This window comes from Cygnus atratus, chromosome 6, assembly GCF_013377495.2.
Source record: "Cygnus atratus isolate AKBS03 ecotype Queensland, Australia chromosome 6, CAtr_DNAZoo_HiC_assembly, whole genome shotgun sequence".
Classification (NCBI taxonomy): Eukaryota; Metazoa; Chordata; class Aves; order Anseriformes; family Anatidae; genus Cygnus; species Cygnus atratus.
The window spans coordinates 17,295,923-17,357,965 of NC_066367.1; the positions used below are offsets into that span (position 1 = coordinate 17,295,923).

General features: G+C 41.7%; 1 protein-coding gene across 3 annotated transcripts; it reads right to left on the reverse strand.

Moving 5' to 3' along the window:
* Positions 1 to 22,175: 22,175 nt before the first annotated feature.
* On the reverse strand, positions 22,176 to 55,263 carry MTX2 (metaxin 2). Of its 3 annotated transcripts, none has more exons than XM_035567326.2 (10): positions 55,102 to 55,263; positions 42,476 to 42,523; positions 41,466 to 41,512; positions 29,067 to 29,139; positions 26,214 to 26,290; positions 25,402 to 25,494; positions 24,639 to 24,677; positions 24,109 to 24,234; positions 23,447 to 23,523; positions 22,176 to 22,680 (listed from the first exon to the last, which is right to left on the reverse strand). In XM_035567326.2, exons 1-10 carry the CDS (start codon positions 55,115 to 55,117, stop codon positions 22,470 to 22,472), a joined length of 807 nt encoding a protein of 268 aa, XP_035423219.1. In that variant the 5' UTR covers positions 55,118 to 55,263; the 3' UTR covers positions 22,176 to 22,469. The 3 variants fall into 3 exon arrangements, with proteins under 3 accessions (XP_035423219.1, XP_035423210.1, XP_035423228.1); XM_035567317.2 differs by having other exon boundaries at positions 55,087 to 55,263; XM_035567335.2 differs by lacking the exons at positions 41,466 to 41,512; positions 42,476 to 42,523 and having other exon boundaries at positions 55,102 to 55,215.
* Between the last annotated feature and the right edge of the window lie 6,780 nt (positions 55,264 to 62,043).

The following is a 62,043-nucleotide window of genomic DNA, read 5'->3' on the forward strand; positions in this document are numbered from 1 at the left end:
TCCCCCAGCCTCACATAGCTGGCAACAGGTCCATTTTTGAATAATGCACATTTTGACAGATATGTCATTTGACAGGCAGGGCTGACCAGAAGGGACGTAAGGAAGCAGCCACTTATTAGGAAGAGAAAGGAGGGAACAGAGCATGATTACATCTAATGCAAGTAATACTGACCCAGTTAGCATCCGCTAATGCAGAGGTGCTGGCTAACTGACAGCTTTCAGGCAGCAGCCGCCCATGGGGAATCGTCACAGGGTGCGGACGTTCTTGGTGTGTGATGCATCCTGCAGGGGCTGCTACCAAGGGTAATGCTGCTCAGCACAGTCCAGTCTGAGCTTCCTGACAGCCCTGCTCTGCACGATTCCTACACGGAGAGAAGGGGGATGGGAAGCTGACTTTGTACTGGTTTGTCCTGGGGCAGAAGCAAAATTCAGCCTGCAGGATGCTACCTGTGGGAAAAGCAAGGGTGCAGGCCCTGCAGCCTGCAGGGAAGGGGGAAGCCAAGGGGCAGAACTCCTGCAGAGGGTACAGAAGCACAGAGCAGCTCCCAGCCCCTCCACTCATCATGCTTGATGTGTACCCATGCTGGGCCTGCCCACATGGCTCACAGAGGGAGACAAACCCATTTAATATCTGCTGTGCCAAGCAGAGCAGCACTTGCATGTTTCTCCCAAAAACTCCTGCTCCTGGGGTGTGCGACCAGCTTGGTGCTTGCTGTGCTAAGACAAGCAAGACAAAAACCCAGAGTCCGCTCAGCTGGTCCCCGACAGAGCTGTGTCTTGGCATCCTTCTTCAGTCACCCTTTCCCCAAGGCAGAGCACCAGGGAAGGCCAGCAGGGCGGTATCTGGGGTGCCACTTCACTGCTGCACTGCAGGCTCCTCTGAGAAGGGCTGGCAGATCCCAGAGAGCCTTGGTGCTGCTTTGACAGGCCTGAGCCATCCGCTCCTCCGAGATGTGCTGCACAACCGCAATCCCTTCACCACATGCTGCTTTGCCAAGGGAGATGAGCAGGTCTTCACAAGGCCTCTGTCCTGGTATAGTCTCTTTATAACCTCCCTTGTGTTGTCAGTGGGGCAGGCTGATGGAGGTGGGACATGGGAGTAAAAATCAGGAGCTTTCCAGTTACAGCACTGCTTCGTGGGCTCTGCTATTCTGTGCCAGCCATGGCAGAAGATGACAAAGGGGCCCAGTGCTTCTGCTTGATTAAATTTCAATTCACAAAAATGCTGCATATGACATTCATATATTCTTTTATAAGCATACATACATTTATACATTATTTCAATTGAATAAGGTCATAAAAATGAAGATTAAATAGAAAAATAACAGAAAAGAAAGCTGCATCTGATGTTCACCAGCCTAGCATGCTCAATGTTATTTTTTTTATCTGCTTCCTATTTTTTCCACCAGTTGTCACTTAAGGAAAGTTAAAATATTTTTTCTTTATTATGAGTCTCAAAAAGAAGATCACTATTTATTTGATTGCAGGTTTATTTCCTTTTCCCCTCTCAGCTCTGTTTTTTATACCTGTCTTGATTTTAGATTTAGTTTGTGGGAATTTATTTTGCTTTTCTATTTCCCCAAATTCCAACATGCTTTATACTTAACAGAGATCAGATAGATCTTACCAAGGTAAAATATATTTATCTTTCCTAGGTAGTCTTACACCCAGACAAATAGAAAGTAATAAAAATAAATCCATATGGAGAAAAATGATGCTTATGGAATTGTAGGCATAAGCATTGGGTAAGTCTAAACCCTTGCACTGGCTTTAGGTAACATATTTTTACATTTTCTTTATTATGAATTATTGGAGGGCTGTTAGCTGAGAGCTCTGGTTCACTTTAATGGCACACAGTCATTAAAGTCACTCTCCTTGTTTTTGATTGTTCTGCCCTCCTTTCTCTTTTCCCCTTCTCCCCATATGTTCCCCCACAACAGGAACTGTAGTGTTTTGCTGTGGAAAAATACTTTTTCAAGAGCCTCTGGATGATATTTCCAGTCACATTTTTGCCACATCATTTTGTCTCCAGCTGCCAGAAGAAATTTGAAATGCATCATAGTCACTACTCAAACTGATAACATGTGAGCGGGCCAGAAGAAATTGTTTATAAAATTTCTGACACAGTATGTCTTGTAATGCTGCTCTGTGTCATGTTCCATAGTTTTATGTCCTAATCTGACATTATGAGATTACATAATGGATTCGATCTTTGAACAAGTATTCCTTTGAAATGTTTGACAGAGTTATGGCACTTCAGGTATTATTTCTTATTATGGACAGATAGGTCAAATCTGCAAACAATTTAATGGCCATACATCGCTACCCTTGTCAAATCAATTCTCCTAGCAAATGTGCTATCAGCAGTAGGAACATTTAGAAGCCTAATCCTTCAAGGTGCTAAGCTTACCCGTCCTCTTGGCTCCAAGTGGAGGTGAAGGCTCTCAGCACCTCACTAGAGTAGGGCTCCAATTAGTCTGCTTTTATAGTGATGTCGAATGCATGGACTTCCTGTACGTATAGGGTTCAAACTACGCTGTAGATTTACTTCACTGAAACCTGAGAAGATGCTGTACAATTGTGGATTAAAATGGCTCCATATGCTTCTTGGCTCCAGTATGTGCTGAGGATTTCTTTTTTGCTCTCTCTCAGCTGAGAATTCTGCTTTCAGTTCTGCTGAGCTTAAGAAAAATGTGGTGTTCTCATTAACACTTTAACCCTGCTCCCAAATAAATTACCTCACACCACCATTTAGCTTAGCAGCAGCAGGCAAATTGAAAGGATTTGAGGTGTCAAAAGGGGACCAAACTTGACCTCTGAATACTAGGAAAGAAGTATTTCCTTGTTTAAAGAATTGGAGGAAAGAACGGTGCCTGAAATGCACACAGCCTCATGGAGCAAACACTGATATGATTAATACCTCAAAGAGGTTGTCCAAAGAAGTCTTGAAAGATCTGCTAGCTTCCTTTGTTAAAGCACCGACCTTTTGCATGTGTGCATTAGCTGAAGTGCTATCAGCAAGGGGATAGCATCGCTTTCCCGTTTTATCTATCTTGCTGTGTAATTTTAGGGGATTTCCTTTTTAACTCATCCAAACTGACAAAAAGTGTTAATGAAGGCAAGAAAGATCGCACGCAGAGCCAGATGCAGGACCTGTAAGATCTCCAGGGCGTTTCTTTTGCTTTTTTAAGGCATCAAGGCAAAAGCAGCTCTCATTTCAGGGCACTGTACCGATGCCACATCCCCGTTTCTCCCCAAAGTTGCCACTTTTACACCTCCTCCCTGCAGACATGTCACACACAAGCTTTGTGATAGACAAACAAGCGAACTCCCTGTCAGAGTGACAGCCGTAACACAGAGGTACAAGAGGTGCTATAACAGACATGTCGCACTGTCACCCCCTCTCTGCTCAGTGTACAGCCAGAGGACAGCACACCAATGGAGCAGCAAATGCAAATGGCAGCAGATTTCACCAGACCCAGGAAGCACGTCCTGGCCCCATCTCCCCGCTGCTTATCCAACACCCTTGGACATGTTTCCCTGCTAAACATTTCAGATATGCAATCCAGGGCTGAGGGAGAAGGAGACAGGGTCATGACCATGAAGTCTGAGAGGGAATGTGTGAGCCTGGGAGGCTGTGGGCGGTGCAGTATGTTCCCTCAAGCCTCGTGCAGGTGCACTGAATAAATCATCCCCAGATTGCTTTAAAGTATGCATGAACATTTTTGTAGCCACAGGAGCATGTTGTGAGGGTGTCTGGGAATGAAAGGAGGGTCAGCACTGGCTCTGTATCATTATGAAAGATAAGCAATCTAAATCAGGGAGTACGTGGTGCTTGTTGGGAGACTCAGATAGTCCTGGAGCACCAGCTGAAAAAGGAGGATGAGCAAAATGCAGCTCTGGTATTGGACCTTGTTCTGAAGCCAGAGCCGAAGGTGATAAGACCTCTGAATACAATGGCTGCAAATGATTTGTTTCTGACCCTGTAGGGCCCTGCTGTGAAGAGCCTTGGAGTCATGACTTTAAAAAAAAAAAAAAAAGACTTTTTAATTGTCAGAGATAAAATAAATTCCATGTCCTAATGCTGATTGTTTAAATATGTTGGTTTTTTGTTTGTTTTGTTTTGTTTTTTTTTTTCAGAAGCTACTAAAGTAAATGTTGTAAACAGGTGGTTTTAAATATTTCTTCACAGTAACATGGTTTCTCTGCTTGCTAGGAAGGCATTTGTGTGCCTAGAAGAACTAAATCAATATGCACCTATTCAATACAAATATTCCAATATAAAAGTTCATTCTATATTAACAGACTCCTGAAGAAGCAGCATTTAGCTGTAGTACTGCATAGTGTTAAATAGTGATGGCAAAACTGATGTTAACATCAAATGAGAATGAATAAGGTCTAAGTTGATAATGGGAAAATACCTCTTGTAGCATATTCATTAAATTGTATTTATCTAATTCTTCCCTTATATTTCTTCTTTCTCTTGTATTTCTTCTGAAGTATAGTTCATTGTGTTTTCTTCTTGCCATTCCAGTTTATCACAAAAGTATGAATTCCTACTATGTTGACTGAGCCTGTGTATAAACGTGCATGCACACACATAACATTCTTAAGGTGATTTGAATGGCTTTGGCTTTTGAATAGGTATTTCAGGAGTCCTCAGTAACTCTCAGTGAAGGCACATTGTAAAAACAAGGGAAGTGTTTTATTAAATCTTTCCTTCTACATTAAGTAATTCTGGTTTCTTTTAGGAAGTGCACAAGAAGGGACATTCTGACAATGAATGTAGTGAAATTACAGCACTTTGACACTGTTTTGAATAAACAGGAAGATATATAATCTTATTTCTGCATTTTTCATAGAGGTGTTGGCATGGTTAAAATCACCTCATATTTGCCATTACAAGACTGTGGTCTGACATGTTTATTGTTCTCTGAATTTTTAATCAGAACAGCTGAGATTTGCTGTGACTCACAATGATTTTTTAATCAAATAAAAATGTTTGACTATTCCTGATAATGAGTTGACAGAAAAATAGGTTGATTTGTTCCTGTTAAAAAAATAAAATAAAATAAAATAAGCAGATGTTGAAAAAAGCTTTTTCCATGCATTGGCACAGGAAAGTTGTCAGGATACTTGTTCTGCTGCTCAGGGCCTGTCTGATCCTATTCTTGGGGAAAAATCTACCACATTCAGCAAGGTCTCCAGCAAAAGCATTGTACAGAAAAAAAAATCGGAACAAAACACTGAAGTAATTCAGCTTCTGTGAGTTTACAGATTCAGTCATGTTTAGTAATGCAATCATGTAGACGTCACTAGAGGTAGTATCTGCATCTTGGTAAAAGCATTGTCTCAGTGAAGCTGCAGTGACCATGCAGCTGCTGCCCTTCACCTCTGCGCTGCTCAACAGGTTAGTAACGTGAGTTTTGCACCCTTTCCTAAATCAGTGGCTGTTAGGAATTGCTAAGCCAAAATATTGTCAGTGCATCTTCACTTTATCTGCATTTTTAACCGGAAGATATAAATGATTTTTAAAAGCATCAGTTAATAAAGATATGCATTTGTTATCAGGGATTTTTTATTTTTATTCACAGAGCTCAGGAACATGATATCAAATTGTATATGGTTTAATCCTGTAAAAATAACATTCAAAATTGTGTATGTGTATCATCTTCAACTAGCAGAGCACTGTAGTGTGTGCTTAATTTTAGATATAGAAGTAAATTCCATGGAAGTTAAATGAAATAAAAAGTATACTTTGAATGTTTTTCCAAATATGTATACATATCCAACAAGTATCTCAATCAAGTTTACTTGCAACACCTTAAATATAAACAAAGCAATTACTCTCAAGTTATACTCACAGGTACCACTTCTGCACTTGCAAGATGTGCTATGGGCTTGAGAAAATTGTTGTAGGTTGATATTCTCTACAGATTACACAACCAGATCAGATTTTCATAACATTTTTGGCCGTACAAATACAAGTCCTAAGCCTATGCTGGCTATAAATGAGAAACAATTTAGTAAGTGATCACTTTTCCTCTCAAAAATAACCAGAAGCACCACTTTACAGATCTATTCAATAAAACTGAGCCAGGTCTTAAAACTTTATCTTTCCTTTTTCTTTGTATGATCTACTGATTTAAATATTTAAATTACTGCTATCAGTTTAATATGCTTGGATCACATAAAAATATATGATTAAGAACCCCAGTGGCTTTGTCTGTATCAGTGCTAATATATCCATTTACAAAGGCTATTGTCTGAGCTCCTGAAAGCAAGATATCAATAAGGGTTTAATTTATTGGATAAGTAGCCACGTTTCTTAAAGAAATACAGAATTACATGTATACCCTTGAGAGAATTTCTTAAGAAATTCATGACCAAGAAGTTTGCCTCCTAAATTTCTAGATAGCTCAAGCAGTGAAGGACTAAGAGAGAGCTGAAGGCTCAGAGCTGATGGTGGGAGGGAACCACTGGTGTCTGTAGTCCAGCCTCATGCTCAGATCAGGTCTATTGCCATCTCCAAACCAGGCCAGCCAGAGCTTTGTATAGCCAAGCTTCAAAAGCCTACAAGGCTGAAGGTTTGAAAGGCTCCCTTGCTGACCTGCTCCAGCACTGTGCTGCCTCCAGGGGCATCGCAGAAGTACTGGTGTTCAGCATTGTGCTCAGCAGGAGCCAAAGGCCCACGGAGGTCGTTGCCAGGTGGCTTAGTGGAGGTTTGTAACTTATTCATATTAGAATTTTCTGCCCACTCCCAAAGAGAAGTAGCAAACTAGAGACCAGGAATTAGGCTGGCTTGTCATTTTTGTTGAGTTCATTTTGTCTTATATGAGACTTTCACTTACTAGCGGATGTCTCCCAAAAGTGGAAAAGTTTGCCACAGAAGCAAATTCAGACACTGTACTTTGAGTGGGGTAGGACTGATGAGTCTCACTTGTATTAGAGGGTCACACTAAAGAACCTCTGCAGCTTGATCCAGCAGCTCCTGGCGAGAGATTAAGCAAGCCACATGATCTAGCTAGAAGTCTGTTGTGATCCTGAAGATCTTGGAAATGTAAGCAATACATTCAAATGTAATGTTGGAAGCAGGTTGTTGCTTGCAAGCTCATTCCAGCCTGCAAGCTTGCTGCAGCTTGTGAATTTAATTTTAGCTCTGGAACTTGCTCCAGTTTTGAAGGATTACAGAAATCCTGAAAGAAGCCAGATTTCTCACATGCACCAAGAATAGCATGTTTTCTTAAAAATTGAGCCCCCTCCTCCCCCCTTAAAAAATGAGTGTGCTCCCAACACCAAGGTTTTGAACAGGGTTTTCCCACCTGTCAAACACATGCTGGGCCACCTGGCCATTTCTATGCTATTTGATAGCAATTATTCCTCACTCCTTTCTTCCCAGCAGCTCCAGCTTTGCTACAAGGATTTAGTTAGTGAGCTTTCCCCAGCCCCAGAAACAAGGAGACGCAAAGAAGACCAGGAGCCAGAGTAGTTTGGTGCTGCATTTTGTATTGTGTCCTGCTTTGCTTTGTCTCTGCCACCCGCATCATCAATAAAACAATAAGACTATCTTAAAAGTTAGAGCAGCATTTGTTTGACTAACAGCCTGCTCCTTACAAAGTATTTGTATTTGAGCTTATTGAACATTCATTATGTATTAGACACTCAGCCTTGTAAAATTGATCCAGGAGAGGCACGCCATACTGGGATTTGCCTCGCCTGCAAACAGCAGCTCAGGCTGTCATCCCCAAAAGCAGCCCAAATCCTGCTTTGCCCAAAGCAGCAGGACAAGGCAACAGGGCAGCGGGCTTGCCCACGTGTTGAAATTGAGGGGGGGGATGCTGAGACTGACCCACCAGCAGCTGGGCTTTAAGGCTTGAAATAACCCTGCAGCCCTTAGACAGGGGCTGGCAAAGGCAAAAAGTGTCGCACACGTGGCTCATGGGCAATGCCAGACTATTCATACAAACACAGCAAATACACATATAGAGAGATAAAATTAAAAAATAAATAATAAAATTTAAAATAAAATTTAAAAAGAAAAAAAAAATCTGTAATATAGTCATGTAATGAAGGAATATATTGCTTTAGTTTCCACATTCAAGAAGATAGCACAGCAAAAGCTTTCTGAGGCAGCCTACCAGTAAGAGCACAATAATAGCTCTTTTCCTGACCATTAATTCACACATCATGCAATCAGTCAAATGAATCTGTCCTCCTTTGCAGCTCTTGTGGAGATTGCTGTCCTCTCAGCTCCGATGAAAGGGACCCCGACTCAGTAGCCTGTGTCTTCCTTTAATTAGAGCCAGTGATGGCCCACGGACAGGATCATTTTGCCAACGGCCATATATCACACGGCCGTCGCTCCCTGGCACCAGCAGATTGCTGTCTATAAACACAGCATCTTTGATATGGAGACAGCAAGCATGGGAACACCCTGCGAGGCCACAAAGAGAGTTCTTCTAGACCTCCTCTCTGAGGCTGTCCCACACTGTCTGGCTGGGTTTTCCTGTGATCCCAAGCTTTAATTCTGATCCCATATCAGAGCCGAAAGTGGCCTGTCAGCCTTGAACGAGCCCTTTGAAAATGCCTGTGTAGGCAGTCTCATCTCAGCACTGAGCTTAACTGCTCCAGAGCAATCTGCATTTTAAGGAGAAACAGCTTTGTCAGTCCATCAACTTTCCTCTGTTGCTGCTGCTGCATATTTTATGTCACCACCATAATACAAAATGAATATTCCATATTGCAAAATTAATACTGGAAATATTTCCTGTGCATTTTATGGAATTATCTGTGCTTAGCTTTCTCATGATTGTCTTGCTTTCCTCTCTAGAGAATTAATAGGATTATTATCAAGGGCAAACAAGCCTGGAATTAATCTGATTTAATGTTTAATTATTACTTATGATGATTTTTAGATTACATACCAGCATTGTAGACTGCCATTTTACAAGCCAGAACAGAGAGATGCATGGTATGCTGGGGCACTGGGATTACTTTGAGACCTCGTCAGTGACGTTTTTCGGCAGCAGCATCAGAGACTGCGTGGGGTGAGGCTTAGTGCAAATTGCTGTTCTCTAATCAAGAGAGCAGGAACAGTGCTTGGACAGGAAGCTGAAAAAATAATAAAAATTTTAAAGCTGAACTGAGAGCCACCACTTGGATAATTTAGTATCAAGCACAGCTCAGGTCTCACAGCTTTCTCTGGCAGTAGCTGTTGTCTGGGAGGTTGCACTGAGCAACTGCTATGGAAAGAAAAAAGAAAGAACCTGAAATAATATTGCTGCACGTGTGTTCATTATCACCTATGTAAATGGGATGGAGAATTTCCGTAGCTTCTTTTGAAGACTGATAGGGTTGTGGGTTTGGGTTTTGGTGGTGGTGGTGGTGGGTTTTGTTTTTGTTTTTGTTTTCATTTGTGTGTACCTGAGTCTGCCTTGTGTGGTGAAATCCTAAACAATACAGATGAAATTTTGGCCTCCCTGAAGCTCATGGAAAATATCCAATTGGTTTCAAGGACAGGGAGGCAGTAAGAGGCTGATTCTCACCTACTCTTTGCTGTCTGAGAAGCCAAGCATTGAGCAGGACGGGTGTTTCAGTACCCACAGGAAGAATTTAATCTTCCAGAGGGCACTTTCCTCTCAGTCAAGGAGCAAAGGCAGGCACCTGTCCGTGCTAAAAGTCCCGTGGCAGCGGGACCTGCACCATCCCCGCTGCCTGCCTTGCTCTGCAGTGGCACATTTAGGAACAGGTTGTGCCGAGGAGCTCTGCGCCAGGGTGAGCCAGAGCCACAGCGGCATGCAGGAGGGCTGAGCTCTGCTGGGGATGTCCTGAAGATCTTCAGTGCAGCCTGTGGGCAGCCTCTTCCTGGGAAGACAGGGATCACACATAAGCAAAATAGGTCTCTTTTTTATGGTTTAGGGCTCTGCACTAGGGGAATGGATGTGTGATGATCTCTTGAGGACTCTTCCTAACCTGTCTAAGCCCTGAAACCCTATGCTCATCAGTGTGTAGGCATCAAAATCAATAGCACGGCAGCACTGTCCCCGTAAAGCCGGGGGTGCAGGCCCTGGGGTAGCGCTGTCTACAGCAGGGTTTGTGGTCTGCATTGCTGCAGAGTGGGGTGGGAGCGGGAGCTGTGTCCTCAGGGTTGGAAATACTCTGTTTCTACTCCCTTTACCCAGAAGAAATAATTGCTCTTATATTTCTCTTTTTCTCTTCTTCATTTTTTTTTAACTTGAAGAGTGATGGAGCTAAATAATGGAGCTAAAGGGTGACTAAACACTGAATGCAAATTTTTTAATTTAAAATAGGACTTATCACCTCCCAGCAAGTTCCAGACAAATTGTACCTAAAAACTCCTTATTAAACATTGCTTATTGTTGTTCATCTTTGAAATTTAGTTTACATAAAGATTTAGGGGTAGGGCCAAATAATTACATGGCAGGATAATCTGTTCTGCTTATATATGGTTATAATCATTTAAAAAATCTATCCATGGAGTAGTTCAGGAACAAATATTCCTCAGCAGCTATTTTGGGTCAACTCAATGCATAGTCTATTAGAGGTATTACTTCTGCTGCAGAGTAATGAATCATATTTGCAGTCAGGAAGTCACTTGTGTAATTGTCACTAAATATAATGAATACAGTGCTATTTAAAGCGTTTCGGGACTGCCTGATGTTATGGAAGGTGCTATTTCTCTGGAGCAGGAGGGTAGAAGCCCGATATCCCAGCTGCCTTCAGTTCTTATAATGAAAGAAAGGGCACTGCCAGGATTTGTGCAATGGGATGCTGTCACACTCAGAGTTCCTAGGTAAAGTTAAAAAAGGGCTTCTTAATTTGGAAAATTTAGTTCTCAACTGCTTATAAAAGTATAGCAGAATTCCTCTGTGTATTAAAGCCTAGCTTATTAGTTTAAAAATCGTTCCTTTTGATTATTTATTCTGAGGCCTGTGTTAACAGCTCTAAAACCCACATTGCAAATCGAAGCAGAGACTCTGAAAATACCCTGATTGTGGCAGACAAATTCCCTGGTGCTTCGTTTGACAAAAAGATGGATTAGAACAAGCTCTGGAGTGTTATTATTACCACCTCCATGAAAGATTGTTTCTTTTATTTGTATTAATTAGTGATTAGTGCTTTATATGACTTCAGCTCTATCAGATGTTTTGAACAAGATGTATTGCTTTCCATAGTTTCTTATCTGAAGGGAACCCTGACAGAAAAGCGGTGTCTCAGCCCGTGGAGCACAAGGAAGCCATTCGTGTGGCCACACACTGCACTTGGGGACTGACATGTAAGTGGAGAGTCTCTGTGTCACAGCAGAAAGCCCAACCAAAGTCCTCTGAGGGGAAGCAAAGCGAAGGGCAGCACTTGGTCTCTCCACCGTCATCATATGTAGAGGGTGTGGGAGATGTCATAGCCAAAGGCTTCATAGACAGTGCGGCCTCTTGCTGCCAGGCAAATGTTATGGGTCAGACAGCAGCTCCTGGTCTTGCAGCTGTTGGTGTGGCTCTGGGTCGTTACAGCTCATCCTGGAGGGCCTTCTTGTCCAAATACTCCTGCCTTCACTTTCCCTGTTCAATATGAACAAAGGCCTTTTTTCTGCCTAGGAAAAGGCACTTGAAGGAGAAATTACATAGATAGATGGAGAAGGCTGTGTTTAAGAACCTTAAAATATTACTGATCCCAGGTTTAGCCTGAGGAGATCTCAAAATGGAAAAACCCAAGGCAGGTTGCTAAGACTTAGGACCGCACTTCAGCATCCTATCTGAGAAGAAAAAAGAGTCTTCCTGAGATTCACAGGTCTGATTTCATGCCTTTTGTGCATAAAAAGGACCATATCATCTTGGATGTGATGAAGAGGGGCAGTTGTTTAAGGTACCACTTAACACAGGACAGATATTTTGTCAGGTGGCTGTACAAAAGTCAGTGGTGTGCCGTTTGTGGCCCAGGTTTTGTTACAAGGGTAGTTTTAAAATAGCCCATTGTACGTCATCAGCTGATCTGTCATTTTCCATAATTCATGAGCACTGGGGCAAGATTAGACAATAGAGTCTTGGGCGAGAATTCATTAATTTCCTTCATGTTTTTAGAAATGTCAGAGGTGTAAAGCTGAGAATAATAAAAGTCAAACTCCCTAGATATATCTACTGTGTTAGGAAGAATATTACTCTGAGCATCCCTGATAGTACACAGTGTCTTAGTGTGCATGTGTCTTTAATTGGTATGCAAGGAGTTTATCTACTTTACTGCCTGCACTTATCAGAAAAGATATAAAATGGGATGGTGATAATGGCTGCCTTCAAAGAAAAAGATATGTTCTTTCAAGGGTGTAAGTGCAATAAATCTTTCTAGTTTAAGGGCTCACTGGAAGCAGAAGGATTCTGTTCTGCTGACAACTGAATGTGGGGAACTTTCCCAGGGGAAAACAAATCATGTTTCTCTATTCAAAATATAGTAAAAAGTCACTGAAATGCAGTACTCCAGAATGTATATTACAATATTTCCTATTGACTCCTTTTTCAATTAAGACACACTTACATACTAAAATGTTTCTCAGATGGTTAATATAAGGTACCTGGCACTGAACACACTTAGAATACACTTGTGAATAGTTCCCACAGTAATCTGCAGTTCAAATAGAAAAAAAAAAAAAAAAGAGAGAGAGAGATTAAAAATAACCTGTTTACTTTAGGTCTTTCTGTTGTTTTGCTTGTTTGTTTTGTTGATGTTTGTTTGTTTGTTTAACTATACGATAGGAATTAATTTGACTGGAATAAAAGAGACAATGCTGAGTTACTTGCTATTCCAGAAACATTCTGTACATCTATGGAAAGCAGGGTTAATACTACAGGCACCTGCGGGGTCTTTTGTGAGTTGAAAAGAAATCAGTCCATTTACTTTAGAAAACCCCACATTATTCATAAGAATCAAACATTGTGCCTGACTGTTATGGAGAAACAAAGACAAGGTTATTTTAAATTGATCTGTCAGGATGGTGCTTGCCAGTGCTCACTTTGTTCATGCAGCCAACAACTGATGTTAGCATGAATTTAAATAATTCGTCTTGCTTTGAATAATGACCAGGAAAGTTGAGTAATGGTATCTAACAAATTTGCTAACTTTTGAGGAGCTGGCTCTTATCTGAGACTGTTTGCTCCTCATCTCCCCCCGCCCCTAATTGCAGCGAGGTGCTCCATACAGCCTATGACTAAACATAATACAATTTGATTTGTGTTGCAGTGTTCTCCAAAGAACAAATCTGTAAAATTACAACATGTGAAAGCTTAACACAATGATATAAAATGGCAGTGGCATGGTTCATATCTTAAACTGACAGACTGATGGTGATTATTGCAAGGACAATGCCCTGCATATGTCAAACAATTTGCAAATAATTTATGTCACCTTATCCTCCATTATTGTTTTTGCAGAGGACATAAACTGTGTCACTAATATTAAACTGTCGGCAAAAAAAAGCCTACCTCAGCTTTTTCCTAGCTGAGAATGCAAAGACATCTGCACAGAGACAAACATGCATATGGCCGTCATTTGTCCAACATCTTACACATTGTGAAGGTTTTTTACTTGAAATGCCAACCTATGTGGCAGATGATGTATGTGTTTCTTCAGTCCTGTGATTACCAGCACAGAGCTGCTCTGCAGTGCTCTTCACCTCATCAGTTCCACAAGCTGCACTCCAAGGTGTGTGAAACATTTGCAGAAAGATGGCATCTGACATGCAGCAAGGCAAAAGCATTCTGGTGTGAATATTTGACTCCAGATTTTGTTCAAATCAGGGTCAGATTCTGACCTGGAGAAATTAGTGTGGGTAGAGATTTAGCACTACAAAATAGCAATTTGAAAACTGGAATGAATATATTTTAAAGATTGGAAAGCAAAGGAAAGTGGTGCTGTCTCCTGGGTGACTCACAAGGGGCTGCAACAGAGAGGGGAAGGGGGAAGTCTTTATAAATGACCTGGGTTTTATTCGTTTGGAAATAAGCAGAGGACAAAGCACTCTTGGTTATTTCTATTTGTTAAGTTGCATCATCTCAACTGCTGGGTTCTTTGTTTAGGTTTTGATGGTTCATTTATTACCACCAAGAAACGCCTTTGAAGGGTTATTTTCAGAGGCTGTTGTGGTTAAAAGAGAAGCAAAGAATGCAGTGTGATGGCTGGAGTGTGGAGCTGGAAAGCCAGCCTCAAGCCTCCTGGTCTAGATTTTGCCCTGCTCACATTTGGGACAAATTAATTGCAACTGCTGTGGCTTGACTCAACTCTTCTGTCGGACAGGTTTTTAGATCTGACTCATCCACTTGGATAAGTTTGCCAAATATTTTGTAATCTTTGGCTAGAAATCACTCGTTTGATTGCAGACCAGTGACGTTTCAAATGTGTCGTGTAGTGATGCATCAAACAACTTCTGCTGGCTTCAGCGCAAGTGATGGCTCCAATTCACTGTGGTGAGGAGCACAACATACAGAGAAACTCACTGATCTGATTTAAGGATTGAAAGGTAACTCCGGTCTCTTATTGCCACCAGTTTTTCCTCTTTTGAAAGCCTCATTTAAGCATTTCACACTTTTAACCCCCTCAGGAGTGAGGAATCTGCTCCTTGCCCTTCCAAGCTTTTCTCAGCCTGCTTCTCAGTAAATCACATTTTATGACTACATTGATCATTTTTATTATCATAATACAAGAATGCCAAAGAAATTCGAGAGAGATGCATTATCCAAATGAGTTTTAATCTTACTTCCCATTATTTTGCAGTGGTGAATTTTGTCAAAAAAAAAATATACCAATTACTTCATTATTGCAATTTTTTTATGATTCATAAGTTAGAAAAGCAGATTTTAGGTATTATAGTCTATAAAAATACACCATGTAGCTGATTTGCTTTATAAGCCCTCTGTTTCCTGTGGAACCAGCATTTGGAGTCACTATCGCAGAAGGTGATAGGGTTGTAGGGTGCTTCTTAGTCTGAACAAATCCTAGAAAGCATGCTGGCTTCTCTGTTTCCTTTAAGGTGATTTTACTAGTGTGAGGAATCTCGTTCAGTGCAGACTGGGTGATGGGGTCCACAGGCCTAAGCTTCTCTTCCCAGTGCAGGAAGACCAGGAAGCAGCACCAAAGGTGGGGGGGTCTCACAAACAGGAAGGAGCATCTGGACGGCGCCAGGAACATGCACCGAACCAAATGAAAGCTCCTCCTTTGAAACAGGAATGCAGGAGCTGTCCTATGTGTCTCAAAAGTGTTTCCATCAGATGACGGGCAGCGTTACAGCAGTGTGTTTCAACACAGTAGAAAGACCTTTGCACTCATGGTAGTACAGAAGCTAACAGCCAGATCTAGCCTAATTCTGGTGATCTTCACATACATGTGCATGAAACTACCCGCCTGTTACAAAACACTATAGCCTATGACAAAGTATGCTGGGGATAAATTTATTTAAGTAGATAAAAGTGTACCCTTCCCATAATGCTCCCAAACTAATGATCTTCATCAACTGGTTCCTTAAACGTGCCACAACACAGACTTAAGCTGCAATTGAAAGAGATCTCCATGATAGTCTGTAATCTTAGCTATACACTTCTTGGCTAGGAGGCATCATAGATCAAGATACTGCTCACTTCTGGGGGAAAGAGCCAACAGGAACTGCAGAGGAATTTTAGAGAGGAATTTACAGGAATCAAGGTAGAAACAGAAGTGGACCTAAAGGGAAGTTTTTATTATCTTCAGAAGAAAAGAAAGTGGAAGCTCTTAGCCTAACAGATGGCTAACATCTGAAAAATGAGAGGTAATTTTCACAGAATAATCTCAGGTGATAATCCTAGGCCTCAATGACAAAACTGTTGATCACAAGAGTGAGAGAATGGTGTGACCAGGAATAGATAGCTTCAAAGTCAAGAAAACCTGGCCAAAATTTTACTTTGGCATCCTTTCATGGATAGTGGCAGATGTATGACAAAGGAGGTGGGGTGGACCTGCTGCTGAAATAGTTTTTTTCAGGAAGAAGTGGTAGAAAGCGTAAAGCGTTTCTGAGAGAAGTTCCCCCCTACAGTGCCCACACCAAGGCTCATTCAGGTGCCCTCTGATGGCTGCCTGCTTGCCCTAGGAAGATCTGTTCTCCAAGCCCTTAGCTGCTGCTCTTACTTTCTGTGATGGAGCATTCTCTTCATTCATGTTTCAAATCCTTGTCACTGAACTGGAGTCACAAAACCTAGAAGAATGACGATTTGAGCAGCATTTGTAGAGGTGGCCATCATGTCCCACATCCCGGAGCTCTCTAAATTTCTTCTCAAATGCAAAAAGGAACTCTTAGGTAAAAATAAATAAATAAATAAATTACATGAGGGGGCATTTATGTGAGGCAAAGCTTTCTTACAAAAAAAAAAAAAAAAAAAAAAGGTCTTTATTAGCAAACGGGAATACTGTCAACATTAAGCCAAACAGGAAAGGCATGAATGAGTTCATGCTAACCTCTCATGTCAGCTCACAGTTTCAAGTCAGTCTTTGTGCATGCTGGCTTGGTGGACAGCAGTAATTTTGGCTGCCACAGAAGTCAGCAGGAGCAGCCAGACTGTGTGGACAGTGGGAGGCTCTTCTCCTCAACCAGCTCCTCATTTGAAGTCTGCAGCGGTAGATCAGAACATTCAGTGCTCTCTGTGCAAAAAGCCAACGTCTTCTTTCCAGAAAATGCATTAGGTGGAGCCAAAAGGGGCCTCTAAAACATGTGTTGTTTTTTTTTTTCTTTTTTTTTTCTTTTTCTTTTCTTTTTTTCTTTTTTCTTTAAGCCACAACAAACAAAATTGAATCCAAAGTTACTCTTCGCTTTCAGTGGTGGCTTGTCCCTACTGGCCTGAGTTCCTCAACTGTATTCGAAGCTGAGAGTAAGTTTTTATGTGTTTTTTATGAGCCCAGAAAATAGAGTTTCTATGCACAGCTACATGGTCAGCTCCTCAGCTCCCTGCAATGGTCTTGCAGGAAGAGGATGTGGCATGATATGGTGGTTTATGGCTGTAATAGTACACAGAGACCTCACTTCAATGTATCCAGTGTAGGCCAACCCTTTTTTTATTTACATGTGAAATACTTCTGATCAGGTGGCTAGATTTTTTTATATATATATATTTTTTTAATCCAGTAGGTGACTAATGTTCCTAGTACATGGAAACAGTTACCTGGTTATAGGCTTCTACTGATGTTGCTTATTTTGTTTCCTGCACCCCTATTATTGCCTTCACACAATGGTGTTTTGCCAGTCTGGTAGCTGTTCTATAGCAAAACCTTCCAGCCCAGACAAGCCCTGAGTTAGTTATTTCAACATTTCTTTCGAGGTGATTACACAATGGGTCTTGAGCTGCTTGCCAAATGCTACTTTTTGCAAAGTTGGCAATGGGGCAGGAGCCAAGTATTGCAAACCTCTGACGCAGATGAATGCATGTTAACAGTTAGTGAATGACAGAGGAGAGATCAGCCAGGAAAGTTTCAAACTACATCACAGCAAAGCCTGACTTTGCTAATGCTTTTTACTTCCAACTCCCACTTTTATCCTAAGATCAGATAACGAGTAGCACTTTTTCTTTGTAACAATTCATTAATCAGAGAAATGATCCTTGCTAGTGTTTAGATGTTTTACTTAATTTGGTACTTCTGGCCTGCTGCCCCAGCAGTGCCAAAATTATTATTTCTCACCCAGCAGGTGATAAATAACAACTTCAGTCATGATTAATACCATGAATTTCTCAACCTGACTAATGCAAAAAACTTCAAACCTGCAGAACAAGTGGGTGATAATTGTTGTGAGAGCCATTGGAGCTGCACTCTGCTTGTAAAGAAAGAAAGCCACGGGAAATGAAGCGTTTTCTAGCAGCAAGGCTGATCCTAAGAGGCATCATTAAGTGCAGCTCAGCAGCATTCTCCATGTGCAGGGCTGTGCTAGGCTCTTTTTTCCACTAGACTAAGTTTTAAACACTTTTAAGAAGCAGGAGATTGCCCAGTTATTTTTTTTTTCCGTGGGGAGGAGGAGGAGAAATAAAAGGCAGATAAAATAGCAGATGTATATCTCATTAACACCACTCAATACTACAATTTTTACTGTCTGATGTACGGAGTGATAGATCCTAGGAATAGCTGCTAAAACTAAAGATCCTTTACCTAATGTCTCTCTGGTAATCCTGTCACATTATAAAATGCAGCGTCAGAGGCTCCCCCGTCCAGGAGAGCTGCCTTCAGAGAGGCACAGGAAAAGCAGGGGCTCAGGAGCTACCAGCTGAAAACCAAGATCCAGCACTGTGAAGCCCGTGGCTAAAATCCTCGCCACTTTCACATCACGGGCTGTTTTGCCACTGCCTGCAGTGGAGCAGGATGGTTGCTCCATTTTCCATGTCATACATGCAGCTCATGGGACCCGCACCTCCACCTGCCAAGCTGAACTGTGCCAACGAGGCACCTCTTCACCTCCTGGTGATAATGTCCATTCACTTGTAGATATGAGTGCCTTTATGACTTTGTGTACCATTTTGGCTGAGTGACTCTTGCAGTTCATAGTAGTGCATATTCAGAGGACGTACATTGGTGCATGGTGGAGCCATGGTGCAGCCATGGTGCAGCAGCTTCTGATATCCCTTTTGTTAGAAACTGAATTTTCATCTTGATTTTAGGAAACAATAAGTTCCAGCTGTCTGCTTGCTTCACCCAAAACAGCCTCTGGGAGTTTAGGATTTTTGAGCTTGAAAAGCTATAAAAGAAAATCACCATCCACACTGTCCTGCTCCATGAGACAGACCATAGGCCTTCCTGACCTGATTCCTGCTCCTGGTGCAGTTGTACTTCACTCAGTCAGGGGCTGTCTTCTAGAAAAAGACACAACCCAAGTGTAAAACTCTCAAAGACTGCACGTTCACAGCCTTTGTCTCCTGGAGGGCTATTCAGACTAATAGAAAGCCCTCTTTGCTTTACCTTGGATGAGGCAAGTCGACTGACTTGCTCAACTCCCTTGTTATAAAGGTTATTAGGATTGGGGTTTGTTTTTTGTTTTTGTCTTCCACTTTTTATAGCTGCTCGTGTTTCAACTTTTCATTCTTTTTCTTGAGCTGTGCACAACGGTTCAGCAGCAATCAGTGTCCTTTATATGACTGTGACTTCCCCGTGTTAAAGCACGGTCTGCAAGCTTGGGTCCTCAGTGTTCAGCTCAGACTTCTCTGTAGCATGCTAGCAATATTACCTAAAGAAGCATCACATCATGATTTCTTGATTTATGAAGAACAACATCCTTTGCCTATGACTTAAATAGCTTTCTTCAGCACTGGCACCAAAGCCAAGATTTTTCTTACAGTTTTAAATTTAGATACTGCCTAGAAGGATGTGCAGTCTGAACATGCCATGTGAATAATTTTGCTCTTAAGGAAGTCAAAAATAGCCCTTCCCCTTTAAATTTTGTTTTACTAATGAAGTTATCAAAGTCGCACTAAAGGAGCAAGGAGAGGGGTGGTTAAACTTTCAGATCTGTCTCTGCATGTCCTCTCACTTCAGTATTGAAAACTCCAAGTAATTTGCCTGTCTCCGTATCCCTAAGTGTAGTCTGAGTAGCTGAGATAGATTTACAAAACTTTGCTTGTAATAAAGATCACTATCTTTTGCCAAACCACTTCCACAGCATTTAGATGTATTTCTAGATGAGACATTCAAAGTGGGTTCATGCATATGGCTACCTCAGTAGTTTTTTTGTTTGTTTGTTTGTTTGTTTCCCTCTGAAGTTAAAAGCTCACTAGGTGTTACCACACAAAATTTGCAAGGACTATCTGTTCAGCATTCAAAGCGTCATATACCACTGCTTGCTCTTCCTCATGGAAACCTGTTCTTGCCAAAATGTAAAAACATGGCTTAATTTAATGCTGTCATTTCAAAGCTTTCTCTAGAATTTGGTAGCAAATTGGCTAATAGCCTCTGCAGCCTTAAAAGAGGAGGAACACATGGCCACCTGCACTGCCAAGCTGTATATAAGATAATCCCTGTGCATAGGTGGCTTTGAAGTCCATCAAGTAAACTACTGGTAGCAGGATTGCCAAAACCACAGAAGCTTCAGTCATAAATGGTGCTCTGAACATAATAGGAAGTAAATGCCAAATTTAATCACTCTAGATTAAGATACTTCATTTTTCACACAGGATTCCCTACCACCATGGCACTGCTAACTTTAGAGACCATAGAGAGTAGTTTTCTCTCAAAGTAGCATATATCACAATATGCCATTCTCCCCAAATTAAGAAAAAAATATTTTTTTTTTCCCGAAGTTGCATTAATACAGAAAAGAAAATGCTAAAGGATTGTTTGGGATCTCCACTACTGCCACTGATAGCAGAAACTGTCACAAAGCAGTCAAGAGCTGATAGGGTTTAATTTGAGAAGATATTCAGATGAAACAGGCTTGTGAAACAGACAGGAATGCAGAACAAGGGAAATTTTTCTCTGTTGGCAAGTGATTTGATAGATAGCCAAATCCCACTTATGCATGGATACTAACCTTAGTTTAACTCCCGCACGAATCCTGTATCAAAAAGAAGGCAGTAGGAATTCAGCTCCCTATTCCGGTTAAGCTGGCAAAGCTGGTCCCCGCAGCATGAATAAGTAGCAGTGGTTCACGAGCCACAGAGCCAAAAGAGCCCCAGCCAACCCAAGGCACACTGCTACTTTCTGCTCAGGTTTTGAGAGGAGGAGATGGCAGCCAAAAATCTTGTGACCGTTGCATAACAGTTCAAGCCTTTAAGTGCTTTGACACTGAGAGGTGCAGTCAAAGGAACATGTTTCGTAGGAACAAGGCACAACAGTTCCAACCAGTCAGACTGCTCAAGCAAGTTCCCAGTTGAGCACAAGGACTGGTTTTGGCACCAGCACATTTCTTGGGTTGTTAGCAGTTCTGGAAAAGTGTCAAGCACAACCCAGAAAGCAGAGCAAAATGATGATGTTTCACGTGTTCAAGGAAATACCAGTTAGAGGCCTACACACAGGCACCATCCCTTGAAGAGTTCCAGGTTGCCAGGGGTTTTGGAGCACCACAATTGTGTGGTTTTGCTTACTGTTGTATTATTGTGCTTACATGCATCACAGGACAGGGAGGCAGAAGGACTAGGGCATGTCAGCCCCAGTCTCATACCAAGCCCTTTGCTAAGAGACCCACCCCAGCAAGTGCTTTAAAGTTCAGAAGCAGCATTAACATACTGGAAGTGGAAACAGCTAGGCAGATGCTTAGCTAGCAAATTCATTTTAGACAGACCAAGACAAGCTGAGGAGAATTGGGAAATCACAGGAAGGAAAAAAAAATGTAAATCTGAAAACCAAAGGTGAACAAGAAATAGAGGCAAGACACACATAAGAAAACATGAAAGCCAGAAGCTATTTTGACATAAGGACTAAATAAAATCACATCAGTTGTACGCAGCAAAGCTCCAAGACATTTTTGTCACCCAGTTCCTAAAGGCATTTTTGGCTGAGGCAGGCAACTTAAATTCTCTAATGCATTTATTTCCAGCTTAGCAATTTGGACTATTTTACGGCTATCCTCCAGGTGTCCTGTCAACAGGATCCCACTCATCTAGCTCACTCCCATGGCCTGATCCCCACACATCACTACTGATGCAGATGGTGACATTACTAACAGCAGTCCAAGCAGAGGATGAGGATAAAGACCTTTTTTCTTCCTTACAGAGTATCTGTCTGGGACAGTACCAGAAAGCTTGCCCTTCTGTTGCTCATAATTAGTCTTGCCTTCTGTAGTGAGAGCTTTGACTTAGGTGCTAACTACCCACATTCCACAAGTGCAGCAGTTTCTTATTGTATTGCAAGGATGTAAAGAAAGGTTGAAGTGTTACTCTAATAGGAATAGTAGGAGGGGAGAAATAAAATAATAGCTAGAGCTCTATTTTTACCCACTAGGTCATAAATGTTGGTCCCTTTGTCAACACGTATTTTTGAAGTGCAAGCACATGAAAGGCTGGGGAGCAGGCAGAAGGAAGAAGTATTTTCTCATCATTAGTTTTATTACATAGTCAAATTATTTGTTTGCTATTTCATGCAAATTGCATTCCTTGTCTTTTTGCTATAATGATGAGCAGAAACTTCTATTACATTCACATAAAGCTTAGTAAAAAAAAAGACATGTAGACCAGAGAAACTTTTTAAAATATTTTATTTTTTTTTTAAATACAGATACAACGTTTTTCCAAGGTCACTTTAGAGTAAGTGGCATACAGCCAATTAATATGGAAGTAAAATGGAAGTGCCCATACAGTCATTTCAGGTTAGATGTGCACAGTATGTTCTAAAACACAAAAATTATATTTAGAGTTTTTCTTGACCCAGAATGATTTGGCAGCTTCAAAAAGCTAACACACATTTCCATTTGCAAACCCATTCATTAAACAACAACAAAAACAAATGCAATCCACTCCAACCAAACAACTTTCTTATCTCAGTAAGGACCTCTTAGCAGATCTGGCTGCAGCAGTTCCAGAGTTGTCCTTATCATGACCTTCAAAGTACTGCTGTTCTATTCGCCTACAAAAGGCTGTGAGATTACCATAGTTTTTCACTTTTTCAGAAAGTTCATCAGTGGTTAGTTGAGTAGTGAGGATTGTGAACAGATGTCCAAATACCAGAGCATCTAATTCAGTTGGTCTGTAAAAACAAATGAAAAAAAAAAAAGCAGGTATTTTGTAAAGTGAGGACTGATTAAGAAAAAAAAAACTGTTCTGAGTAACTGTTAGACAGCAATGCAATCTAAGAATTGGGAAGTAATCAAGCAACACTAACAAATACATGAAAAAGTGTATATATATATATATATAAATTATACATATAGCTATATATATATATATATTATATATAAATAACTATGCTTATCTATATATGCATATACAGATATAAATATATATACACATATAACAATGCAGAAAAACTGTCCTGGCATGATGTACATTTACTGTCCTGTACCTAGTAGAGAATGTTACTTAAACACAGGTAAAGTTTCTTACAAAAAAAGACGCATTTAAAGATAACTGTATAAAGGTGCAAATTTTTAGCCTATGTGAGATGTGGTAGACTCTATATAAAAGACAAGCAGGAATAAAATTAAATCAACAGAAAAAAAATAAACATACAGAGATTTCCTTTTAAAACCTACAATTACTTTTTTTTTTTTTTTGAAATATCATGTTTGTATTCCAGTCACATATTTGAATTTCTTCAACCAATAACACAGAATTGAAATAAACCAGGAGTTTTTTATATTTATACATGGAAAGTATACATGGTGTGTGTATATATACATATGTGTGCGCACATGCATATGCTTTTTATACATATATTCATTTACACACACCATATATATATTTTAAAATATTTTTTAGGGGTGCACGTAACATTTCAGAAGACAGTAACTTACTGCTTATTGAAGAAATATGGTTGTGTTCCTAATCTCTGGGAGAGAGCCTGACAACACTGATCTACATCTTCAAGCACCTATCAAAACACACAAGAGATAAGATAATCATATTGTCAGGAAAGACCAACATTAAAAAAAAATAACCTTCTTACTGTATTTGTGCTGACAGAGGGAACAAAGAATACACAATGTTGGAACATCAAAAGCTGCTAAAGGTAGGTGGTTAAGTGTTATTTAATCTAACATTTAACGTACAGCAAATTAAGTGCTTTCCATAAGATTTTTAACTCAGCTTAATTAAAAGTACTAACTTACACCTCAAAACTGCCTTTTTCTTTTTTGCTACAATCCTGAAAAGCATGCCTACTAATGCCACAGCAGGTGGGGGACTGTAATTTATAAATTATTTTCAGGACCATGGCTTAAACTAACAGTAGCAAAAAATACACACATAGCAAAGCATCCTTCCTCCCACCCCATCAGAATGCACATAATTTAAGATATATTGCTGCTGAAGGTAGATACCTGACTCCAGATGATTTTAAAGTACACAATATATATATTTTTTATTGTAACTGTTTCAAGAAAGCATTACTTCTCTGAAGTCTTAAATAAAAGAGGTAAAGGTGGTGAAGAAATCAAGCTTCACCTTTCATACTGACCTGCTCAAGCGACTTGCCAGCCCACCCAATGGCTTTCATCTTCCGCCTTATCTCCCACTGCTTCTGATAGGCCAAAATGCGGTTAAGAGGCCACGGGTATGGGGAGCCATACCTTGGGTGGGTAATCTTTGTTTTAGAAACAGAAAGGTACTTTGTTATAACAGAAGAAATGCAGATACCTCTATTTACAAAATAGCTAATATTCACACATTTCTGTCACCAAGGGAGATGTAAAATAGAAAGGGTTTTGCGTGACATGTTGCAACTATTTGTGCAGAATTTATAGTTTGCAGTACTTAAAACTATTACCATAGAAACTTACACAAAACCCACATCTATTTTGCAGTCAACTACCTCCAGTAAAGACACAACTTCCCTAAAATGTATATGCAAGCAAAATTAAAGCGAAAAGACTATATCATTAATGGTACAAACCTCAATGTTTCATTTATGAGTAGGGACTTGCAATTGTGAGCAAAAGTGTTTTCTCATTAAATTTTAATTATGATAAATGTTGCAGAACCACTCACCTCCTCTACTGTAACATCATCACACCATTGGAGATACAGCTAGGAACAGAAAGAACATTTACTAAACTTCCCAATAAACAAGAATACAATCATTTCTCACCAGTAGAATTTTTTTTTCTATATTACATTAAATTTAATTCCTCCTATTAGACCTCGGAACATAGAAAAGAAATTAAAACTGGAAGCCACATGCCCAGTTGCTAATCCTTAGTTGGCCAGCACCAGAGCAAAGCTGAAGCTGAAGGCCCACCCACTTTCCTTGCCTGTGCTGCACACAACTCAACACACAGGTTTCCAGCCCTCAGCTACGTGCTTGTGAGCATTTCCAGTGCTGGAACTGCATCATGTTAACTGCCCGCAGATGCAACCCATGGGTAACCCAGCTTCTAGCGAGGCACATGAGCACGTGCACTGTGAAAGGCAACAGTAGGGCTGCCCAGCCAGCCAGGGGATGGGGCAGAATCCCAAGAACTGCTGCCATTTTCCATCTGCAGAAATCAGTCGCTTTTACAGCTACATGGCACACTTCAGGTAGGTGGGGGAATCATACACGTGGCTTGTGTTTACAGGAATATTTCATCAAATAGTCCCATAGGATCCAGAGAATTTATTCCTGCCTCATTTCTCCTCCAAAGTTGATGACCTAATCTAAGACTTAAGTACAGGAAAAAGTCCCGTCCTTTCCAGTACAGGAAAAAGTCCTAAAGCTTTCTTGCCTATAATCACTTATGAAAGTGTGTAGAGTCACTATGGCTTGCTGTACCTCCGCTGTCAAGAGCATATTATTGACTAATTCCATGTAGGCTTTCATCTCAGCTTTTTGGACTTCATCCAACCCATCACTGAGAGAATGGCCCTAATGGGGAAAGAAAAAGAGAGACATGTAAGAAAGGATATTAGAGTATTCAGCAATGCCTGACCCAAGGACCTCTGAAGTCAGTGAGCTTTGGCTCAGATGCTGATCTCTTACATAGCTCAATAACAAATTACAAATGTACTTTTTACATGAAGTGTATTTAGAATGAAAAAGAAATCATCGTAACATGATATAGCTAACCTACAAGAAATATAGGCTATTACCAGTAACAGGTTAACACAGTCTGAGCACACAACCTCCCAGTTAGTATATGTTTGTGTCAAGAAGTAAACAAGTCTACATCTGTGATACAGCTTTATCAAGGTGCCCAGTGAAAAGACAAACATTTTTGAAAATACTAAAAAAAAAAAAAAAAGCAAATATAAACACTATCTGACACTTCAAAATTTAAACCAGCCGTTTCAGGGTTTAAGAATTCTGAGACACTGAGACAGGGCACATAGAAAAGCATTCTCAGAAACTGATATTGGTATGCAGATGTTCTGCACAGAACTTCCAGAATTTAAGGTAATATCAAAGAAAAACATTTCCACCTCAGCGAACTCCCACTTCAGGGTATCCTTGTTTTAAAATGGCACCTGATTTCCACACTGCTTTAAAAAATGAAGTAACAGTCCAGAGGAGCACACCAAATAAGCACAAGTGCTAAGGAGAGCTAACGTACTATTCAGTAATTGATGAAGACAATGTATGATTACCTTAGCTTTTACAAACTGGACTATGGGCCCGAGTTCAGATACTACTTGATTTCCCACGTGAATAAAGGGCACTTTGCCTGTAAAATGAAAAATGTATTTTAGTAAGAGCTTTTTATGCATGTAAAACAACATTTCATATTTTCAAAGCAATTAAATATTATAGGTACACCTGAACACCATTTTTTTGTTGTTGCTTTTGGTTTTATTTTTAAATGAGAACAGGTAAACTTTTTAGATACATAACTCACACAGTTTTAATATGTAATAACAAACATAACTGCCTGATCTTCCTCCTCCTGACCCACTTTTACATGCAGGATTTGCAATTGTGTATTTCAAAGTTATTGAATGAGATCTATTGACTTGAATTTTAATAATGGGTTTTGTTTTGCTGGAAAGACCGAATTCAACATTTATTTGAAGTACAGCTGGGAAATCCCAGGAAAGCAGACAGAGCCCTTGGCTAGTTTGACGACAACGCGTTCCCACCCTCCCTTCTAACCCACTAGCAGGGAAAGGGCTGCTGAAAGGATGACGGGAGAGGTGGCACTGTGCCCAGAAAAGCAAGCAGGGGGAAGCAAAATGCACACTCAGCAAGGCAGGATCTTGACTCTCCCTCCTCCGGTTCTTCAGATTTCCAGTGACCGGGCCAACTGGCTCCTGATGACTGCCCTGATGACTTCACCCTCTGGTTGTGAGCTAGCATGTTTTTAGGGCACTGTGGTTACGGGGTCAGGAACAGCATTAGACCCACATTTTCCCTGTTGGGGAGTTGGAGGGGGTGGGGAGCTTTTTCATCATCGTGGAAGCAAAACTGTGCTAAAGCTTAATATCAGAAAAGATCAACACTCAGTCTATACAGCTCAGCCCAGAAGGCCCAGCATCAAGCAGTGCTAAAACCAGCCAGTCCGCAAAAGGGATCTGGGCAGTGACTGTGTACTGGTAGAACTTGCGATGGTGTGAAGGAAGGCTCCTGAGCCTGCATGGACCGTGTTCTCTGCGTGGTGACTTTTGTTAAACACAGACCTGAACCATGAGGAAGCAGTGTTACATGCAGCAAGCCACAAAGAATGACAGAAGTTGCCTCATGCCCCTTTTTCACAGCTTTAAGCATGTGAAGTTGAGTGTTCCTGCTTCAATGCACCCTAACCACACTGCTCATTCTGTAGATCTTCATCCAAATGCAACTGACAAACACCAACCTTAAGTAAACACCATGTAAACTGAAGACTAAGTCTTATATGATTACTTACATGACTGAAGTCGACCATAAAGTGGAAACAAATGCTGGACATTTTGTATTACTGAGAAGGCCCTCATGACCGAAGACAGCAAACAAGTCTGCCCAGTGCAACGGGGCATAGCACATGCTTTCCTGTCTCTTGCTGTGGGCAAACTCTGCTTTCTATAGAGAGCCCAAAGAGCAAGATCCATCAATACCTGCCTGACTCCAAATACGTTATTAGCAATACATGCATTCCTTTCCACTGAAACACATAAAACCTAGTGTTAGGCCTAGTTCAAACAGAGTTCATGCTCGCAGCATTCAGTCATGGTTTTTATCCTGAAATTCCCTCTCACTGGCTCAGTTGGCCTAAGGGTAATAAATGAAGTACACCACACCAACAAAGGCTCCATCTGCATCCATACACTGCATACTGCGAAAGGAAATGCAGACCTTTCTGAGCTGCAGAGTTCAACGATTTCAGCTGGGCTGTACTTTCCACACAAAGACAATCCTTCAGTATTCCACTTTTGACTCCCTCAGAATGGATTTTGTCATTACGACGACGACAAAGTAAATAACCTTCACCCCCAAGCGATGAGATGCAGATCTGTCTACCGCTGCTATGAGACAGAGGGTGGCAGGAAGGGAGCAAATACAAACTTTTTTCAAATTATCCTTACAGAATGAAAATGTGGTAAAGAAAGGAAATTGGGAAAATGGCAGGTGCCAGCAAGTGTGGACATGGGTTGTGGATGGCAAAGAAGAGAGGGCATGCAGCTGCCACCAGTCACACTCCTGCACATCTAAGAAGCTCCTCTGTGTAGATGTTCAGCATTCTAAAGCTATCTTTATTTACAAAAGGTAATTATCTTGGTATTTTTCACTGCTGCCAAGCAGCTTTCCTTTCTTCTTAATAGTATAACTCCAGCTGCTTTGACTGAAATATCAGTAGCAGCAGCAGAACTCGTACAGTTGGCAGACATATACTGACAGGCCTTTCCATGTGGCAAGTGTCAGCTAGAGCCAGGCAATTGGCAAACAGTATCTTGTAACACAACAAAAATTGAGATGGAGCGCACTGACTGCCAGACTTCTGAGCCCTGCATTCAGCAGTTCTCTCTGGGTATCAGAGAGAGGTTTAAAACCACCAGGCACCCGTAAGAGTGACAATGCATTCTTCCCCTGTATTTACATACCAGCCACCATCTCCCAGACAAGGTAACAAAAGGTACTCTCTCCAGTTTTGTCTCGTTCCAGGAACAGGAAAATACAATACCGTTCACTGATCAGCAGGAATATTCCCTGGATGCAGATTAAAGGTATTTTTGGAAACGTCTGTCTGTTTCACGTCACAATCCTCAAGCTTTTTAGAGACGGTTGCCACCAGGCACTTGAACTGTCTGCTACACCTTAGAATGGCATTCACAGGCTTCCTTACGTATTGTACCATCGTTACTTTATATTTACCTATTTTAATTGTTTACAGGAAAGAAACTGCACCAGAGAAGAGGGGGAAGGCATCCCAGACACGTAGCATGGACTGACTTATCAGCAAGACAAGGCTCAGTTGCCATGACATCAAACTGGAGGTGTAATGTAGTAAGCTAAATGAAGGCCGCACTTACCAGATGGGGACATGTACTCAGCATTTGCCCTGCAAACCACCCGGACCGGCAGGTTGCACATTTGCAAAAAGGCCTGCAAACAAAGCATTTAAAAAGCATTGATATACCAGTGACAGACAAATGTATTCTTCTCGATCCATATGACTATGTTTATATCATAGATATGTGCTAAGAATTTGCTAAATAGTTCCTTGCATACTGCTTTTAAGCAAAAAGAAAAACACAGTTTTCTAACATTTTTAGACAATTGTTTATTGTCCTGTCATTGACTGGCATTCTTCTAATGAAGTTTCTTCCCCCCACCCCCCAAGAGGAGCGAAGAAGCACCATCTGAAAGACACAACTAGTGTTGTGGCTGTACAGAATTAAGTGACACTGCCCATCCTGAAAATCACAGTACTTGCTTCTTGCAGCTAGAGCTGGCTAACCAAACTCATGCTATGTAACACAGCAAACACACATAGCACCTTCCCACATTACAACAGTTGCCAGAAGTTTTGCTTTACGACACTCTAAGAGCACCAGCCTGCTTTGGGGGGGAAATATTTATTATCTGTAATTTGTGTGAATCACAGAGAGTACAATTCATCAATTTACTGCTTCTTTCATCTCTAACCTTGGATCCAAAGCATCCTCAGTAGGATACTGATTTTTGTCAGCATCTGCTGTCACTACCAAATCCCTGGTGTGTTTCTGTTTAAAAAGCAAAGCATCAAGACAAATACTTGCAATTTAGATGTATCATGGCACATAAGGAACCTCTTAAACTGTAGTCTCTCACAACTGGGCTGAAGTCCTATCATTTGTCTTTGCACTTAGAAAGGTCGGAATTGCAGACTTCCAACATTACACCTATTTATCCACCGTGGCTTGAGGTTTAGAAAAGCCTACCCCAAGAACACAACCAACCATGAAGGAAAATGCTGCTCTATCTTGATGGAAGGTGTGGTCTGCACTTGCTGCAAGTGAGAAGATCAAAGCCAAAAAATGTTAAGTGCCTCAGGTCCCAGAGAATGGCAAACAGCACAGCATACTTTTAAAACTGTTTTAGAAACAGCTCTCCCAGCTTGAGTAATGTGTACTCTATTTGCACTTGGATCTCATCTGGGAGACGGAGTAGAAAGCCAAAGCAAATAAAGTAGATAGCACCCAGCAAGAGCCCTGTCACAGATTCCCAGAACGTGACCTAACCATAATTACATTCAGGAAACCAGTGCCCACAGCAGAAGGTATCACTGGCCGCTTTCTGCACGAGCTTCCACCTAGCTCTTCAGGTTACAAGATCTGGCAGTAAACTCTGCTCTCACAGCTTTAGATGCTTAGGCCCTAACCACAGACACCAAAATAACCCAAACCTTAACTGCACTAAGACTGCTCGTCTCCACACTAAGTAAGTATGTAAGGCATTAACTAACACTGACACCAGCACTCTTCCCAGCTTTGTGGCTTCTGTAGTATCCATCAAACAATCCCCCTCCTCTCCCTCATGGTCTTTCGGTGCTTCGTTCCCAAACCCTAACCCAAGCACTGACACTAACTGTACCCAGGGAACAAAAGCTGAAATCTTTGGTCCCTTTCAAGGGCTCTTCCAACCAACCAAAGCACCGCACAGTTCATTCCACCTTTTGGCTCGTGCATTTTTAGATGAGCTATGGACATGAACTGCTACAAAGATACTGACTGCAGCTGACAGCAGCCTGCCTCTGAACTCTAGAGGCTCTGCAAAATTCACTTGGATAACTTGGGTTTCTACAGATTTTGATTTCCTCAGCCTAATACTAGCTGAAAGCTCTGCTTGGGAGCCAGTTACTACACAGCCACATGCAGAACTGTGTGTATGTACATCTGCCAAGTACTAAAAGTCTTGCACTACTCAGGAATAAACCGGTCCTTTGACGGCCAAAGCCTCCTCCCTACCAGAACCTCTACAACTGCTTAAGGCAGCAACTATCACCCACAGAAAACACAGGGTGCTGCTCACATCTGACAACACCCCCCTCTTTAAGTGTGCACCAGCTGAAGTCCACCACATACCAAGACTCTTGCAGCCTCAGCTTCCCGAACTCCATGCAAACAGCAAGAATACCCAAAAGACTAATTCTTAAACAGGAATTTAGGGCGTTGGTCTCAGTCCTAGACCTCTTCCTTTGCCTCTTGGCTCTGCGGGATCTAGGAATGGTGCAGACTGTTCCAGGTACTGCTATATGCATCATGTCCTCTGCCCAGACTGGGGCTCTATACTGAACTTTGGAAACAGACAAAAGACAAGAATTTGGTGATTTTGGTTCAGATTAAATACTTATTAGTGTGCCACTGCTGGATGCGGTGTAACCTGCTGAAAACATCCAACAACTCCACCGGAATGCAGATTTGGTTCTTCTCACAGCTCTGTCAGTTGTTACGGTAGGACACAACCTCCCCTCAGCAGCTCTGTGCTGTGGTGGAACTGCTGGCACCAGACAGCAGCTTCAGAAGGAAATTCATCTTTGGGCAGGAAAGAGGGGGACTGAACTCGTACCATACTACTTAATCCCTAGCCATTGAATTTCACCTCAAAAATATGTGAAGTTTCATTTCATCTGGGCTTACCAAATGAATTCCCTTTGCAGTAAGGCATTAAATTAACTCTGCAATTCTGCATTAAGCTAGAGATGAACTTTAAGACCACCATGTACTATTCTCACTGCTGGTGCAGAAGAGAACGTCTGAACTGCACTGGAGTTTGAGTAACACATGAATAACTAAAGAGCTTGCGAGTGCAGAGACACATTCAAGCACGGGGAAGTGACTCATAAAACTATTTTTACTTTTCCATATCAGTGTGTCAAAAATGAGATATGCCAGCACAGAACGCTTAGGTTACAGGAGTTCCTTCAGCAAGTTATTGCCTGTACTGTACATAGGCTTCTACACAGTACAAGGTTACTACAAAAAATACACAGTTTGTAACTGTAAAAAGCATTTTTCAACAGAGGCTAAGCTATAAATAAAATCTTATTAGTGTAAAGAGTTCAGCCAAGATTCCATCAAAAATCTAAATGTGACCTCTCTCTCTCTCCTTCTCCTCAATAAACATCCACAGACCACAGAATATCGACCCTTATTATATTTGGCAGGAAAATTCTACCTCGGTCTCTGGCCTAGTTCAAAGTGGACTGAGAACACGTTGCCATTGGGACATCTTGGAAATGCAAACACGCTGGGTCCATGTGCCTTTTCAGCACTTAAAGAAAAGCACAGAGAGGAGGTTAAACTAGAATTGAGCTCTAACGTGGGAAGAAATTTTAACTGAACTAAACAAAACGTTCACTACTCTGCATAACAAAGAGCAGACTCTAGCAAGCTTAGAAGTCAGCTGGTCTACCCTCAGTAGGCTTTAAAAAAGACCCTTAAAATACCCACCAACACAACACAACGAGAAAACATCCTTGGAATTGCCTCCATTTCCAATGAGCATTTCTTAGATGAGAGACCAGAACTGAGCTGGAGAAGCTGAAGAGTGATTCAAGGTTAAAACTGGGTGCTTCCATCTAGCTCTGCCTTCACCCCAACAGCCCTCCTGCACGTTCAGCAACACCACACACCAGAGCTGCCTCTCTCACAGCCTCATGAGCCCATTCCAGCAACTCCCTGCAGCATCTGCGTGTCAACACCTGTTCTGCTCCAGTCTTTGTCTGTGTTTGGGATCAGCTTTAACAAGTTGAGAAGTAGAAACAAAATACAAAACCAAGGGAAAACAGATCAGTGAAAGAGATCATTTAATCATAAAAATCACTTAATGCCATACAACAAACCTAAATATCTGAAAATGAAAAACTGCTATCTTGCCTTTAAAAAGTTACAAAGGCAGGGAATTAAATATCAATATGCTTGACCGGTAATCTGTACCCAAAGCAATCTTAAGTGCTCCTTAAATATTCCTGTGCAGGAAAATGAAAAGTAGAAGGAAAGTTCCACACCATTCCACTATAAGGGCTCAGCCTAAGAAACACACCTTGCAATTAGCATCACTGCAGGAGTACTTAGTATAAGATGACTGAGAAGCTTTGGATACTACTAGTATTAACAACACAGGTGGGTTCCTTTTATTATTTTTTTTTTTTTTGACTTTTGAGTACAGTGAATGCTCAAATAATTATGATTTCTTTTAGAGAAGAGATGGACAAAAGTTATGACCAATGCATCCTTATAAATATTCATTGCTGGAAAACCTCAACTTTCTTTCTGATATATTCAGCTAGATGAATTTGATTTTAGCCAGTAACTGGTTAATCAGCATGAACACTTACCAAAACAGTTGAAATTGGCACAAATTAAGGAAATCCCACAGAGAAAACATAGGAGAAAGAAGACAAAGGAGCAATTTTTGTGAGGCATTATCTCCTTTAACATTTTAGCTTGGTGATCAAGGGGAGGATGTGTTCCCTTTTTGCCCACTCACATAGAATGTTAAGCACCAGCACATTTGGTGTGCAGGTGGTATCAGACCACTACGGTTTCCAACCCCGATAAAAGACGCAGTGGAAGACTGATTATTCCAGCTCAGAACATCTCGCTCTCCCTTGGGTACATACTTCACATACGCATCTTGAGCAAGCCACCAGGAAACGGGGAGTGAGCACCACTCCTCCGAGTGCTTTCAGAGTGAAGGCTGGAACCACCCCAGTGCAGTTCTGCTGAGATTTATGAAGATATCAACACCCCTTCAAAGACATGGCATCAAAAGCTGAGCGACCCAAAAGATCAAGGGCCCAGCCTTATTCTAGTACATCAGAGATCACTGTTAACATCATAAATTTGGCTGATCAACTTAAAAAGACTGGAAGGGGTCAACTGAATTCCAAGATAGTTAATCAAATCCTACAAAAAAAAAAATCACATAAAAACTGGTAAGCAAGGCAGTAATGGCAAAACTAGAAACCTGACACTTAACTGAGCACAAGCCTAACTGTCATACCTTGCAAAGATGCTTTTAATTCCAAAGAAAGGCATTAAATTCCCCTCTCTCTCTTCCTCCTCTGGGAAAAAAAAAATTCTACCACAGAATGAACAGAGCGAATCCACAACCTGGATCTCCTCCAGCATTTAGGACTCTCATGCAAGAATATTAAAGCAGTTGCTTAACAGCTATCCAAAGAGTTAACTACTAAGATGAATTAATAGAGAAAAAGAATTAATAGCCTTATTTCCCTTTGCACATGTTACAGAAGATCCGAGAAGACTGCCCAATACACTTTATACAAACAAAGAAGACTTCATTCAAGCATAAACATACAGAATTAACTACAACGGAAGGACATCAAACCAAAATGCTCAGGCTTTTGAAATAAATGAGTAATTTCATGGTTCATACTAGCTAACGCAACATTTACGAGAGCAATAAAATCTCAGGTTGGGAAGGACTGAGTTCATTCCCCTGGCATCAGCAGGACTTCCTCCTGTATCCATATATATATCACTGGCTATTTGCATTTCTGTTAATTTAAACATGGGCCTGACTTCTCATTCAGTACCGATATTGGCCAATGACTGAAGCAGAAGATGGGAAGACAGTCCAGGTTAGTAACTTATGTCCAGTGTAACGTCTTCTTCAAAAACCTTTCTCCCAGTTACTTCTGGAACAAAGACTGTCCTTTCTTTGAATGAGGTTAATGGGAAAAACAGAGAAAGGTATTAAAAAAATAAAGATTTGACTTAATGGGGTCTGTCATTATCTCTTGCACATGTGCTCTCTCCCCCCTTCTTCCCTGAGAATCCCCCCCTTCTCGTGCCAGTCCAGCCTCTGTACCTGTAGCAACACCTACTCTTCTGGCATCCGGGAAAAGCAGAGAAATGTGAACAGTAACTTTTTAGCAATGCTACCACCGCTTTCTTCCAGACTGAAAGCTCTCAGTCAGAAGTTTCTACCTCTTCTGTGCACCTCATTTTTAATGGGAGGCTTTGCTGTACACTGCAAAGTGGAGAGCTGCTGCAGATCCATGGGGAGGAACAGAGGAAGGGAGAAAACATGCCACAAAATGAATTACATTTCTCCTTCCCTGCCCTCCCCATATTTAATGTTACAGTCTAGGGAAGACAGAGTCTGGGAACAAGGACAGTAAACTAATAAAAAGCACAGAGAAGCCTCTCAGTGCATCTCCTGTCCTAACGCACCCAGCACAGGATTACAGTTTGCACTGGGCTGCTGTGTTCTTCTCCCAAACAGTGGCAAAAGTCACTCTGTTTTGAAAGTCAGTGTGGAACAAGCCAGTCTGTATTTTTGCTGCAGCAAAAATGAAGAGAACGAACAATCAGCAGTTATATGAACGAGGTTGATCTGAAGCTTTGAGGTGTCACTTTTTACAAAATTAATTAAACAACTTATGCCTATCACTCCAATCATGGCAGGTGACACCTCCTGACAAAATTACAGAGGACATTTACAATAGTGTTGCTTAGAGGACACAATCAACTGAAGGCTTACTTTGTTTTCTTACAGTTTACCCAATTTCAAATTCAAAACGTAAATAGTACGTTGGATTTCAACTACCTAAAAAAATAACCAGCGCCATCATGTTTGTGCTGCTTCACCAAGGCTCAAAAGCACAGAGCCCAGAAACTGCTACCCATCACAGGCAGCTCACCCCAGCCCTTCCCTCTCCTCCACTTCTCACATAACTGACATATTCAGCTCTGCTGCTGCCCCCAAAACAATGCAAGAAAGTGATGCCATTGTGTCTTCCTACAATGACAAGGATAGAAAATGACTGTGCATGAAGTACAATGGGAAGGACTAAGAGAAGAGAGGGGAGAGTTTTGTATTTATTCCCTCGGTGACCCTCACTCACCCTTCATCTTTGCCCTGCCCAACTAAGATTGGGCGCTGTCGATTGGAAACATAACGTACTTCAGGCAGTGAATCACCCCATCAGAGCTCCAACACAATGCTCTCCTCTTCCCCCCCAGCCCCCTCTCAGAATAATACATATGAGCAAACACATATACTCATTAAAAATGAGTTACAACTTGATGTAAATCATATCCAGATTGCAGTTGCTGAGATCAGAGGAAAGAATGAAATTACTTATGCCAAGACTCAAATAGTTCACAACTTACGTCCCCACATGAGGAACACTATTTTCAGATGGCACACACTCCAGGCTTCATTTGAAGAAGATTTAGTCATGATTAGATTTTTAATAAAGAACGAGCCATTCCAAGCAACTCTATTCAGCAGCACTTCTAAAAGCACTCACACAATACTGTTGTGAAGAAAGAGTAAAAGGCATTTTCTGTTTTCATTCTTACATTATTTCATGAGCACACAAAGGACAATACGTGATGACAACTAGAGAGTTATTCTCTACTTTATTGCAGGAACACATTTTAAAATTAAAAACCATGAACAAATCTACAGAATAATTCAGTTTTCATATCAAACAGCTGCAGACCCTGTAACTGAAATAGTATGTCTAAGGTTATAAATGAAAACTGTTCAGTATCATTCTTTGAGTGACAGATTAAATTCCTAATCCAGTTATGGTAATGGCCACATTTGTAGTTTAACATAAATTAAGAGCTTAATTATATTTGTGACTATTTTAAACAAAATAACAAATTCCTTTGTACCTGTGAACGTAATTTATAGCAAAGCCATGTTCATTTTCCAAAACAATCTATTTTAGACTGCAGCCCAACACTGCTCTAATGGTATAATGTAATTCTAGTTGTAGAATGTGGAAAGAGTAGATTCACTGGTAGCGCAGAGGTTTTGAAGATAAATGAAGATGCTATTCATTCAGGGGTAATTTCATCTTAGAACTATATGAAAGATGTTTCACTCACAAAAGGTACCTGTATGGCTTGGGATTTAAGCATGTTTTCAGCTACAACATAATGCTGCTAGATTGATTATGTTGATACTGCATTTCTCATCATGAAGAATTCCAGCTTTTATTCTCTTTAAAAAAAAAAAAAGAGGCCGTCAGATTTTCATTTCACTATGCCTTTGTTCAAACCTCAGCAACAAGTTCAAATTTCTCCTAATGTTTTGTCTAGAGGAAAACCAAACCACAATTCATACACACACAAAAAAAATCACAAATCTGTAGAGAGCAATTAATCATGTGTGATTTACACATTTATTTGATTACTTGTTGAAGTAAATAAGCAGTTAGTCTGTGTAACACAATTTTAAATTGCCCAAACATCCTTCTGTCATTCAGGACTAAGAACAGACAATTCTAAATGCACTTTCCTGGAATATATTAAGACCATTTACAGGGACATCAATTGCACTAGCAATTAATACATATCTTAATGTAATGAGCTGTATAACCTCAGGATAGCTACTAGAATTTCCACAGTCCTGAACAATCTAGACAGCCTTTTAAGCAAGACTCTAACGCTACCTGCATAAATATTTCAGAAGAATCTGCAAGGACAGAGGTAGTCTAACCACTCACATTCCTCCTCCTGACAAGTTGGGACAGCACAGAGATGCTCTGTGCTGCATTTGAGGCCACAGGCCCAGCAAAGCACAGCTACATTAAGCCGCTGCCGCCTCCTCTGCTGCACCAGTGCTGCCATGTCGCTGGCCAAAAGGCTTTATCTGCACCCCGGAATCAGTAGGAAGACGGGGCCTGGGCAGGCCCTCTGCTTCAGGCTGAAGCATGGTCTCCTTTGGTTATCAGGTTTGATCCAAGTTCATGGCTGAAAGTAAATGAAAAACTGTAGCCTACCTGCACAAGAATAAAGCAGTATCCTAAAGTATATAAAACTCAAAAAAGAAAGTGTTTATAGACATACAAACACACAGCAGACCTAACTCACCATCTGTAAGAGATGAAGACAAGGGTGGCCTGGCTTCTGGAAGGCCTTGGGTCTGGTGATCGTCCTTACAGAAAGGCCCATAACCCACTTCTTAAATTGCACAATTCTTTCTTTTATTTTTCCAGCTGACCACGCATTACTGAGGTTTCTCTCTCCCAGATACCTCCACACGAAGTATCATATAAAAACACTACGTTGCAAGAAATTATATGCAGAAACTTACACACATTCTACCTTCTGTTTGCCAGTACACAGCAACAGTGTCTAAAGGCACCAGACCTACAGGCCAGACATGCATAAAGGCAGGCTGAGCAGCACCTCAAGTACCTGGCAGACAAATGTAAATAATAATAATAATAATAATTAAAAAAAGGTTGTGAATACAAAAAGTATTTACATTACTGAGAATGAGCATTTAACGTTCATTTTCCCTTCTTCCCTCTCCCCGACCCATGGTCTGATAATGGTAACCCAAAACCCCCTTACAAAACACCTTCGGTTGTTCTGTGACTGAAATAAGTTCTGTCTTTGCTTCTGGTTTTTGGTGACTTTTTTTTTTTTTAGTATGATACGACTGATAAGCAGGAATGCTGTATAATGGAAGCCATACAATAAATAAACGGAGAATGTTTTTAACCATGAGTCACACTACCTAGGAAGTATATGTATTTTCATTAACTTTAATGAGAACGGGGCTGAACATCCCATGAGAAGAACACAGCCTTCATTCTACATACAATATTCTCATTCCTGTAGCTGGAAAATCATTGCTGACACTAAAATCAGGGGAAAATACTAATTCCTCAGCAGTGAAAACAGTTTCATTCAATATCGAGACTCTGCAGCCAAAGATCAAATGGGCTTCACTTTCAGCAGGACTGTGTAATACCCTACTTCACATTAACAAACAAGGAGTGCAAACACCAAGATGTAACAGAGATAACGCACTAGCTCATTTGAAGTTATGTTGCATTTTCAGCAAATTTAAAGGACCTGAACACAGAAAAGACAAAGGAATTCTTAAACCAGTCTGCTTTCAGGAACAACAATGGGTAGAAGAGGAATTAAAAAACAAAAGCCAAAAAACTAACAGAATCAGCAGAAAGATTCCACAAGAAGAGAGGGATTTTGTTTGTTTAACTGCTGAAGGCACCACTAACACAACTGCTTAGCAATTCCCAGAAGACACTGTCCTCCCCTCTCTTATATGAGATAGAGCTATAGTCAGGAGCCCAGACTGCACTGCACACGGAGAAATCCTAAATCCAACTGCTATCAGAGCAGCAAGACAGAACCAACTTCCTACACTCAGCCTGCAGCCCCCACTACCCACCAACTCCAACAAGATACCCACAACAGCCTTTGTTACACCTCCACTGAGAGCAACTCGCGCCACCGTCTGCTCGCTCTCCTGACGAGAGGTACCCCAAGTGCCAACTGCACTGCTGGGTCGTCAGTTTTACAACTGCCAACCTCCACGTAAGATGGCATTGGATTTTATTATTTATTTTATATCTATCTGTATATGTGTTCTCTGAGAGCTATCCCAGAGCAGTGTGATGCAGAGATGCTGTAAAGAGATTGAGAGAGATCTGAAAGACCAGTTACAGCACATGTAGAGTCCTGATGTGAGCCGCATTCCTTCAGATTTGATGACAGCTGACTCCGTATGCTCTTTTGATCAGATGTACTCAAAATTCTGATGCATTTTCACCATATGCAAGTTCATCAAGCCATGAATGAGCTACGTATCTCTCTGGTGATATTCACTTACACAGCATCTGTAGTAGCGACAAGGGAAGGGCAATTGTGGGGAAAAAAGCCCCAGGTACCAGCCCCTATTCCTCCTCCTATACCCCCCCCCCCCACACCCCCCATTTCTTCCTCAGGGAAGAAATTAAAAAAAAATACACACAATAGAAAAAGATATGCAGTAAAAAGATAAAGGTCCTCTCATCAGCATAAAAAGCAAATTCTGAAACAGAGGCACTCAGCAATTTCCTTATGCAAACCACACCACTGGTATATTTAAAGCTTTCTGATCACTTCGCTAGTAATACATAACTACAGATCCTAGTATCATTTCAAAATGGATCGAATACACCAAGGATAACTATTCTTTCACAGTCAGAGTCTTGTTGCACAGATTCTTCCAAATAGATATGATTCTCCAATACAAAATTGTTCTATAAAGTTTAAGATCAGATATCTACCAGAGCGGTATTTATAGTCATGGCTACTATCAGCTGTCCAGCTAGAGAATATTGAAGAAAAACAAGCGTTTTTAATATATTATAGCCAATTTATCATCTAAGTGGCATGTGTAGGATAACAATGGACTGGAAACAGTAAAGCAAAATGATGCATTAGAAAAGGAAATTTTAGGGTTATGTTGTTTCTTTTGTTTGTGTTTTAAATACAAGCCACACCTATATGCATTGCTAGATGGTAAGAAAATTCATAAGAACCACAAAATATAAGGTTTCTGGACTGAAAAGGAACACTGAGATCAAATGGGCAACAAAACCACTTATTTGCTTTAGTGTGAGGCATGATATAAAACACACTGCCCAAACAAATAAATATCGCCCCATTTATTTGGTATCTCAGAGATGACTCATCTTTCGAGCACGAGATAAAGGTACCTTTTTGCTGTGATAGAATTTTACAGTGTAGGTATTTCCTACATTGCCAGACTGGAATAAAAAAAACAGTTAGAGATCCTATAAGTAATTACCACGATCAAACCATCCTAACCTTCTTACCAGTAACACCAGTTACAGTCTTCAGTGTCCCTTTTTGATAGCCCTCAAAGATCGCTTGGACGAGCTGCTCTGAGCTCGACCACACACTAAAAGCAAGGAGCAGGGGAACAGTGCAGCTCCCTACTACACAAAGCGAAGGCAAATTTTCTTTCGAGAACAGGAACCTTACAGGCATCCGGCTCACCAACACTTCTGACAGCCAGACCCTCTCTGCTAATGGGGAAAACATCCCCTCGAGATTTGGGGTTACTGAACCTAACAGGTTAATGGAATTTACACGGACTTCACAGCCACAGAGGTGCTTTTAAGTCAATTAGAGATGCAAGTTTGTCAATTATATGGACTATTTCTAAAAACCACATTGGATCTCAACTACGTATACATGATGAAATTGAGAAAAACTGTCAGACCCATGGAGATTCAATGCTCACGATAGGAAGCACGGATGCCCTGAGTTGGGGGCATGAGTATGCAGCAATCATCATGCAAGATATTACAAGAGGAACTAGCATGCCAACTGACAAAAGATGGGAACCATACACGGGTCCTAGATTAGGCAGGCAAGCAAATTTTGTACGATATAATACAATATAAACAGGAGTACGAGCAGCCACACTGTATATAGAACACTCAAAATCCTTGAGGCTCTGGCACGTCAATGACAACATAAAACACATCAGATGCAGGAAATAAGTCACTGATTTTGACAGAAATAATTCTTAAATTATTCACTTAGGTAAATACAGTTATTTTAGCTGGAAGATAATCATTCAAAATATAAAATGTAATTAACACCTTTAGTTTAGAAAAGATGACATTTTACCTGAACAGCAAGGGAAGATGCATTATCAGAAAGCAAAATTTGATCCTCTGTTGAAAGAAAAAAAAAAAAAAACAAAAAACCCACGATTACAAAAAGCAGTGCCCTTTTAGCTACCAACCTGTAACTGTAAGTCATTCTGGATTGCATTTCTTACACATAAAACAAGAAGCACATACATAATTATTACGCAGCTGGACTAGAAAACCTGTGATATGAATATTAAAAAAATGCATCAGGAATATTTCTCCTGCAAATGCAACAGCATTTATCATATTATACCAACAATGTACAATAAAAATGCTCACAACTGAGAACCAAATGCTTGAGCTTTATGCCAATTACTCTTCTTCTAATCAAAGTTAAATAAAACCGCATCTTCATAACTCCTCTGGCTAAAAAGTAAAAGCATTCAGAAACCTATAAAAACGGCTTGCAGTTAATATTGCACACTGTGTCTAGGTCTGTCACACAAAAGAAAGATGACAAGTTCACTGCAATAAAAATTCCATGCTTAGAAGACTAGGGCTGCTACCTATTAGTCTTCATTACTTTGCAGTCTTCTGACAACTGTAGCAGGCTGCTGAGCCCCAAATGGGGGCCATAATGTGATCTGATGATATATGAAGAGCTGCTAAAGGGAGCCTGAACCATCCTAGCCTATACATTTTAACAGTTCCTTTTTACTGAGAGCCCACTTTACCACAAGACTTCAAAAATCTGCTGCCTCAGCTATTGGTGCAGTAAATCTGCCAACTGTGCCTGCAACCACATCATTTTACACTGCCTACAGCAGCCAATATAATGAGTCAATAATAAACCAAGGACCTTATAGGCCATGAATAGCTGGTTTATATTGGCAGATGTAAGCGTAGCGAAAACCTCTGACCAGACAAACAACACAAAGAAATCTTTTAACAATTTCTGTGCTTCCTTGCAGTTAATTATCTTAGTGCATATTTAATGTGTTTTTAACAACAAAGTAATTACTAATTGCAAAGAAGTGTACCCACCCTTCAGTTGCTGATACAATGCAGCGTTTTCAGGCCAAGGCTCTGCGGCTGTGGAAAGAAGAAGAATTAATTAAGCAAGCCAAATGACAATGCGCCTGCAGATACTAACTGAACACGAACGTTACCTAGAGCAGAAACTCAAACTGTAAGGATGCTGATGCAAGATTTGACCTGCCCCAAAAATGTCCCACTGCCATTCACTTCTCCTGTACTTCTTTTTGCTCACAGAGGTACACCACAGGGCAGAAAATTAAGTCCCAAAATTGAATGGTGCAGTAAAAGCTAAAATTCAATCTCCATTGCAGAATGGCCCTACAATTATCACGCAGCAAAAGCAGGTAGCTTCCCTCTGCCAGAAAGACAACATGCGTACATTGCCATCATAATTCTGGCCACTCTCCACAGCAATTATTTATTAAGGTACTAAACAATGAATTCTGGAAAGAACAGAACAAAACACAGAGGAGAGAGGCACAAACCTCAAAACCAGGTGTGAAGAATGCTTCGGAGAAATGGAAAAGCTTTCCGCCTTTTGAGGTTGTGTCCTCACTGGTCCAATATTATACTCACAAAGCCAGGTGCTCGGGCATGTCAGAAACAAACCCACCACAAAGACCAGGACTACCTTTTGTTTTAAATTATGTACCAGTCAACCCTAAAATGGGAATGTCAATATTCATTAAAAAACCTGCATCATCAGTTGTTCAAAACAGCTGAACAGTTGTTCAAAAAAAAAAAAAGCAAAGACATAGAAGACAATAACATCTCCCAACTGAGAACTGCTGCACTTAATCATATACCGTGTGAATTTATGGGAAAACAAAAATAATAATCAGTAGTGATTTACTGTTAATGCTAGCATTAGGATAACAGGTCATCGCATTGTTTGGTCTCTGTTACATTCTTTGTTAAATTCATTTTAGAAATCTATTTTTAAATACCAACTCAAACTTGGATTCTATCCAAACTAGCTATTTGTAAATAAAATTAATGTTCTAATCCCATAAATAAAGATTTTCTTAAGCAGTGAAGTCTATAAATAATTATGTGTACTTCAGACAGAAATATGCCACTGGCTTCCGTAAGGTGTCTTTGTGTCTTTGCCCTCAAACACCAAGAAAATACTCATGAAGTATTAACTTTTACGGAAGTCACATAGAACTGTAAAGCTTATAACACTGTGCAGAGTTTTACAAAGGTCACTACCTTTAACATTAAGGCACAGAGCCTATCAAAGCTATACTAGTATGGGCTTGAGAAAGCAACTAATCACACTTAAGTGTCACGAAGAAATGTTTTATGTTTTATTGTAGCAGTTACTGGTTTTACACCCCTCCATTAAAGTTTTGCCCTGGAGTAAAAATTCTTGAGGTGGAAGCACATTTACTTCTTGAAATAAAGACTAGATAGTGTCTGTGGTACTACAGCCCTAACTGTTTAAAATAATTTATCTAAAATACATTTCTTCAGGTCCACTGAAGTCTTGCTATAGCAAATGGAATGAGGGAATTAAGAATGTTATTACTGTACTTCAGCAAACTTGCAGTGCTGAACCCTGAGATACTTACAAAAGTAACTAAGTCACAAAGGTACGCTGCCAGCAAACAGAAAACATCCTTTTTCCATGCCCAAAATGGTACTGAGACCTTGAAATTGCACGAGCCCATTTCAACTGATAGTTTCTGCCTGACCCTTTTCAGACTGGAATGTCAGATTTATATCAAATTCCTGGACTCCAGCCCAAACTGGAAGCAGCCTGTTCTTCCACAAGCACGTGGCTGAACTATCTCAGGCCGACTAAAATTAAATGAGCTTTTCACGTTCCAACAAAAGAGCTAAGTACGTCTCAAGAAGTTCAAACACTAATTGCAGTCTGATCTTGGCATTAAGCTACAGGCAGCCCTGGATATATATCACAGCTTCTTAGCACACAGAATCCAACAAGACACCACTGCTACAGCATGCCATGTCTATGTTATAAAAAAACATGTTTGTGTCATAAAACAAAATACAAGCAGAATGGTTTTGAAATTTGTTGGCCCTTATCTGCTTAAAATTTCCATCCACGTTCTACTGACCACATACAGATTTTCACAAATCGTATTTACTGCAGATTTGACCCTAATTTCATCAGTCATGATATGAAGTCTTTACCACATATAGTCTTAGCATATACAGAAGCACACACCAAACTAAAGGGAAGGAAAGCACGAGGGTAGTTTTAAATCTTTGCATTTGCTCATCCACCACCCAGCTGCATACTAACACGTCTTTGGACAAGTAAATGACACAAGGCCAAAGAGTTGCATGAAAGTCTCAGCCATTCTTATTAGGCCACCTTAATTCCAAGTTTTAACAGTTTTAAGAAAATAAAAGAGTAATCCCCCTGTTCCCAGCCTCTGACAGGCTCCAGAGGGAGGTCACAACTCTGGCCGTGTCTGGACGAGGTGGACACGTGCCCATGAGCCTTGAACCGAGGCCTTCACTTCTTCTCGAGTAGAGCAAACCAAAGATTTTACTGACGCTGTACAGGTTGGATATTAAAACAATCAACTTCACACTAAGATTCACGTATTATTAGACATACCCTAGGAAAAGTATTCTGCAGCATGCTTTCAGAATTGTATGCGGCAGAGACAATGTTCAACAATACCAGAGGTACATGCACAAAGCCCGGGCAATTCTCTGTAGGTTAAATGCCTAGTCGCTATCTGTCCCTTGTCTTCCAACTTCTACTTACTCTGTCTTCTCAGGTGTTCTGAGTATGATGTATTTTTTTCTGATGATTGAGAAGTTTAAATACACATTGCTGCATGAGATGTCCGGATTTGTGAGGTGCAAGCTAAGTTCAAAGACCAGCCCCACAGCTGCCTTCAGCCACTTGCCAAGGCCAAAACCTGCAGCTCGGGGAGCCCAGAAGCCCGCTGGGTAGCCGAGGAGGAAGAGCTGCTGAAGGGATGCCACATGCCTCCACAAGGAGAAAGCGTGCAACATCTTTAACGTACAGCAATGACTCTTGCCTTATGAATGTAGGTGAAGACATAATTTGTAGAATAATAGGCACTAATATTACACGCTGCTTCAGTTCTGTCATATTTCCAATCCATCAAGTTGATTAATGCTATAATAACTCCTCACAAACTTATCATTTGTGCGCTAATGAAGTCAAATCCAGTTTATCCTTCAGCAACTACAATCTTCTGGTCAGTAGATGCTAGTTTCCTAGCTAACAAAGGTTACCGTAGCAGTACATAAAGAGAAAATTAACAAACATTATGGCAATTCAGTTTCAGAAGCAGCTTTCAACACAGCACCAAATTTACGTGTCAGATCCTACGCAACATACATTTTTATCATCAGCTGCTCACAGGATGAGGCAACTGCCTGGAAGCACGCCTTACAGGAACGCTTCTCTGCATACCTTAGCAATAAGGAACCCTCTGGTTCTTCCTTCTGCCTCCAGAACCAGAGGAACTACTATTGTGTGGTTTTCAATAGGTCTGTCTCTTGGGCTTGCGATCTTTATTAGAGGTTGTTTTCCCACCTTACTGAATTTTTTCCCATGCCTAATGAATTCAAATATTTAGTCTTTCATGTGGATTGCCTGCTGTTTGTTCAGGACAAGTGAACCTCATCCTGTTATCTTTCCCTACTTCTCCCCTACAATACCGTTTGTTTTTATGCCAGTTATAGGAAACAACCCATCTGTGGGATCAGCCCTCCTTATTAAAATTGTCTGCATTGTGTTCCTAAGTTACTGGGAAGTGAAAATTAAAGGGACGTGGACACAAAAAGCATCACCACATAAGCCTGGTTATCCCAGGAGCTGAGAATTCAGCAGATGCAGCAACACAAGAAGCAGAGAAGTCAAATGTCAAGCAGACTGCCTACAAAAAAAATCTCCTTTGGTTTTGTAAATGACTAAAAACAAATGAAAATTTCACTACGTTCAACATATTTGCTAGTCAAAGCATTTTACTTATTAACAGTTTAGCATAGAAAATACAGATTTCAAAGAGTTAACAGGGCTCTTTGGTATCAAATTAGAATTTTAGAGGAAAACTCTGTGAACTGGTGTGTTTCATGTTCCCGGTGTAGTTTTAATTACTCAGGTTTACAACTATTAAAACAGATTCCTAGCCTCCTCGTGAGGCTACGAATGACTTACAAAACATTACTGTTCATGGAAAAAGTTTGCAAAGCACAGAATGAGGCATGACAGTCCCATCAAATTCTTTGCCACCAAAAAATATTGTATCAGGTGCATTCTTCAGATTTTGGGATGAAATGTGTTACTTGAGCTACGCTAAGGGCAGAGAGATATTCAATTAGCATTTTGATTTCAACATTTCCAGATGTTTCAAGACTGTCATTCCAATTGTAAGAGCATCCAAATACTTTTGGGACAGCAAGAGAGGAGAATGCACATATGCCCTAAGAAGAGATACTTAAGAGCACCAGGCTTCAGTATCAGCAGGGGATGAGCAGCTGAGGTGAGGCTTACACACGTCTCAGCTCCAACTAACGCTCTCAAAACAGGATGCACTGTACTTCTCTGGGGTCTTTGCACAGAGGTGAATTTCAGTTCCAAGAACTGGTTGCCATAACATTCCCCCAGTGACGACTGGGGAAGAGGAAGGCATCACATCTCAAGACTCCCTGCAAAGCTTCAGTCCCACCAGCAAATTGTTCCAGGCTGTTCAGACATCTTATTAGAGTACCAAACTTTGTTTCAACTCCTACACTCTAATAACTGGGAAACTATTCATCCCATGTCAGAGATGCCTGGATGGATGGGGGGAACAGACATTTTCATCCCCTTTCCCCAGGCAGCTTCACAATGATGAAAGAGTTGTAATGAAATAAATGGCTTACAGTTAGGCCTTTAATCCCATTCCTTAAAAACTAAGTCTGACTGTAAAATAGAGAAGACTAGAACTCTTTACATGTTAAATTGTGGAATATGCTAAAGACCAGTTTCACAGTTTCAGAAGCCTAGTGTGAAGAGCCAGTTTCGAGCAGTATGGTACGTGACGTGCTTGCCTTGCTAGCCTGCCACTCCTTCAGCATACGCTATCAAGCTACAGCGTTCCTGAGTATCGGGCACAGACACACGAAGGAGACCTCCGGGTCCAGGCATCAGTGCTCTCTCCTGTGTGGGAAATGAAGTTATTAAAAGATTTTGCAGGACAATGTTCAACTTGAAGTTAAGTTGTTCCCAGTTCTCGGCACTACCACAGAATTTGGGTGGGGCAAGAACATTTTCAAAAGGCAATGCAGAGAGAAGTTATTTCAACCTTCTAGCTATAAAACTAGCATACACTTTCTAAGAATCAAGGCTAAAGAATTAACACCAAATGTTATTATCCTATAGATTATTTTTCAAGTACTGAAACTACACTGTGAGCCAAAGGAGTAGTAAAACAAGACACTCTCTGCCTCAACTCTCCTGTAAACCAAAATCTACTGAATTCTCACTATGCCAGTAATGTATCTCTCAGCATCTTCTTGCAGCTTCTGTAAATAAAGCTCTGAATCAGCTAACCACCTCTTCCACGCAGTTTGCTGTGTGCTGCTACGTAGGTGAAGGTAGAGCCTGGCCTGGGAACACCTGATCTTCTCGGACAGAGCAATTTCCTGAAATATTAAGTGGAAGTTTACAGACCGTACAGAAACAAAGACTGCTTCTCTGAACTCACCAGATTTGCACAGATCATTTTCCTTTCTGTTATATTAAGCGCTTTCATATTAAACTCGCATAAAGAGGAGGAAAACTAAAACATCTGTATTTACCAGTTTGGTTCACATGGCATTAAAGGCCTGTTGAAACAGCCAAGAGGCAAGATACCCTCTATTAAAAACCAAAAAAGTTGGCATTAATTTGAATCACTGTATTCCAATATTACAGCTGAAGAGATTAACTTACACATTATTTCCACATAGTTTCCTTCAGCCTCTCCCTAGGTACAAAAGTGATTAAATTATAATGAGATACCTCAAAACTGTTTTCTCACAAGAATAAACACCAAGAAATCTAGCCTTACATCTGGGCAACAGCCACATCCAACAGCATTATTTACAAGTCCCCAGGATGTTACAAACATCGTATCAGGCGGCAGGAAGGCAGTCAACCCGCTCGGCTCCCCAAGACTGGTGCTGTGCAGGGGGAACTGCTGCTCCCTAAATCCCGGGTGCAATAACCCAAAGAAAACCACCCTGGAAGCTATCCCACAGACTCCAGAAGGGAAGAGGATTATTAACAGTTTGACATCAAGGTGAACAAAAAGAAGCAGGTGATAACTTGCTTCTCTTTTTGTAATGCAAATCAGTCATATTTGAGGTAGCAATGTATTGTTTAAAGAGAAAATGCCAGGAATTTATGCATCTCTACATCCTTACTACAGGAAGTAAGTGTAGGAATATACTTTGATTGACATCATGAAGCTGCAGCCACTTTGGAACCAAAACAGTTAAAAATACACATCTCATACATTAAAGACAATCAACGAAGGAAGTATGAGAAAGTTGTGAATTAGCTGCCTTCAACCCACCCACACTGAGTACAGATCAATTTCATGTAATCGGCCTGATACTGTAAACTAACAAGGGCCAAGAAAAAATGAAAGCATCAGCAACTCCCTGGCTCTGCTGACAAAGGACCAAGAAGCGTCTCACAGCGCCTTGCCAAATGAAAACCGACTTCCACGCACGTTAAACAGCATGCATTAAATCACGTATCAAATAATTACATCATTTGCTTAAATCCGTCCCAGGCCTCCTTCTTCCAGATATTACAATTCAGATAAATCATGACTGTTCAGTAATTATTGATCGAGCACACGTGTCACCATAAAGACTCAACCTCAGCAGCAATTCCCAAACTCGAGCTTCCCCTGGCAGGAGCTCTATGAGAGGCTGAGCGTGACGCGACTGCAACAGCCATTTAGTATGACATGATGTGCTCCTCAACCCTCCAAGAAAGCTATGAATTGCATGTATCCAAGCGCTTGTCCAACTCTGTTACTGCCCTTGTGCCGACAGCTGTGCATCAGCCCTGCACGGAGCCCGGCACCCTGGCTGCTGGGGGTGGCTCGGTGCCTCTGCGCACACAGTCACGTCTCACACTCACCAACGCGGCCAATGGAGCTCAACAGAATCAAGTTCCCGCCTGCAAATCGTTCCTAAACCAACATTTGGATTTCTCCAGAAAAGCGGGGAGAGTGCCAGCTCAATGACCTCAAAAGACGTATTTGTCAAGTCCTGACAAGCTAGAGTTGTTTTACTTATTCTTGACGTTCAGCATAAAGGCCCCATTTCAAAGAAGCTCTGCAATTCTTAATTATAGCTTTTAATAGATCCCTAAATTAGCCTCTTTCCTTTGTGCCACTTTGGCCCTGATTCAAGACATGAAGCTTCAAGCACAGGGGCTGTCCTGAAGAGAAGGACAGTGGAGGTACGACACTCAAGAATGCCCTAAGTGCCTTACTGGACTAGGACGATTCTGAGCGATGTTATCTACACCCACACACTTTAACAGTCCTTTAGAAGCTCTTTTAGATGGAGAACCCCTCCTTCCCTGCAGCAGTCTGAACTCCTCCTCCCCTAAGGATGTCTGGCGGGCAGTTTGAAAACCCCTTTGTAAAGTGCCCTGAGGAGCTCGCTGCTTTCTCATCCGCAGCACCTCTGATCCACGACAGACATCCTACACGTCTGTCCCACCGGACAGACCTCAATAACCCCTATCTGCTCCAAAAGCGACTCCTTATGCACGCTCCTCCTGCCCACCCGGCCCCTGCAGCCTTTCATTAGGGCTCATCGTCATTCTCTCTTTTCTCTTTCATGTCCAGCGCAAAGCACCGCAGCGTGCTGGCAACAGACTGAGCCGGAGCCTTGAAGCGCCGCAACCACTACACAGGAGAGCATCGCTGGCATAAATGCAAGCAGGGCTAGTAGCAAGGGGAAGATGTCAGCGCCTCTTCTGCTGCTTTAGGACTCACAGTCTTCAAGGCACCCACACACAAAAAAAAAAAGAAAAAAGAAAAAGAGACGACAATATTTGCAACAGTATCTCCCAGCCTCTTCCTCGCCTCTGGGAAACACTGCAGACTCCCCGCTTCAAAATCTGAATGTATTTATCCCTGTCTCATAATCATACCCTCACAGCCTTCCTCATTTCTTTTTCAAGACTTTTTCAGTGAACAAACTCTACCATCTCCAGAATTTCTCCAATATGGCATTCAAATGCAAAAAAATATACATATGCAGTTGCACAAAACCTCTCAGAAAGTTCTTGGTAGGGATGCAAGCATTACGTCGGTTCCAATTTCATTACACAACAGCTAGGAAGGAAGACAGGAACGAAGCTTTCATTCATTCTTGTGCAGCTCGGAGGAACCTACAGAAAGAAACCAGGTTAGTGCCTTGGGACAGCGCGAGAGGAGGGTGTCCTGAGTGCAACAAGAGGGCAGACAGAGAAAAACCCGTTTTCTCCCCAAAGTCAGACTTCTGGGACCTCTCCTGAGCCGAACAGTTAGGCTCCCAAAGAGCATTCATACCCGACTCATCTTACAACTGATGAAACCTCACTTGCAAATCAAATTAGACAACATCAAAATAAGCATTCCTCTTCGTTTACTAATTTTGTTGTCGTATTTCTAGAGCAATACACTTTCCTGCCATGGGAAAAAAGAAGATACCACATTAGCAGAAAACACGTAATAATAGAATCCTGATTAGAGGAAGAATGCTTAGTCTTAATGGAGCCAGAAACAACTGCAGAAGGATATGATTTTATAAGCTGTAATTCTTTTTTAAGAAGCAATATAACTAACTCAAAGTGAAATACGTACTGGACTATGATAATTATGAAATAAAGTCATTTTTCCTCTGCCCTAAGAAAAGGCTAGACAGGCAATCCACTCAAAGGATTGGTTCAAATCAAGTCATAAAACATGTGCCCGAGCACAGACTGCCAAGAGCAGCCTAGCCTAGGAGATTTGTTTATTGAAACTGAATAAGAGTTAAAGGGAATCCTTTTAGTTTGATTACACCCACACACACAAAAAGAGCACACGTGCATGTCCCCAGCCTGAAGTACGCTGTAAGATAAAATCAAGTAGCTTAACAAATTTGGTATTTTCAAAACCATCTCTTGACTACAAGCACCTCTGTAGCAGGCTTAAATAAGCTGTGCTGCAGACAATTTATTATTAAGAAAAAATTACTATTTTTTCACCATACATAGACAGAAGCTGATAACATTTACATATGCACATTCTGATACACAAAATGCATACTCAGTTTAAATCTTACATCCTTTATGTGCAGGAACAATTTAAGAGGTCAGTTTTCATTCCCTATGTTTGTTCTAAGCCAAGTTGCAGCTCGTCTTAATACATAAAACATGCACGTAGGAGATTTACTTCTGCTCTGGCATATCACACTGGAGGTAGACTCGCTGTGAATGTAAAATATCTAAAGGCAGAAGGGCATCTGTTTTTCAAACTGTATTCATTTCCCTTAGTACTAAAACCAGCCTAGGACCTTTGGACATAACTCAACTGCAGTAAACAGAAGTAATTTTCCAGAGATCAAATGACAAGCAAGGATATTATTTTCTCTTTTTGATCACTGATCTAAAACTAATGGGGGAGAGAGAGGGCGGAAGAAGGGGACTAAGCATATTGAGCAATTTAGTGATCAATTAAACAACTTTTCAACAATCTCTTCTAGATGATTTGAGCTGTCAGCTTCTCCGAACTCCTAGAGTTAGAGACATTAATATTCTGGACCACTTGAAAGCTGGCATTCTAATTCTTCTTATAGTATAAACACTCATTTCCTATCCTGTTACAGTGTGATTGATGCTAAGCTACTCCAAACAAATTCTCTACCATATTATGCAATTAATATTTGCTACAGTTCAGAAATCGATTATTTAAAATGTGGCACAACATGCCTGCAATTCACAAAGCTATGGAAATATTTATTATTCCTGGAGACACAGCATCAACACAGCATTTCCACCCATACATAACAGAAAGTGTTCACAATATGGAGATAAGGCACTATTAGAAAAACTTCTGTTAAGCTGTATTTTTCCTCCCAGACACATCATTTTTCTTCCTCAAAAATATCTGTGGGACGTATATATCTTCTCAGTAGCAGAATGAAATATTCTCTGTGTCTGTGCAATGTCCCATTGTGGTGGGTATTGGCCAAGATCCCGGATGACTTAATTTTTCTAGAAAAATTTTCCAATATGAAAAAATTGAGCAATTTTGCCTTTACTTAGTTTCAGTCTGGGACTGATACATAATACAGATGAGCTAAGAAGGCCATGACCCACTGGCAAAGGTATTTATTATTTTCAAGGTAGATAACTGCTTCTGACACTGATTTGCTTTTAGGAAAGCAAAGGCAAAGTCGTAATTTTGTTTTAAAAAATGATCCAGTGGACAGGCCCACAACAAAGATTTGTACCGTACCTTAAGTCCTGGTAAGTAGCTGCACATCCAGCAGAAGTAGAAGATCAATAGAGTAAGCAAGAACCATTTCTGCTCTGCAAAAATAGTGAAGCATTGCCAGCATTTCTGTATTAGCTACCTACATATTTCTTCACCTAGGAAAAGGAGCATCACTTAACCCATGACTGCCAAGTAAAAGATGAGGTGTTATTGTCCTAGGCCTATTACGTTTTAGGAAGGTCCAGATGTACGCGAACACCTCTGATATCCTCAGAGCCCCACTTTAGTAGCACAGTTGTTTCATTTGTTTGTCTGAGGGCATGCAACTGCCCCAAATGGGAGGCAAGAGTCTGCCCAGGAACAATGCAAGAACAGCTTGGAAAGACGGGACAGGAAAGAGGCAGGTGCTGCAGAACTTCATCTTCTTGTTTCCAGCTTTTCAAACACATTTTTCTTACACTGTCACTGTACAGATGCCTACGTGCAATACAGTTTTTGAGTTGGTATTTGTAAGTCCAGCAGAAAGTAAGTATCAGCAACCTGTCGCTCTAGAGTACTCAAAAGGCCACAGAGCAAACAAATACAGCTGAATCAACACCTACTCACGTTTGTAATTACCCTTGTGTTTCACAATATAAATGAATAAACTATACTAAGATGAAGAGATTCAAGACACGGACTCCTGATGGCTCTTGAACAGGAGACATTTATTCCCTTTTTCACTACTACATATACTTTCCCCGTAGCCCCCCGCACCCGAATCTGTCATACAATTGGTTAGAGACCCTCAGACACGTGCCTCGAGCAAGCCAGAAATTGGCCACTGCCCAAAGCTCATCTTTAACACTGTAGCCAATTTACTTTATCTCCACCTTGCTCAAGTTTTTGGTTCTACCGCTGTTTTCCTCATTATCTTTAATTCAGGGATGTGTGAAACAGCACAAAGCTCCCTGCGAATTCCTTTCCCACACTAAGATGGTGCCAGTAAATGGCACAAAGCAAAGCAATGCTGACGCCCTAATCCCCATGCCCTGAGGAACCAGGGTTCTGGCCCTCAGAACGTGAGCATGACCTGTGCTAACATCTATGAATTAACAAATTCCAGTCCAAGAGCCTAGCACAAGTTTCAAGGATACCCGTGGGTCCCTCTGCACACACAGATTCAAGGTCCTCTGCCTTTCCTCTAATGTATTGGTCCCAAACAAGTCTGCAAATTCATATCAGAAATCCAACTTGGGCTTCCATGTTAGAGCCTCCACCAAGTGGGAGACAACTCAGTTCCTGGGACAAATGCCAACTTCTTCCTCAACAGGGTGGCAGAGATAAGCATGCTGCTTCCTTGCAGTATTTATACTTTGTGAGTCTGCGTAGCAGAAAGAAATCAGCAAGAGTGATAAATGAGTAAGGAGAAATCTGGCCAACGCACCGATTCTCAGCGCGCAAGACACTAAGTGGATTTTGAACACCTTACCAAGGAATAATCTGAGCTGCATGGTTTTTCCTTGAGAGCATGTCTGGCTAATGCACTCAGCAGCGATGCACATCACTTGTTTTACGAGCAGGCTTACAGCCAGTTTATTCGGCCCAGCTGTGAACCACCAGAGCACCAGCGAGCACAGAGGCATCCTTATACCACTCGGCTTCCCAAAGCAACGCCGCACATGCCCCGGGGAGTGAGGCACCGCACTGAGCTCTCCCACAGGAGGCTAGGTTGCAATGGCCAAATGGATAATTACGATGTATTTCTGAACCACTGGAAAGGACGTACTTAAAAAGTTATTGCATCAAGGTGAAAGCGCCCGGCAGCACAGCCAGGAGCCACGGGCGGTAACGCAGCGCAGCCCGACGTGAGCACACGGCCATGCCCCCGAGGGATCCGGCAGGGTGGCCGCGGTGGCCGCCCGCTGCCCGGGGCGCAGAGACGGGGGAATTTCGGGTCTAGCCGCGGCCACCCCGCCCCCGGCGCCCGGCCGGAGCTCCCCGGCACCCCGCGGAGCGAGACGCGGCCGCGGCCCCGGCCCTCCCGTCCCGCTGCCCGAGGTCACCCGGGCTGCCCCGCCTGCCCCGCCGCAACCGCGGCTCCCGGGGGACAGGAGCCGGCGGCCGCTGCCCGCCCGCCCCGGCCCGCCCCGGCCCGCCCCTCACCGGCCAGCCCCTCACCGGCCAGCTGGTTCATGAAGACCTCCTGCCACCAGCGACATGGCGCGGCCGCGCTGCGAAGGGCGAGCGGGCCCCGGCAGGCGGAGGGCACGGGCAGGAACTGGGGCCGCGCCGCGGGGCCGACTGCATCCGGGGCCTGCTCCGCCCCGGGCCCGCCTCCCGCCCGCCCGCCCGGGGCGGGGCCCGCGACCGAGCTCGCTGCCCGGGCGGCCTTGCGGGGCAGCTGCCCGCCGCGGGCGGGGCTTGGGCGGTGCGGGCCGGGAGGAGGCCGCGGCCTGCGCCCTGCCGCCTGGGGGGGAAGAAGGGAAGGTGCCTCGGGGCGCTTCTGGGCCGGAGAGCCTGTGGGAAGTGCGGACGTGCTGTGTAAGAGCGCGCGTACCGATAAACAAGTGCGGAGAGAATTTACATGTGGTGTAACGCCAGCACGGGGACCTGTAGTGTACCTGCAGTGTAACGTCAGAGACTCGCTAGCCGTCTTCACATGATACTTTGTGGAGCTACACACGCAGCAATAAAACTAAAATACAAACCTTTCCAGATGTGGAAATGCACTAAATCAAACAACCTTAATTCTGTTGCTTGAGTTCCTGTTCTGTAGGGGACCAAAAAAACACGCAGCTCAGATCTTCCATAGGTGCTCCGGGCCATAAACCACAAATGACACGTTCCCACCAATTCATACGATGGTTGCACAGCCTCTGATTTCTCTGCAGCCCTGTGATAGCCACACAGAATTTCATGCTTCATAGAAGGCAGGCACAAAATGGTGGAGGACATCATTGTGTATTGATACGCATTTTCAGTTATACAAATACCAACAAAAGAAGCTCTACTTGTCTCACTGTGACTCAACTGCCTTTTCTGAGTATTGTCATTGTACATCATTGAAATAGAACTTTTCCTTAAAGTGTTTAGTGGGTAGAGGATAGAAACTTAGAAAGACATACGAGCAAAGTGGTGTTTTGGGACTTATGTCTTGATCTCCTTAGTTAATCCAGTCTGAGTAAAAATTTCTTCAAATTCGCATCCAATTGAAATGTTATCTGAGACACAACTGCATACTTAGCCGCGGTGTAATAATTCTCTTCACTTGGAAATATAATCACAAGGGGAGTGAAAACACAACTGCAATCTGTCAAATGGTAGCAAGAAATGCTGGCCAATATCATGATAGATGAGAATATTTATCCTAATTCTGAGTATTGTGATGGACTCTTGGGTTGACTATTGCCCACATCTCTATCCAGTAAACAGTAGTAAAGCGTATGCTTGGGGAGCAATGACATTTGTTGTTTAACTCATGGCAGATGCCAAATCCTTCAGCAGTGTAAACATGGCTTAATTCTGAAATATTGCAGACACTTCAGATTTGTACTAGTAGAAAAATACATGGAAGGATAATTGCAGATGCTTTGCAGCTCTTTGTGATATATTATATGTACACAGCTTTGATTATGATCCTGTGGAGAGGAGTGAGGGCAAGGGTACACTGGACCGGTAGAACAACATCAAAGGACCTTTAAACATGCCCTGGATCAGACAAGTCCCCAGTCACAGGCACTCTCTACTATTGATGGAAAGTCAGCTTAGCTAGCTTGCTTCACATGACATGTAGAGGCAACATCTAAGGAGCTGAAAGGTGTGAGTTCAGGCTATTCCACATTTTTTGGATGAAAGGATCACAGTGTTTTTCATTTTTAAATTCAGTGTAGAAAGAGCTACTGGGAATGCTGTAACCAGCCCTACGATCTGCCAAGAAAGGCAACGCAATCCATCTTCAGTTCCTCTGGCACTCAAGCTTTATGGAGCTACAACACACATGAGGATTTAATCCCAATAGTTCTCTGGAGATAACGGAAATGACTAAATATGGTTTAGAGCCTGAAAGTAGAAAAAAGGTTAACCTCTAACTGCCTGAACATGCCACACTAATTGCAAGTTAGAATTCTTCCCTGAAATGAACAAGAACAAAGATGTTAGATATGACCGTACATCCCTGGAGTGTGTATCAGTTGGACCGTTAATTTTTTGACCTTTAAAACAAATGAGCAAAGAGAAGAGGCAACGTGAGCATAAAACAATCTGAATTTGACAGAAGGCTGTTCCAACAATCACAAGTGCTTTCTTTATGGATCATACCAAATATGTTCTTTTCAACGTACTGGATGAAAATGCTTCCTGAAGTGTCCTGTGGACATTAAGTTATAACTAAAGGAACTCAGTTAAGGGTATAGCTGCCTTTTCTTCATCCCAAGTTAAGATTCCATATGCAAGACAAACTTTGCATTTTGAGATGTACATCTTGCCTTTAAGGCACCATTAATTTCTTAGTCTTAATTGGATATAAGTCTTTCTTAGTCTTTGGATATAAAGACTATCCAAAGTTTAGAAAAATGCTGTAACATTAAATCATGAACCCAATATGCAGGTTGCAGAGAAGGTAATGGAGATGTGAAAGACTTGGTTATACATTAAGAATACCTCATTTTATCAAATAGACTTACTGTACTGGAAAGGACAGATAACACAATGATGTGTTTCAGTCTAGGTAGGGTAAGATTTTAAGTCTTGTTTGCTGGTACATACCAGAAGACATCTGTGAAACGAATACAGGACGGTATTAATGCTTGCAAAGTACTTGAAATTCTCTGACAATTAGTATTTAATTACTCAACATTGTTACTAAAAATAAATTCCACTTCACATGGGAGTGGAAGAGTGCTATTAGAGCAGTAACAAAAGCAGAAGAAAATATACTGGGACATGGACTGAAGCAAATATACAGGGACAACAGACTGAAGATTGAAATCAATGATATGAAAGAGGACTGATTATTTCAAAATGTTGATGAAAGCCACATTTCCAGTTAAAGTTGTAAATTGAATAGCACCAAAATTACAGAAACTGAGCAGCCTTGAGAAGTTGAATGGCTTGTATTAAGAAATTACAACAGTCTAAATTAAGCTTCAATTAAGTACTATCAGTACTGAGAAGGCCAAAAACAAGATGGTGCAAAAGTTGCCCTGGTAAGGCTGAGTGTGAATGAGGTATGAGCTAGGCCAAATGCAAGTTAGCACCTAACCAGAAAGGAAGGTTTCTCTGTAGGGCTCAGTTTGGTACAAACAGCTCATCTCCAGAAATGGAGATGGATTATGCAAACTAACTCAGAGAAGAGAATTACAGAAAGAATCCAGCAGGTATTGACAAATATATATCAAGAAAAATACACCAACAAATCCAAACAAGTAGCCAAAATAGGAAGAAAACTGCTGTGAATGGAGCATGCTCCATGCCTTCAAAGTGTGGCAGGACAGAAGTGTTCAGGCTTCCTTCCCTGGGACTGAAGATGGGGGTGGTGTTTCTTGTTTCTGTATTAACTGTCCCCCTCCCTGCTCCCACTAAAAGGACCGTGAATGCAGAGTATAATAGGAAATGCACCAGGGAGATATCTAGTGATGATAGGTGTTAGAAATGAAGCTGATTCCATCACCACATTTACCTCTCTATTCAACATGCCTCTCTCCTCCCCCTTGCCCTTTGAGGAAGGGAATCGCTCCTGCTGAGCCTGGCTTCCTGCAGGGCCTGCATGCAAATTGTTTCTTCAGCTGGCCACAGGATTCGCAAGCTTCTTTCTGGTAATTCTTACTTCATACCATGGAAAGCTTCCCAGCTTTCACAGATTTTAAAGGCATAACAGCAGATCCCAAGGAGCTAGTCCCTCTCATTTCGATACTGAGAGAAGAATGCATTTTAAGATAGAATTTCAAGGGAAAGCAAAAGGCAGAATTAGACTATCCATGGGGCTTTTTATTCCCGAAGCTCAAATGGAGCAGCTATAGCAGAACCATTACCCCTTACTAAGGGTCTCACCTTACATAGGCGTGCCCAGAAGATGAAGCACAGTTTTCTCATAGCTCACCTCTCCACATGGGCTGCCTTTACCAGGTAAATTGTTAATTGCTAGGGTTGAACTGTCCACCAGGGAAGCAGGACTAGGTCATATATATGTATATATATGCTCAATTTAAAATTGATTAAATTTGAATAAAGATTAATCTACTACCTAGAAAATCCCAAGACTGTTCTTGTTAGTTTCTTTAATATTATTTGGGCAATTTGTAACATACATATTTAATTTGCATCACTTTTCTGTTCCATGTTAATATTTAATAAAATGCACAGCACCGCTATCAATAGCACATACCAATAGCTGCAGTTGTAAATATCAGCTTTGCAGATGGCATTGAGTTTTTAGGAATATTTTTACAGGAGGAATTGAGAGATAACAATGAAAGACTTTGGTCTTTTGCTTTAAGCTGTTCAGATTTTAACACATCCACTATTGCTGGCCATACAACTTAAAGTGTAGCTGGCAGCTGCATGATAGGAAATAAGATTGAGCAAATCCCCAGAGAGGGCAGGAGTTTGAGTTTCTCCAGACTTGAGTTCTGCTCAGTTTCACGTGTGCGGTTCCCAAGTTCGTGAAACACATCGTAGGGTAAGTCCAATTGAACATGGACACAATGGTATTGTGTGCCAAACACCAACAGCAAGCATTCCTCTTCAGAGCACCGTAGAGGTGGTGGTGGATACTACAGAGCTGTTCTGTGCTGCTGAGCGACCTTTCTTCATCCGAAGACAACTGCCTCAGGCCACATGCTGCTTGACAGACCCCTTCAGAGCACTTTCTCAGCACACAACTGGGGAGCTCTGCCCAAACTGCTGCTCTCCATTTCCATGGAGCAGGTTTCTAACAACTCAGGCCTTTCCAAAACACAGGAGTACTGACAGTTGTAGATTCAATTAAGAATGGTTCTTTCTGAAAGAGAATTGTGCAGAAATTTCACTGTTGAGTGAAATCTCTGAAACAGACTGCTTGTGTGGTACGGCTGGTGTTTGAGAATAGGCCAAGTGGTAGTGAGGGATTCGTCTCATTTAGAGGCAGCAAACAAACCAGCACTGAAATGCCTTCTCCTCGCCTGGCCTGCTGCCAGGCTGCCCCTCTGGTGTAACTTAGGGCATCCTGCGGGCTGCTCTGAATTATGCTGCCTGTCAGTGTCTTTAAAAAGCTATTATGGCTGCTGGGAATCTCTGCAATGAAGGAAGACTCAAGCATGTCCTCCCCGCCAACACATCCAGTGCCAGGCAGCAGCAGGAGGGTGTTTCTAGCACAACTTCATGCCAGAGGTTCTCCATGCGCTAAGCAGCCTGGCAGAGCATACAGAGAAACAGAAACAGATGGATCCAGACTAATGTGATCAAATAGATCTCACAGGGTATTTGGTATACTTTTAATGCAAGTATCTGCCTGTCAATTGTTTCGCACAATCCACTGTTTTTCAGTATGAGGAGTGGTGCCAAAATCACCCAAGAACAAGTCAAATTCCAAGTTTTTCAGTCACACAAAGTCCTGAGAGCTTACTCACAGGGGTAAAGGAGGTATTGCTCTATGTGGGAGCCCAAAGGCAAACCTGAGGCCTAACTTTGATCTCCACATCTCCTGCGTATTTGCTTGGGAAGCTGACATGCATGTCTTGTAGTAGCATTCATGACTAAGCAGGGAATAAAGGTGTTCCTGTGAAAGTTCACGTGTATTTTACAATAGACTTCACATTATGAATATTAGCTGCATTTTGGTCACAGTATTCACTTATTTTTATCACCAGGCAAATATAAATTTTGGTCTAATAGTTGTGCAAATAGAATAAGGTACAACTTCTAGGAACGTAATTCTATAAAAATTCAGTAGTCAGAGTATTAACACTAACCACTTTACACTTATGGAAGACACCACATACTTAATTGACAAATCAATTAATGCTGATGCATTTCCAGCAACCCACATGAGGACAAAAAAGTTTTCATAGAGTTTTAAGAGGTACAAAAATAGCATTTCTGAAAGCAAACAGGGGATCTCAAACTGTGTATGAAAGCCATTAGATGAATCATTTTCTCCTCCCTTACTCACCTCCTTTCTTGCCTTCTTTTATTCAGCAGGGTCAGATTTTCAGGGGTGCCAAGTCTATTTTAGCACGTCTGTCATCCTCACAGCTGCACTGAGCAAGCATCAAAGCAGTTGCGCAGAAATCCTCGCTTCACTTTTTTTCTTACTGGAGGCATCATCAGCCCCCAGGCTTCTGCACATTGCTGTCATTCACAGCAGCTGCTGAGGAAATTTTCCCTGTGCTGAGAAACAGATAGATCTTGAAGTTAGGTCTTGATCTTCCCAACTTTACCTGAGCCTCCATTTGGGGGCTGCCCGCAGGTGGTGTCAGGGCACAGCAAGGGTTGGCAGGGCAGAGCCTCTACAGCAGGCCCAGCCCAGGGCATCGGTCACTTCCATGGGGACAGGGACATCAACCCATAGTTGAGGGCACAGCCAAGCATGATCTCTACCTAGGTAAATGCATGAGCTCTACCTAGGTAAAGAGGGATGTTGTCCTTGTCTGAGCTTTAAATAGGTGTCCTGGGCCATTGGGCAGGGTGTGGTGAGGGCCCCAGGTGGGGCTTGTTGGGCCCATCAGTGTACACAGGGCCCTGGTAGGGCCTCAGCTGCACATGGAGCACATCTCTCCATGCAAGTGGTGGATTCAGAGCAATAGTTCCACGTAGTTGGTGTTATATGGGACCAGGTTTGGACTCTTAAACAAGAACTCCACTCAGAGGGGTCTGCAAGCAGGAGCTCCCAGCAGGGAGACAGCAGCTTCAGCTGGACTTTCCCTGCACATGCTCTCACGTGGTCACTGCTGCTTTCCTCCACCTTCCCTGCCATGCTGACTCTACCTTTGGCTGCCTTGGGTCGAACCTGTGATAACAGACTGCTTCCATTCTTGACCATCTTTTTTTAATCACTAATTGATCAGACACAAAATATATATATATTTAAGCATGGATCATGGTTGCATCACCAAAACTGCAGGAATGCCAAAGTAGCAATCACGG

What these genes read in the sequence shown, in the direction of transcription:
- MTX2 (XM_035567317.2), bottom strand. Translation starts at nt 55,117, where the DNA reads ATGAACCAGCTGGCCGGTGAGGGGCTGGCCG. An exon ending in ATTGTATCAGCAACTGAAGG is followed by an intron (nt 41,513 to 42,475) that starts GTGGGTACACTT and finishes TTCTTTCAACAG; the next exon opens with AGGATCAAATTTTGCTTTCT. An exon ending in CTGGCAAGTCGCTTGAGCAG is followed by an intron (nt 23,524 to 24,108) that starts GTCAGTATGAAA and finishes GTGTTTTGATAG; the next exon opens with GTGCTTGAAGATGTAGATCA.